General features: G+C 35.2%; 8 protein-coding genes across 11 annotated transcripts; 5 read left to right on the top strand and 3 right to left on the bottom strand.

The window, feature by feature from the left end:
- Positions 1-21,003: 21,003 nt before the first annotated feature.
- Positions 21,004-24,730, top strand: LOC147532208 (lysine histidine transporter-like 5). 2 transcript variants are annotated; one of them, XM_086647030.1, is made up of 10 exons: positions 21,093-21,206; positions 21,469-21,525; positions 21,910-22,088; positions 22,253-22,636; positions 22,879-23,278; positions 23,501-23,606; positions 23,750-23,841; positions 24,022-24,090; positions 24,247-24,393; positions 24,468-24,730. In XM_086647030.1, the coding sequence occupies exons 1-9, from the start codon at positions 21,180-21,182 to the stop codon at positions 24,343-24,345; spliced, it is 1,413 nt and encodes a 470-aa protein (XP_086503156.1). In that variant the 5' UTR covers positions 21,093-21,179; the 3' UTR covers positions 24,346-24,393; positions 24,468-24,730. The 2 variants fall into 2 exon arrangements, with proteins under 2 accessions (XP_086503157.1, XP_086503156.1); XM_086647031.1 differs by lacking the exon at positions 21,469-21,525 and having other exon boundaries at positions 21,004-21,206.
- Positions 24,731-28,214: 3,484 nt separating this feature from the next.
- Positions 28,215-33,731, top strand: LOC147532207 (lysine histidine transporter-like 5). Of its 2 annotated transcripts, XM_086649551.1 has the most exons (9): positions 28,215-28,890; positions 29,281-29,459; positions 29,927-30,310; positions 31,487-31,886; positions 32,044-32,149; positions 32,361-32,452; positions 32,935-33,003; positions 33,364-33,511; positions 33,588-33,731. In XM_086649551.1, exons 1-8 carry the CDS (start codon positions 28,888-28,890, stop codon positions 33,460-33,462), a joined length of 1,332 nt encoding a protein of 443 aa, XP_086505677.1. In that variant the 5' UTR covers positions 28,215-28,887; the 3' UTR covers positions 33,463-33,511; positions 33,588-33,731. The 2 variants fall into 2 exon arrangements, with proteins under 2 accessions (XP_086505677.1, XP_086505676.1); XM_086649550.1 differs by lacking the exon at positions 33,588-33,731 and having other exon boundaries at positions 28,490-28,574; positions 33,364-33,505.
- Positions 33,732-34,563: 832 nt separating this feature from the next.
- LOC147532205 (calcium-binding EF hand family protein) lies at positions 34,564-43,071 on the top strand. 2 transcript variants are annotated; one of them, XM_086649549.1, is made up of 8 exons: positions 34,564-35,457; positions 39,370-39,437; positions 39,936-40,159; positions 40,322-40,405; positions 41,145-41,358; positions 41,929-42,225; positions 42,353-42,665; positions 42,754-43,071. In XM_086649549.1, exons 2-7 carry the CDS (start codon positions 39,417-39,419, stop codon positions 42,569-42,571), a joined length of 1,059 nt encoding a protein of 352 aa, XP_086505675.1. In that variant the 5' UTR covers positions 34,564-35,457; positions 39,370-39,416; the 3' UTR covers positions 42,572-42,665; positions 42,754-43,071. The 2 variants fall into 2 exon arrangements, with proteins under 2 accessions (XP_086505675.1, XP_086505674.1); XM_086649548.1 differs by lacking the exon at positions 34,564-35,457 and adding an exon at positions 36,323-38,663.
- On the top strand, positions 34,775-35,440 carry LOC147532206 (Sterile alpha motif (SAM) domain-containing protein). The gene has a single exon (XM_086649553.1). It carries the CDS (start codon positions 34,775-34,777, stop codon positions 35,438-35,440), a length of 666 nt encoding a protein of 221 aa, XP_086505679.1.
- Positions 43,072-45,241: 2,170 nt separating the features above from the next.
- On the bottom strand, positions 45,242-47,689 carry LOC147532204 (Transmembrane amino acid transporter family protein). Its single transcript, XM_086649621.1, has one exon. The coding sequence runs from the start codon at positions 47,211-47,213 to the stop codon at positions 45,705-45,707; it is 1,509 nt and encodes a 502-aa protein (XP_086505747.1). The 5' UTR covers positions 47,214-47,689; the 3' UTR covers positions 45,242-45,704.
- A 2,147-nt stretch (positions 47,690-49,836) lies between these two features.
- Positions 49,837-51,573, bottom strand: LOC147532203 (LOW protein: nuclease-like protein). Its single transcript, XM_086650839.1, has one exon. The coding sequence runs from the start codon at positions 51,428-51,430 to the stop codon at positions 49,991-49,993; it is 1,440 nt and encodes a 479-aa protein (XP_086506965.1). The 5' UTR covers positions 51,431-51,573; the 3' UTR covers positions 49,837-49,990.
- Positions 51,574-55,839: 4,266 nt separating this feature from the next.
- OS9 (ER lectin-like protein) lies at positions 55,840-60,655 on the bottom strand. The gene is made up of 8 exons (XM_086649547.1): positions 60,302-60,655; positions 58,350-58,426; positions 57,648-57,851; positions 57,428-57,499; positions 56,845-56,960; positions 56,704-56,770; positions 56,515-56,621; positions 55,840-56,305 (listed from the first exon to the last, which is right to left on the bottom strand). The coding sequence occupies exons 1-8, from the start codon at positions 60,384-60,386 to the stop codon at positions 56,107-56,109; spliced, it is 927 nt and encodes a 308-aa protein (XP_086505673.1). The 5' UTR covers positions 60,387-60,655; the 3' UTR covers positions 55,840-56,106.
- Positions 60,656-63,489: 2,834 nt separating this feature from the next.
- On the top strand, positions 63,490-64,913 carry LOC147532201 (uncharacterized). Its single transcript, XM_086649919.1, has 3 exons — positions 63,490-63,499; positions 64,194-64,669; positions 64,833-64,913. Exons 1-3 carry the CDS (start codon positions 63,490-63,492, stop codon positions 64,911-64,913), a joined length of 567 nt encoding a protein of 188 aa, XP_086506045.1.
- Positions 64,914-65,858: the final 945 nt, after the last annotated feature.

Below are 65,858 nucleotides of genomic sequence, written 5' to 3'. Positions count from 1 at the left end.
ATAGCCTCCCCTCACCCCTATGCAAGATATGAAAGAATCGAGCAAAACATAGACAAGTAAGTACCCAATTCTGATTATAAGATCAAATGCAGCCCTTTACTAAAGCAAAAAAATGTTTAGGGAGGGATCGAACACTTGACCTCTCTACCTTCTAACCAAACTTCTAACCACTGGGCCATTGCTCATCAATTCTAGACATTTTAGTTATTATTTTATTTATTACAAATGAACTACCTCATCATAAACACCATGAAAGAGGCCCTCAGGTAGGTTGGGGTCCAAAGCAGCCGCTTTGGTTGCTTTGGGCCTGGGCAGCCCCTGCAATGGTTGAATTCTATGGTAAATACGCCAGTTAGATTCCCATGGTTCCAAACTCCCACAATGTTTTTCATTTAAATCATCTATTGTTTAACAAACAAATCATCCTCTTTGAACTTAAATTAATGGATAACATAAATCTGAAATTATTTATAAGATTAATATTTTTGAAAATCTATTGATTTTCTTTCTTAAAAATTAAGGTTATATTTAATCGCTTTTTCTTCTTAGGGTGAAAGTGGGAGCCTAACTATTACACAATGTTATATCTGGTGTACCTACAATTTTAAGTAATTTAGTTAGTTTGAGTTTATACAATTTAAAATAAATTAGAATAAACTCAGAGTAATTTTATAACTTTTTAAAATACTTCAGCTATAAGGTTTTGGTATTGCAACTATTTTGAGTCAAATAAAACACTAGTTCACTACTTATACTTGATTTTAGTTTCAAATTTTATTGTAGAACTTTGCTTTACATAGAGCTAAATTTCATAGAAGAAACCTCTTTAATTTTAGCCTCCTTTGTCGATAATTTCTGAATCGGCCACTGTATATAATTGCCCTGACTTGTTATAAAATGTTCACAACATATATAATCGCCCTAACTTGTAAATATGTTGAAAACATATATAATTATGTTCTTAACAACATATATAATGCATTAGCCAAAAGATTATTTTCCGTTAATGGGCTTGTCAAATACAAAGGACAATATGTAGAAAATTCTAATTTTTGCAAATGACAAATTATAAAATGCATTAGTCTAAATGTTTTTGTCAAAAGCATAACAAAAAATGCGAAAAACATTTCTTTCTTCAGAAGATAAATTGATTAATGTTTTAGCCAAAATGTTAGTGTTAGTCAATGTATTTGTCAAATGCCAAAGAAGAAATGTAAAACATTTTTGCAAAACAATTGTTGAGAAAAAAATGAATTTATTCTGAAATTTACAAAATTATTGAGAGCAAACTAAGATTTGTTCAGAAATTTTCAAAAATTTTACGTTGATTTAGGCAGAAAATTCCATTTCGAAGATAAAGTTGTACTTTTACAAAATAGGTTTTTTTCAACTATTATTCAGGTTGGGCCTAATTTTATATCATCCTCCAAATTTTGAGTTTTTAAATTTTAAAAACTCAAAATGTGGGGTATAATAGGAAACCAGACTCAATTATAAATAATATTTGAATAAAGCTCATTTTGTGAACATAAAATTTTACTCCTGAGATCAACGTGAAAAACATTTTTGAAAATTTGTGAACAAATATTAGTTTGCTCTCAACAATTTTGTAAATTTCTAAACAAATTGTTTTTTGCTAAAAAGTTATTTTGCAAAAAATATTTCGCATTTTGTCTTTTGCATTTGACAAAACACAAACTGACCCTGACATTTTGGCTAAAGCATTTTTCGATTTGTCTAGTAAAGGAAAAAATAATTTCCGCATTTTCTGTTTTGCTTTTGACAAAAAACATTTAGACTATTACATTTTTTTATTTGTCTTTTGCAAAAATTAAAATGTTATGTATATCATCATTTGTATTTGACAACCCCATTAATGGACAAATAATATTTTGGCTGATGCATTGTATGTGTTGTTAACCACATAATTACATATGTTGTCAACATTTTACAACAAGTCAGGACATTATTGCATATGTTGTCAACATTTTATAACAACACAATTATATACGTTATCAACAGTTTATAACGACATATTTATATGAGTTATTTCCTTTTTAGCCCCCTACTGTGTGACCAGTTTCTTTTATGACTCCATGTTTTTTGTAAATTCAAATTTGACCCCTTTGTTAACACCATCAGCTAACTTCAATGGTTAACCTTTTTTGTTTATATAATTGCCCTTGTTATAAAATTGACTTTGTAAATTCAAAATTGACTTCCTTTTAAATATGGATTGATTCCGAAAAAAATTTAATTGATTTATAACAAACTAGGGGGAAAAATGGAATTTGTTTTAAAAAGAAGCCAAGAATCACTCTTCAAACTCAAAAACTGAAAGCGCCATTATGTTCGTCTCGTCTAGCTCTTGAATTTAGAGCCAAAAATCACTCAAATCCGACTACGGATGAAAGAGAAATTCAAGTTTAAAATTTGGACGAGAAGATCGATTAAGTTAGGAACTAAAACGTCAAAACGGACAAGTTAGATTAGGAGGCATCTGGGGGAAGCGAGCACGTCCAGATCTGGATGGCTTGCGTTCAAGCCAAGCTCATCCAGCGGTCTCACGCTAGCTCGTTCAGGATTTTGGTGGGACGCCATTGCGATCGTTAGATCCGCGAGGACCAAACGATGGGCATTCCACCCATGTTGCGCAGCTTCGGGATCTCATCAGATCTCATCTGACGGACTATCTATTCCGTCTATTGAGTAAGCTTCGGGACTGATCCATAAACAGATAAGCTTCGGGACTGATCCAATGGATCACGTTCTCTCCCAGATTTTTAGCCAAATGTGACGATCAGAAATCCTGTCAACGAAACCAGTTAATTAACCAACTCTCTTCAAGAGTTGTGTCCCAAAAGACCAAGGGATATTTCCCAAAAAACTAATGGATTTCTCCCTAATAAAGCGCCTATCTGATTCCCATATAAACAACCCAAATTCATTTCAGAAATAATTCAATTCAGTTCATTCCCTTCTTTTCTAAAATCAGTATTCTAAGTGTGTCAGGAATAGAATTCTGATTTTAGAAATATTCTAGTGTGTCTAGAATTCTGGAGAAAGAAGCATCCAAGTGAATTTATAACCATTCAAATATCTAGAGATCGAATTCAAGTGTCTAAAAGATCCATTTGCATCAGTTTAAGAGCTGACATTATTTACGAAGGTTCGCCCGCTTTCAGAATGTGGAAGTACCATCAAACTTTTGGCAGGGTAGTCGTTGTATCCCGAAAGCATACACCTAACTGTTGATACTGTTACAGGGGTGTAAAATGTCTTAAGAAAAGAGAAATGTTCTCGCCTCCACTACAAAAACTCTTCTTCTTATCCTCCGATTTTTTTTTAAAAAATTTCTAACTCGATTAATTCGAAAGATGGAACATTGATAAATCATTATTCACTTATCATCTATCTCTGTTAAATTAGAGAAAGAAAACTCTGTCTTAGTCAAGGCAAGATAGAGAGAGATCGAAATATCGACCACAACCAGATAAACAACAGACAATATAAAGATCCTTAAGGGTCCGTTTGATACGTTGGAATGTGTGAGTAAGAAAATCCGCCTTTTTCTTATGGGAAAGAAAACAATCTCTTTCAGATAAGAAAGTCAAATTAAAGTGTTTGGTAGGTTGTAGGAAAATCACGTGGTGCCTATAAAAACGAATTAATTTATTTAATTTTTCTTAGGTGCCTTCAGAAACTTTAGTTTCTTCCTCAATTGAAACCCTAGTTAAACTCTTTTGACCCCTTCGGTTCTTCTGATTATAACTTCAAAACCTCTTCACATCTATGGTAAACCCCATTACCAGTGTAATTGGTCCCCCATGGCGGTAATGAATCTCAATTCATCTCAACGGTAGGTTACAAAATCATCCTTGATTGGAGTTATAGTCGTGTTATACTTTTGTTGTTGTTAATGGCAATTGTCAAGATCCAGTCATTGTGGTGGTGGTGATGCAGATTGAGTCTTTGATTGGGTTTTTATTCAAGCTTCAATTTCTGGTGGTGGTGATATAGATTGAGTCTTCGGTTAAATCTTTGATTGAATCTCCTTGTAGTTTTAATGGTTGATTACATCCAAAGTGTTGATTCCATGGAAGAGAGACGCTATGGAGAAATGTTGATGTTGTGACCGGAAGAGAGAGCGAGAGAGAAAGAAAGAGTGTTTTGAGAGAAAGAATGAGCGTCAAGTGAGAGGAGAGAAAGTTGGGGACATGGAGGAGATGGAGCGTGTTTTTTCGAGAGTGAGTAAGAAAAGCAATTTCACACCTTTTTGGTTGGAAAATTTGTCAACTCGTTTTCTCACTTTTTTTTGCCAGAGAAATCGACTCTCTTATTCTTTTGGCTTTACCAAACAGGTCAAATTCAACTTTCTCGGGAAAACGACTTTCTCAGCCATGGTTTCTCACGTAGCAAACGGACCCTAAGACTATCCTAAGGGAATGAGAGCCCATTTCTTATTTTATGTTATTTATACCCTTTAACCCAAGTCAATAAATAGTGGATTCTATCGCCCCAAATCAAATATTTTACCTTCGAGTTTTTTAAGTAGATGTGCAACCATTGGGCCAAATAGTTGTTGACATATTACTATAATAGTAATATCAACAATATAATTATATATCAACATAATAATACTAATTATTGTTACGGTAATTGTGTAATATGAGTCAACTAGATTCCTTCGGCATAAACAAAAGAAAAATGCTACTTAGAGCGACAGATGACTAGCGACTCAATAGCGAACAAATATAAACGTGACACGTGGCGCTAAAAAAAGAATCATGTGGTTTGAGGGAAACAGTTCTGATCTTCACACTTCAGTCCTTGGTTATAGCGTGTTTACAGTCAAGTCCTTACGCCATAATATGATATGGACCGTTGATCTTTTCAACAGCCCAGATCATAACAACAAAGCGTTCAAAACCCCCCAAAAAGTCTCCCTCATTCTCAACAGATCGGTCTCTTATCTTTCTCCCTCTCTCTTAAAAACTCAACTCAAAATCATTCGAGTTGTTCTCCGAGATTCAAGGGAAAGAGAAGAAGTGATCTTTTTCAGGTTGGATGGTTTAGTTTGGAGCAACAGTCCTAAATTTTATAATCTTATACTAGCCCATTTTACTAGAAGACATATTCATATTGTTCTTATTGTTATTAGTATTTTAGCTTAATTCTGGATGTTGTGTTAGTTCCATTATAGTTGGATCACTTAAACTTCATTCTAGTTTAGTTGGTAGAAATGAGAAGTTACAAGTGAGAAGTGGTGTTAATAACTTTGTAAAAAATAAAATGCTTCTTGTAACATGTCATTTTGCTTTATTATGTTGGTTTCGGTGTACCGATTCAACGAGTTGACTCAGCAAGTCTATAACCGAAAAACTGATTTCTACTTTGATTTTATTTGTAAATCAATTAAAACACTTTCTTTCCAATTTAATGGAGAAAACCTAAGGAATAGAACAACTCAATATCTTTCGTATTTCTAAACGATAATGTCTGTTATCTAGAACAGATGATTCATTGTCGAATCTCATTATCGATTTAAGATCGGAAAGAGGAATTGTATTCCTTCTGTGTTTACTGATTTATTACTTTAAAATCAACACACTTTTGATTTTAAAAAATCAGAATGTCTTTGATTAAGAAATCAGATAGACAAAAAGAAAAAGGAAAATCAGAGGATAAGAAGAAGAAGATTTTTAATCGAGGCGAGGTATTCCTCTTTCCCTAAGACAATTGACATCCTGTATAGTACCAAACAGTTACCGGCGTTTGTCTCCCAAGATACAACAATTACCTTTCGATTCAATGGTACTTCGAAGTTTGAATCAGAAAGCATTCGAACTTAAAAGTATACTAACCTCTAACTTAATGCGAATGAACCGGACTTCCTTCTTATGAAACTCTTTGAATACTCTATTAAATGATCTTCTTAAACCCTCTAAAATGAAATTATAAAAATGCTTGATGCTTTGGAAAAAACGGAATTAAATTTGGAGTTCATTTGGGTCCTATAAATAGGTTTCGAATAGGCACATGCATTTGGGACACTTCTGTTGGTTAAGGGACGCATCTGTTGAGAAAGTAAAGTGACGGGTCACTTCTTTAGCAACAGATCATGTCGGTTGAGATTTGAACCGTTAGATCTTGCTCAAAAGCTCGGGAGGAACGCCCTCCGTTAGATCTTCTTAGACGTGCCCGAAATTAGCCCAACAGATTAACCTCGGTGGCCGTTAGATGGAGTTCGGGAGATGTCCCACCCCATGCCCGACAGGGGCTTTACGCTATCCGTTGGATCTGCGCGGACTCAACAAGCGGCGTTAGATCTGAACCAGCGCTCCTTGCGCAAATGACCCTCAAACCAACATTTCCCTATTGCCATTTGGTCCATAACTTAACCATTTTCTGTCCAAACTTCAAACTTGAATATCTCATTCATCCGGAATCGGATTTGAGTGATTCTTGGCTCTGAACTTAAGATCTCGACGAGAAGAATGCAATGGCTTGCTTCATTTCTGAGTTTGCCGACTTGAACCGATCTGAAATAGGCTTCGATTCCAACATATTATACATATCACTAGTACTTTATAGGTCCCCAATAGAGAGTTAAGAACTGTTCTATTAAATGGCATTCATTTTATTTTATGGTTGTCATTGTTTGATTCTAGCTTGTCCACTCTAATGAAATCAAAATTAACTTTAATATTTAGCAATCCAGAAGAGTCTAATAGAATTGGGATTAAAAGAAATGCTCAATTTAATCAGGGGCGGCCCAGGCCCAAAGCAGCCAAAGCAGCTGCTTTGGGCCCCATTTTGGAGAAGGGCCCCAAAGGTATAAATTTTATAGGCACACAGTCAGCAAAAAGTTAAAGAACAATTCTTCGTTTGAATTAGTCCGCCATTCCTGAGAAGAATTGCGCGTCCCGGATTGTTAAGAGAAGTTGCACGTGACTCGTGGGCCTACCTCCAATTAATAAACAAGCCAATTAAGAAAGGGGCGCGTCTATAAGGGCCTCCCGAAATTGCTTAGGCGCCTCTCCTCCTTAGGCGCCTCCACAAAATTACTGTAGGCGCCTCCGAGCACCCCCCATCTTCTTCATTAATCCTAACTCTGAAAATCAAAGGCCATCATCTCAATATGAATCAAAATCGGTTTCTCATCTGATTCTTAACCTGCTTAAATCGTGGCAATCTATTCATGTTCAGGAAAACCTAGATTATTAGGATTGAATTCTATCCCTTTACGCAGAAGAAGAGAGAGAATTTCTAGTTGAATTGAAAGTTCCTGTCACTGTCATCGGAGCTATCATGTGATGAAAATCCGATGTTGTTTTAGAGATCCAGCAACACAAGAAGTAATCCTCGGTAATGATCAAACTTTATTAGTACCTAAACTGCATGCAGTTAAACCATCATCTTCTTCGAAGATTGAACGACTAAGAAATCTGTTTATTATAACTGGCGCCATTGCTGAAGCTCGAAGATTGATTGAACATAATAATCTGTCAAGCGTGTATCGTCTTCTCTCTTCTACTCGAGATTTGATGAAGAAATCGAGTTCGATATTACCGGATGCCGAGTACCTTCAATGACTGGAAACTGAGTTAACTCTGTTTCGCCTCCTCTCGGACGGTCCAGTCCGACTTGTCTCGGCCTCAAATGTCCGAGACCCAAAGCATGGTTTCGGACTGGGCCTAGTCCGTGACTAGTCGGACTGGACAATCAAGCTACTATCGGACTGGGCCTAGTCTGATGTCATGATTTGATCTTCGGACTATTCAGTCCGAGAGGAGGCGCCTATAGGTGTCGGGGTTTGACCACGGTCAAACCCCTCTTGGAGGCCCCTACAGCCATTTCGAGAGGCGCCTATAGACGCGCCCTTAAGAAAGAACCCAATTTGAAAAGGAAACCTAATAACCTAGGCTTCACCCAATTTCTATTTTATTAAACCTAAAACTAAACTCCTCTCTCATTAAAGTCCCACTGAACTCTCTCATTCTCTCACATCTTTCTTTGTCTTATAGTATTATACTATTATTTAATTTCCTGCCTTCCTGGTATGTTTAATTTTTGAATTTTTGGGTTTATAGCCCAAAAAATGGGCCCTAATAAGACATTTAGTCCTCTCTAATCTTATAAAGGGTTTCAAAACCAAAAAAATAATACAAATGGATATCTAGTCCATTTGGTGTCATCTAGAGAGAAAACACAAATCCCTATAATACATATTAATTTATAATACCTATACTAACCTTCTTTATATATAAAATCTGATTTACATTCTAAAATCCAAAATATCTTTTTCCATTTTTATCTCCCACCTTTCTCTCTCCAATCACGTTTCTAAACAAAGTAACCGTGATCTTCATTATCTTTAGTAACCGAAACTTGCTTATTTTCTCCCTCTCTAAACAAAGTAACTGTTTGATAATCATCCATTAATCTCAGAAATCTTGTTTCATCTTTATTAGACCAACTAAAATCATCTTCTTCATCGTTTATCAGGTAAAACACATTATAAAAGTCATTTTTCATTCCATTGAAACAGATTCTGAATCAGATTTAATATTGCTTTTCAGGTAATGTTAAAGGTTTTAGTTTCTTCTTTTCTGTTTAATGTTTTTCATCTTCATCTTTAACTTTGTTCATGAATTTCATTATAATCAAATTTCTCTCTGTATCATCTAATCAAATCTTTATCATTATTTAGTATTTTCTCTCTCTAAGATTCATAACCGATTTTATGATGTTAATGTTAAATCCGTCTTTACAATTCATTTTATTCGATTAAAAAGTGTTTGTCTCTATGTATTTTGTTACTTTTTAGTAGTTTTAGGTTACAGATTTTGATTTTTAGATTATTTTTTCAAATCTTCATTAAGGTTTCCGTACAATTTTTGATGCAGTGAAGATATCGAACGATTTGTTATAACTGAATGCAAACGATATATAATTTAAAATAAATTACGGATCGTTTACAATAAATTACATATCATTTTTGATCCAGAGAAGATCTAGTACGATTTGGTTGTAACAAAATGTAAACGATATATAATTTACACGACATTACATAATGTTTACTGAACATAACACTTACATAACGCAAACATCTTCTGTACGATGTTTTTATAACAAAATGTAAAATATATGTATTTTGTTACAAATTATACATATTTTATAAATAATATCAAAAACATCTTATAAATCTGCATAAATTATATATAATTTATTCAACATTAAGCGTACTTTTTCCCCAAAACAGTTGTTGTTTATAGTACAATAAATGTTCAAAAAATTATATGTAATTGATTGCATATTATACAAATTTTTTCACATAACAGTGACCTTGTGATTCAAACTAAAGTTATGTTTGTCTCCTAACACATTATGAAGTTTAACAAACAGTATGCATAATTTATTCTATTATACATGTCGTTTCTAGTAAGTTATATGTTTTGTTGACAAATGTATATGCTTTCTTTTTGTAGTTTTGCTGTTACTTATGGAATTTCCTACTGAAGTTGGTCATTTGTTTCTTGGTGGTGCAAAAGCATTTGGATATGTTCTTCGACAATATAGTGTAAATGTTGTTTGTCCTGCTCAAGACTACATATGTTCTACGACAATATAGTGTAAACGATTTTTTTGTAACAGAATGTAAACGATGTGTAATGTAAAAGAAATTATGTGTAATTTATTGAACATGACACACGTAGAGTTGATAAATTACGTTGTAAACATGACAAATGTTGGTTTCCTCGTCATAAATAACAAGTAATTTATGTATTTGTTTCATAATTTGTATTCTATGTGTATTTATGTATGAGTAAAAACAAAAACAAATGTTGTTGTAATGTTCCCAGAAAAATATACTATTTCCAAATCTGAAAATTAAGTGAGAGAAAGTGATATATACGTTTTGTATATTAACCTCCAAATCACGCTAAATTGATCTCAGAAAATATACTCTTTCCAAATCTGAAAGTTTAGAGAGAGAAAATAATTTAATTTACAAATCTGTTTAGAAGAGAGAGAAATTATGATTTGTTTCTATCTGTTTTTTGCTAATAAATTCCCCAAATCACTCCCAAATTTGATTTCCTTCTTTTCAGCGTTTGATTAGTTTCGAAGATTTAGTTTAAGATTTTTAGAAACGTTTCGTTTTGGGAAAGTTTCGATTTTGTTTCCTATAATTTATCCCAAATTCACGGTTAATTAAGTTGTTGGAATTTTCGGTCAGGCCCCACAATTTAAAATCCCGTGAAAATGGTTTGGGACACGAATGAAATTGTTTTATAGATAGTATGGGTTTTTAGACCCAAGAGCAAAAGGACTAAAAATCCATTTTTTAACAAGATTGGACCCTAAACCTTTTTTGAACATTATTTTGGTCTTTATACCCACGGCTCCTTAATTTTTTTACTTTCTTCTCTTTCTTTCCATCCCTTTTCATCTCAATAGCCTTATTTTTTTATTCTTTATCTTTCTAAATTTTGTTTTGTGAGTTAATTTTTTTGTCTCTACAGTGTACTCATCTTCTATTGGTTATGTTATAGGATCTTTACGACTTTACCAACTACAACGTATGTAATTCTTAATTAGATCTTTCAATGTTATTTTTTTATGCAACAAATATGTAAAATAATTGTTGTAACTATTACACTAGATGTTTTTTTTGTATTATATGATGTTGAATTTATATAATTGGACTATTTGATAGACAATGGTTATCGGTCTAAACTTTTCTATTTTAGGTCTAAGTTTTGACATTATACTTAAATTATTTCATTGATATTTAGTGTAGCAATGAAGCGTACATATGAATCAGAACATACTAAGAGAGAAAAGAAAAAAAGATTAGAGATATCAGCAAAATCTCAAGAAGGTTCTCTAAATAAGTATTTTACGACAACTAAAAAACTTGAGAATAATTCCACACAAGAACCTAATAATAAGATTGAAGAATCTAGTAATGGAAATATGGTCGAAGAAATTGTTGGTGATGACGTTGGTCATTAGAATACAAATGAAGAACATGAAAAAAAAAAACTATTCCTGAAGAACATAGATACGAAGACATTAGTGAGGAACTAGCGAAGAAGAACATTGATGAAGATATCGAGAACAAGAATACTAATGAAGATTTTAGTGATCCGGCTAGTTGGATAACAATTGATCAACCATTAAGGGACTTGTTAGTCGAAAGGGGACCTATTAGAGTATTAAGAGATGAAGATGATTTTCCAAAAGATGCTCTTAAGAGACGCTTCTCTTCGACGTATTATACTCGACATTTATCTAATGGAGATAGACAAGATAGGAAGTGGCTTGTGCATCTCAAAAGGCGAGAAGAATGTTTTCAAAACATATTTAGCTCGTTTCTGTATGGAAATTGGATGCACTTTTTATAAAGTTTATAATTCATTTTTATATTTTTTACTTATACTTTTAGTAAAAATTTAAATTGACGGTAAATTTTTTTTTATAGTTACTGCACAAGGGCCCCAAATTTTGGTTCGCTTTAGGCCCCCAAACTACTTGGGTCGGCCCTGAATTTAATACGAAGAAGTTCAACACTTAAACCATGTCCCCCTTAGTTTTCAAAATGGGTTTCGTTCCATTTAATGGCGGAAGAACAAATAGAATGATCTTGAGTTGAGTTTTTAAGAGAGAAAGGGAGAGATAAGAGACCGATCTGTTGAGAATGAGGGAGATTTTTGGGGGGCTTTGAATGCTTTGTTGTTATGATCTGGACCGTTGAAAAGATCAACGGTCCAGATCATATTATGGCGTAAGGACTTGACTGTAAACACGCTATAACTAAGGACTGAAGCGTGAAGATCAGAATTGTTTCCCTCAAACCACGTGATTCTTTTTTTAGCGCCACGTCACGTTTCTATTTGTTCGCTATTGAGTCGCTAGTCACCTGTCTCTCCAAGTAGCATTTCTCTAAACAAAAGGGGTAAGCCCAAACATCATATATCTTTGAAATATCAAAATAAATTTTGAAATATCAAAATAAATTTTGAAATATCAGTAAAATATGTCATTTTAAGTGACAATAGTAATTCAAATAATAATTATTATTAATTATCATGGTTGGTATTAGTTATTAATTAAAGTAGGATCCACCAAAATATTCATGAAGGATTACTCATTTTTTTGTTGACAAATTTAACTTTATTTTTACACAAGAATCCACCAAAATGTCAATGAAAGTCCAAATCCACAAAAGTCCATGGATTTGCGCATGTCAATGACATTCACAGACTTTGAAATGTTTGTGATTGAAAGCCTTGGACATACGCGGACTTTAAAATGCCTATGTTTTAATGTCTCAGGACAATCACAGACTCTAAAATGTTCCCGATTGAATGTCGCAGACACTCGCGGATTTTGAAATATCATCCAGAGTCACCATTGACTACCCCTCCTCTAAGAGAGAACAAATAGATAGAGAAGAGGGAGGGTATATAGAGAGAAAAAGAGAGAAACTTATGTTAGAGGTGGAGACGAAGAGAAAAATTTTGTATATTTATTTTTTGTTTAAAGGTCTTAATGAAGATGGTGAAGAATGAAGATGAATAAGATAAATAACCATAGTAAAGAGAGAGAAACATAAGGGATGAAAAGAAAAATAAATGAGGAATTCTGAACGGAATTAGTTTGACTTTTTGAGTCAATATATGGCAATTATAAAAAGGGATCATTTCGCCATTTTCCATACTTTAAGGGCCACACATGAAATTGATCCAACTTTGGGGGGTTAGCAGAGAACGAACCAATCTTCTTTCTCTTTTACATTGAAGGCATCCATAAAAGAATTTTTGTTACGAGAAGAAGTGTGTGGCCACCATTTTTCTCTTTTACATTAGACCCATCTGGTAAGCCTTCAAGTGTGGTCGGCCAGATTTGTCCTAGATGGGTTGGGCTTGGCCGACCCCAATAGTATGGTTGGCCATGCCATGGTCGGCCCTTCTCTTGGTCAGACCCTATATCAGGCCATGTTTTATGGTCTGGGCATTTGGCCCAGCATATGTTATCTTTGTCTTGGAGTTTAGCCAGACCTTCTCTGCGCATTTTATGGATCCAATCCATACTCTATATGCCTCATGCTTTTAGTCTTATCTTTCGATTGAATCGACACTCTTTGCTATAATCTATTGCAGGATTCGGGTAAAAAAAATCACATAAGTGATCCGCCGATCATAGTTGGTTTCCAGCTAAACGTTACGACCCTAACCGGTCGGACTTGTTAATCTTCGTCATTTGTTTTTATCCCTAAACAATCCAAATTCCTCGCATTGTCATCTTGATCAAAGGACATCTCCTTCAGATTTACGATTCCCCCTTAGCACATGTTATTGCAACATATCTTCAAACTCCTTGTATTCTTCTCTTTGGTGTCGTTTACGCTGGATGCCCCCACTTTTTTGGCGTAACGAAGACAACAGTTGTACAACTCTTCAAGACTATTAAAACTCCATTCCAGACTGAAATACTTTTACTTTTATTTCTGATCCAACATTGTATTTATCATCATCGGACTCATCCTAACGCTAAAAATCTCCACTTTCTCAACTTTCAGAAGTCAATTCTCCACAGTAGGAGTTACAAAAAAGTCAAAAGAAAAAAAAAGTAGGGAGCGTCTAAAGGTGCCTCCCAAAATTTTTGTAAGCGCCTCCAAAAAGGGTTTGACCATAGTCAAACCCCGACAACTGTAGGCGCCTCCCGTTCAGAGTGACCAGTTCGAGGCCCAAAGCATGATGTCGGACTGGCCAGTCCAAACAGACTCGGACTTTCCAACCCGAGTGGATTCGCGAAGTCCAGTCTAAGCCCAAAACCATGTCTCAGATTAGTTCCCTCTCTCTTTCACTAAGGTTTTGCTTTTTAGCTTTCAAGAGGATTTTTGATGCTTGAAGAGGATTTTTAGGGTTTTTTACCCTGTAAAATTTTGAACATGATTTCCGAGGTTTTTTATGGTTCGGAAGTTTTGAAGAGGATCTCTAAGATTTTTCATAGTTTCGGAGTTTTGAAGTAGATTTCTAAGGTACATTTCTGAGGTGAGTTTCATATTTCTTGTTGATTTTCTTTCCTCGAGTTTAATCACTGCGAAAATTTTCTTGTTGTAGAGGAAAAAGGCAACCTAAAGTTTGCATTCCTCTTTCTCTAGATGTATCTTTTTTTCTTCATTCTCTTCTTTTATTTGGGTGGCCAATATACGGACAATCAAATATCCTATGTGGACAACAATTTTTGGGTCGGGCAAGTCACCTGTGTCCAACTTGCATTTACTAGAGGGACAAAACTATTAGGGTTAAAATGTTAAAATAATAAATTTTTTGAGGATTATAGACAAATATAAATATAATACTTCAGATTAAAAGAAGAAACTAATTTTGTCATTCTTCTTCTTCGTCCTCCCTAAAGTCCTAAGAAGCACCTTGATGTTGAGCTACTCTTGATGAAGATGAAACTCTATCTAATTATCTCTCTCTCTCTAAGTATTTTTAAAAATCTAAGCAAAAGAGATAAAATAGAACCAGATACAAACCCTAAGAAGTAAAAAGACAAACTTGCAATACTAGATCAGTGATGAAAGTCCCAAATGAAGATTCTGTCCGCTTCTCCTTCTCATTCATTACTGATGATGAAGAAGGTTTTAATTGTTGATTTTTGTGGTCTTTTATTGCTTTCTACTAAGGACTTTAGTACTCAATGATGGGCAAATACTACAGCACTTCATTTCATCTAGGTATTTGATTAATAGAACTTTAGAGTTCATATAAGTTATCTGCCAACAGTAAAAAGAAGTAATTAAAGAGCTACTAAGAACTTAATAGAGGACAGTAATGGTATGGAATTACATATTCGCACTGAAAAATCTCGCTCATATGATCTTCCAGCTCTAATAATATCTTCTTCCTCTGATTTCTTTTCTACCATCTTGCCTCCGTCTCTGAATCAACAAATAAACCCACTGGCTATGGTGGAAATTTCTTTTATGTTACTCGTTTTCCTTCTCTTGTAAACAAATCCATGGTTATTAGAAATCTCATTGACCTTCCTCCCATGATCTTACTAGTTCTTCTCCTGCCATGCCGTTTGGTGTTCCACCATTGAAGAAGAAGAAGTCGAAAGTCTTTCTTAGGGTTTGTGGCAGAAAAAATGGGACTTAAAAGTAAAAATTCAAATTCTTGGAGGGCGTGAGTCAAATATATTAGAGTGATGTCCCTCTAAAAATTGTTGTCCATCTAATTTTTTCGTTTGTCCACGTAAATTTGTTGTCCACATAAAATATTTGATTGTTCATATATTGCCCACCTTTATTTGATACATTTCTTTTTATGAAAGAATCAAGAGTACATAAAATATTCTTCAACAATTAATGACAAGAATAAATAAATTATCAAGGTTGCCAATATATGGACAACCAAATCTCTTAGATGGACAAACATGTTGGGTGTAAATATAATTAGATACTTCTAATAAGTGAACAACAGAGATTTCATTGTCTGCTAATTTTCACCGCCATCTTCCTCAAATAACTATCACCGGCACATTGTCTCAAGGCCCTAGTCTTCTCCAACCACTACTAAGCAAGTCAAACCTCAAAGAAGAAGAAAAGAACATGTTTTTAAAGAGAAGAATCTGACTTTATTTTTTTAGTCTAATAAGTTTTCATGGTGATTAGTAGATTTTACCTTTTCTAGGGTTTATGAATAGCTTTGTATCATTTCAAGAATTCAAACTCAATAAAAAGTTTGCAGATCGTAGTGATAAAAACCCCTAATTTCATGTCAGTTTACAATCATTAACAACTTCAACTTCTCCAGTATCAGGCCAACATCCCATATCCACATCCCTTCTTTGTAGAGAGAAAAAGTAGATGAAAATAATGAACATCTGTTTGGGATAAGAGATGGGCTAGAGAGAAAGAGAAATGAAAGATCAGATTTACCTTTGAGTTTGAAAAAGTGTGATTAATTGGTTTAGTTAGAGAGAAAAAGACAGGTAGATGAAAGACAGGAGAAAGAAGAGCGGTAAGGATGGAGATGGAAGAGAGAGAGTTGAAGTGTTTGGTTGTCCCCCAATTAAAAGTGATTAATTATATTTCCACCTCATCTTTTATTGTCCACATAAGAAATTTAGTTGTCCATATATTGGCTACCATTATCAAGGTTTAGCTCATTTTATTGTTAGAGTTTGTTATATAGTAGTGAACTTATCATGGCTATGCAGTTACTTGTATTTGTTTGGAGAATGAGATCACAAATCTTTTATAAACAGAGCATGGTTTTGATTTTAAGTATTGATTTTTTTCTATAAATTCTTATAATCATTCGTTTGAATATATATATAATAACTTATATTCGTCATTTATACAGATGGAGCAAAACCCTATGTTGGTATTGGAGCACCTCACATGCCATGCCATATGCACGGCCCGACCCAGTCGACTAGTCCTCTTGGATCAGTCAATGCTAGTTAGTTATGATTAATGTAATGTTTGTATTACTTATCTAGTTTTTTTTTTTTTTTGTTGAATGAAAGACAAAACAAAAACACTACATATTAAGATCCCACTTCAAGTTGTCGAGTGAGTGCCACGTTCTGGTAATCCTGTGTTTCCTTCCCCACTTCGCAAGAGCGTCGGCCAGGCCATTCGTTTTCCTCGGACTGTACTGAAATTGGATTTGCTCGAAATGGTTCATGCGAGCTCTGATCTGTTCGATGTTATGTATTGATTGCCAGTTGATAGTTATGTTTCTGTCCTGAATATTCCTTATCAAATTGTTGTTGTCGCTTTCAATTATGATGTGGGTAAGATGGAGCTCTTCCGCCCATATGATAGCTTTCAGGATAGCGATGCTTTCACATTCTTCCGCCGTCTGTCCCCTGATGCTAGCTACTCTGGCCATCCTGAAATCACCGTTTGCATCATGGATGATGTTTCCGATACCTGCCAGGGCAGTGTTGGTTTTGAAAGAGGCGTCCACGTTAATTTTGAGAAAAGGAGGTGGAGGTGGTTGCCACTGGGGCGAGTCCGCATTCCTTTTAGCCCTTAGTTGCCCGGGGAGGTTTGTTATATAGCATTGAATCTGCCGGATAATCTGCGTCGGCTGGATATCTTTCTTGCCGAAGCTTTTTTCGCATCTAGCTTTCCAAATGAACCACATAATTTTTGCCAGAAGCTCTGTCGTGGCATCTTCCAACGAAGCCCAGTTTGTAATCCATTCAATCACTGAGCCAATCCCATCCGTTCTTATGTTGTAGTGGAACCAAATTGCCCGTGCAAAGTTGCAATGGAGAAGGATATGGGTGGAAGTTTCCCGTTTGTCGCAAAAGGCACAGATGTGGTCGTGGCCAATGTAACTACCGATTTTGTCTTTGACCGGGAGACTGTTGGTGCAGCATTTCCAAAGAAACAGTTTGATTCTGGGGATGGTTCTAATGTTCCATATAAACGCCCATTCTACCGTTTCTGGTGCTCTGGTGCCAATACTAAGATACCTGTACATAGATTTTATGGTGAATTGCCCAGAGTTAGTGAGTGTCCATACCATTTCATCCTCAGCCGACGGGTGGAGGTTGATGCCAAGGATCGCATTGCAGATTTCCACGTCGAAGTATCTTTGAAGCATGTCCATCTTCCAAGTGTTATTGTCGATCAGTTGGTCTACTGTGTTTAGAGGACAATTTTTTTGGTTGTGTAGCGGCGGTGGTTTATTAGGAATCCAGAAATCCTGCCAAATATTGATGTTGGTGCCTCGGTTTACATCCCAAAAGATAAGTTTAGAGAGATTTCCGATGGGTTCCGCAAGCGATTTCCAGACCCACGAATGATTTTGTTTTGGGGGGGTGGGTTTATCCGTTTTTGGGTAGTATTTTGCTCTTAGAAGTTGAGCCCAGGGCGCTGAAGGATATTTGAGAAGGCGCCAACCCAGTTTACATAAAAAAGCTGCATTGTCAATGGCCGGCATTCTGAGTCCCAGGCCTCCAAGCGTACGAGGACGACAGATTGTTGCCCAGGTGATAGTGTGAATTGATTTTGTTTTTCCCCACCAGAATGACCTTTGAATGGTCTCTATGCGTTTGCTGATGCCTTTGGGAATGGCAAAGCATTGCATCTGATATCGGGGAACCGCCGCGGTAATAGACGAGATGACTACTGTGCGGCCAGCTTGTGAGAGGAGGTTAGTTTGCCACTTTGAAAGCTTATTCTGAATCTGTGCCAGCAAGGGTTCGAAGGTCTGTTGTTTTTGGGCCCCTATGAACAGCTGGGTTCCCAGGTACCTGTCTAAATTCGAAGCTTGATGAACTTTGAGAGATTTGGTGATTAACCTTTTGAATTTGGGGTGGGTATTTTTGGAGAAGAAGATGGTAGATTTGTTGTAGTTAATGATTTGACCCGACTCTGACCCGAATAATGATAGGATGGAAATAATAGAGAATCGTTCTGCCTCATCTTCTCTCTCACTCGCACCTACTCTATCTCTCTCTCTCTCTCTCTCTCTTTTTAAATTCTATTTTTATCTTATTTATAATATTCACGTGTATCAGAGCTACTTCGAATGACTATTCATCTACCATTTGGACTTTCCAACAACATTGTTGGTTGTTCTTCTTCCTTCTGGAGATATGTCTCCTGGTCCCGAGGAATGAAAATGGATCTCCGAGCTAAAGACAAATTCGATTTTGTTGACTGATCTGTTCCACTGCCAACTACACACTTTTGAGATGGGTGTAATGATCTTGTACCTAGTTGGATCATTAACTCCATATCTCTGCTCTTCCATTGTATATGTGGACAATGTCGCTACATTTGGCGTGACCTTCATGATAAGTTCTTTCAAACTAATGTGTTTATGGTTTATGGGTTATTAACTTAAGCAAGCTATTTCCACCTTTACTCAGGAATTTTCAAGTGTTTTTTCTTATTTCACTCAACTCTCCACGACGAAGTACAATCCTTAATGGTCAATGAACCCTGCATTTGTGGTCACGGTAAATCAGTTATTGAACGCTCCAATCAAGAGAAGGCGTGGAATTGTTTCAAGGTGTCCAATCTTCCTTCTTCTAGATCCTTTCCGTTTATTTTACGTATGGACATCTTCATCAAAGAACAAAATGTTGTCTACCCTAAGTCTAACTTGGAAGCGGTAGCCCTAGCGGTGGGCCTATACGGTGATACTCGTCGAGCCCATTTAGGTGGGCTTAAGTTCAACGCGCTAAGCACCCTCAACCATTTTGTGACTATTGTCGGACCCATGTCCACATACGAGCCACATGGAAGGCCCATTGGGCCTCGTTAGGCCCTTCTGCCCGGCTTTGTTTATCCCGACATCGCTAAGGCGCCTGGACGCCAGCCACCTCCTTGTCCCCGGACTAATACGTTTGTATCGCCACTCTCATAAAACATCAAAACAGTCTTCAGGAACCCACGGTTCACCTTTCTCCATTGTCGCCACCACCACTAACAGGGGCGGAGCCACATAGGGGGCCGTGGGGGCGCAGGCCCCCAGGGCTCCGCGATAAAAACGTCTTTAGGTGTGAAAATCTCAGGGTCGGATTTAGGTATAATATAGTTGATTGCCAATTTGTATCACAAAGTTGTAGTTGGCTCGGCGGTTGAGTTAGTTGCCATTCACACAACACGTTATGGGTTCGAAACCCATTGTCTTACTATTATTTTTATGTTTTTTGGGTGTTTTATTGTGAGCCCTTTTAAAGGTGCCTTGTTTTAGTGTTACAGGCGCCTCCCTCAAGACAAATACTTATAAGGGGGCTTTCTAAAATTTTCAATTTATTTTTGTCTATCTAGTTAGTACCTCAAATTTTCTTTTTAACTCCTTTTTTTTTTTTTATCAAATTTCTTTTGTTCCTATTTCTTTGTAAATTAATCCAACTTCAGACTGAGTTATTTGCATCCCCATATAACCCTTGGGTCCTATTAATTCTTCATTCTTATGTATATATACAAACATTATTTAATTTAACTGCAAATGTTACTTATTTATGTTTAGATTTTAGTAAAAACATGTTACAGTTAATTGTAGCCTAATTAGTTGATAGTATTGTATGGACATATAGAAGTCATTGGTTTGAAAAACATATGATTTTCTTTTCGCAATTTAGACTTATAACTATTTTCAATAGAGGTTACTATTGAAGGTCTGCAATTCGTCATTAATGAAGGTATTCTTTTTTTTACTGTTCAACAGTGCCCCCACAAAGAAAAGCTTCTGGCTTCGCCACTGACCACTAATGGTATAGTAAAAGGTGAAACTTCCCCTTCTCCGCAGAGAAAGGGGATTCTCCCTTCACATGTGAAGAAAGATTTTATCCCAATCACACAGTGAAGGGTAATCCCTCGAAAGAAAACCCCTTTCCTAGATTTTAGAGAGAGAATTGATTGTGGAGATGGAAAAAGAAGGGGAGGAAAAATGAAAATAATGATGGTGATCGTTAAGATGGAAGTGGTGGTTGTGGGGGGTAGTTGTGGTCGATGGTTGTGAGGGTGCGGGTGCAGGTGCAGATGAAGATTAAGAGTTAAAAACCAAACTAGCTAGTTAATTTTTTTACTCGAAATGAGGTTGCTCCATAAGTCAAATTTATTCGACCAAAATCTTTACAACACAAAAATATTGTATCACGTTCTTTTAAAATGAATGTAACGTAAAAAAAAAAAAAACAATTGTCATCCTATATAAAAATTTTAAGTTATAAAAAAGAACGACTATCCGACTAAATTATATGATTTTTTTATAATCGGAATACTTTACTATATTATTATTATTATTATTTTTCTTTAGTTAGAAATAAAAGATTAACCAGACGAGAGACATTTACAAGTGTATTCCAGTCAAACATGAAGTGAGTAATTTTAGATAAAAAAAAAAATATAGGTTGTTAGTAGTCCAACTTGACTTATTCTAACTAAATAACTAAAAATAGGTTTTTATTAGATAAGCTTGACTTATTCTATCTAACTACTAGTAAATCTGATCTAACATGAGATTTATCTGGAGGTTTACCCAAAACCCTAAACCTATATAAACCATCTATAAACCCTTTCGTTATCCCTTCTTCCTTAAGGAAGTTATTAAAGAAGTTTTGGAGATTATTTACTTTTATCTTAGTTCTTAAACCAAGACTACTTTCTCTTCTTGACAATGACGAATATTTTTCATGCTCCCTTGGTATGTATATGATTATTAATGAAGTAATTCCTAATCAAATTAGTTTAATAGTATTTTTGTTAATCACATATATTTATTTAAAAAATTAGATTTTCTTTGTGTTTCTTAATAAAAAAAACTTGTGGGTATCATATTTTTTTTAATTAAAAATTGATTTGATTTGATCGTTCTTATTAGGTTTTACTAAGGATCAAGAGGACTAGGGTTTACTTTTCTTCTTAAGTTTTTTTTAGATTTACATTGAAACATTAATAATGAACAGTCAAGAGAGCAACAAACACTAAGGGGGGATCAAGAAAGCATTTTGGATCCTTTGATGGTATTTTTTGCATCTCTGTTCATCTGTTTTTGTAATTTCAAAATTGACACTCATTCTATTATATTAAAAAATTTCACTAAATAATATATCTACTATTTTAAAGTAAAAAAAAATAATGAAATTATTAGACAATTATAATGTTATTCATTTGTTGCACATATATATTCTTTCTTATTTGTCTTTTATCTTTTTCAATCGTCTTTTGATGAAAAAAAAAAATAGTTTTACCATCTTATATTTTGTCTTTTTTTCTTGACATTTGATTTAAATAAAAGAATATAAAAAAATTCTTCAACTAGTAATGGCTGAATGAAAAAAATTATGAGGGTTTCATTCATTTCTCCTATGAAGTATATAGTCTAATAAGGAACTTGTATTTGGTAGGAGAATGAGGCTAATAGTTCCCAAGGGACAAGAACTCAACAAGAAAGGAATTTGGAGAGTTGGCTACCAATTACAGCATCAAGAGAGGCAAAGTGGTGGTATTCGGCATTTCACAATGTCACTGCCATGGTTGGTGCTGGAGTTCTTGGATTACCATATGCATTATCTCAACTTGGATGGTATAATTGATATTCTTACTCTTATAGTTTAGGTCTTACAATTGGGTCCTTGTCACAAAGTCTTTATGGTTTTCTTTCTATGATTTATGTAAACCTCTAATTATTTTTATGTAGACCTCTAATTATTTTTACGATACTTAATTAGTGATATACGAAAATTGCAGGGTAGGTGGAATCACAGCAATAGCGCTATCATGGTTGATAACACTTTATACATTATGGCAATTAGTGGAGTTACACGAGGTAGAGCCTGGGACAAGACATGATAGGTATCCGGAACTAGGTCAATACGCATTTGGAAAGAAATTAGGGTACTGGATAGTAATGCCTCAACAACTATCAGTTCAAGTAGGTTCTGATATAGTTTATATGGTTACTGGTGGAAAATCTCTAAAGAAATGTGTGGATTTACTCTTTCCACAATTTAGTTCCATAAGGCAAACCTATTTCATCCTATTTTTTGGTGGTCTTGAATTACTTCTCTCTCAAACTCCAAATTTCAATTCACTAAAAATACTCTCCCTCCTTGCAGCTATCATGTCATTTAGGTGATTAAATCTTAACTTTTCTCTTTATTTTATTTAAGCTTCACTCTTATATATTTTGGAATTGTGGTGCCCCGGTAGAAAAGTCGTGGATGACTTTGATGGGCCAAATATCTCTCTAACATAGTTGGCCCATCCTGCCGGACTACATAGGTCTTCGACTGGCTTTTTTAGGCCAAGTATCACAATTGATCAATTAATCAACCTGTCCTCTAACAATGGTTTTAAACTAATTTGTATTCCAGTTACTCGGGAATAGCTTGTGTTGCATCAATAGTTCATGGTATAACAACAAATGTAAAACCAAATTATGGAGTAAGAGGGATAACAACAACAGACAAAGTATTGGATATATTTTGTGCAGTGGGAACAGTAGCATTTGCATTTGCTGGACATAGTGTTGTTTTGGAAATTCAAGCAACTATTCCATCAACACCAGAGAAACCTTCAAAGAAACCTATGTGGAAAGGAGTTGTTCTTGCTTATATAATAGTAGCTTTGTGCTATTTCCCGGTTGCTATTTCTGGTTTTTATGCTTTTGGGAATTCGGTCGAAGATGATTTACTTGTTTCATTAGATCATCCTCCTTGGCTTATTGCTATTGCCAACTTAATGGTCTTTTTTCACGTCCTCGGCAGTTATCAGGTACATAACATCTATAGTTTTACTCGTAGTCTTATAGTAGCATAATTCATTACGTCGATTTAAAGTTATTTAACAACTCAAAAAATAGTTGATCATAAAGATGCGGTTAAAGTAGTATCACAACAACTTTTGAGTAAGATTATGAGATAAAGATGTAAGCCTGTTTAATTTAGAAACTATTATATTATGATGCTAATAAGAAATTTTATTTGTATATTTTAGGTATTTGCTATGCCGGTTTTCGACCAAATTGAAGGTTGTTTAGTAAAGAATTTGAAATTCACTCCTGGTCTACGTCTTCGACTCATTGCACGAAGTATATATGTTGGTAAGTGGTTTCGTTTGTAATTTTTTTTCTTCACGAGCATAAGCTAATTAACTAGGCGGACCATAAATTTGTAAAGAAAATATTGATAACTGTCGAGAAACATAATCTAATTTACTGACCAAGTTGTTTCATAAAAATTACAGGGTTAACATGTTTCGTAGGAGTATGTGTTCCTTTCTTCGGTGGACTATTGGGGTTCTTTGGAGGACTCTTTTTCACGCCTATCTCGTATTACGTAAGTTTTTACGATCATCTATTTAAATGATAATAATAATAATATAGATATATTTTTGATACTTCATTTTTACAATTAAATGGTATCAAGATTTTTGAAAAATTAAAGTACTTGATACTTGTCTTATACAACTAAGTAATATTTATGAAAAATACATAACTAATTTTTATTTGACTGCAGATTCCTTGCATCATGTGGCTAGTCATCTTTAAATCAAAAAGATTCAGCTTTCATTATCTTGCTAGTTGGGTGAGTAGAAATAAACTTAGTTTGCGTACTCACCGTCTACTTTTTTTTTGTGGAACAAAATTGTGCTCACCTTTACTTCATTAAAATCTCATCTTATCTTGTTCTCTAATTAAATATTTTTCTTTATGACTTTTGGCTTTATAACGTTTTTGTTAGATATCAATTATCCTTGGTGTTGCTGTAATGATTTTGGCTCCAATTGGAGGAATTCGACAGATCATCGTCTCAAGTCAGTCTTACAAGTTTTTTTCTTAGACTCGTCTTGATACCTAGTTGTACATATCCGAGAAGAAATAAAATAAGGTAAATTAATTTTCCACTTCAAATTGTTATCACTATTAATTACTTTGACTAACTATTCTTTTCCTGATTAACAGGAAGAGGTATTCGATGGAGGTCATTCAGAATCATATACTATATTGTGAAATTCTAAAATCTCGGGGAAAAATAAGATTTTTAGTGTAAACGAAGGGAATTTTATTGGATGAAAAACATATTTCGGTTGTTATCTTACTATCCTTTTAAGAACTTGAAGTTCAGTTTTGTTTCCAGGATGGTTTGGATTATATTTTTTTCTTTTGGTTTGATTCTAGATTTATAACGAAGTTGTTGATAAATTACACCGTGATTCTGTTTGGTTTATTTTTTTTGCGTACTATTTAAAAGTATATCTTTGAAATAAGGGTTGATTATGTTTTGGTCCACAATTTGTGACCAACTGGTTGACGACTTTTTCCACCTTTTTACTCTTTTTTTTTCCCCCTTTTCTCTCTCCTATCTTCTATCTCCCTACTCTCTTTTCTTTTCTAACCTCAAAGGGGTTCTAGGTCTGACTTTCTTATGTTAAAGAAGGTGAAGTGGAAAATTCTCGACTTTTTTATGTTGAAGAAGTTGAGGTGGAAAATAGAGAAGAATTAAGTGACAAGATGACAAAAAGTAAATAAATTATAGAAATGCTATTAGGATAGATTTGGAAGGTTAGACTCGGACATCAGTAGAGTAAATTAGAAAATCTAGGCACTTATGGGAGTCAATCGGCCAATTGGTTATAAATTAGGGGCCAAAACGAAATTAACCCTTAAAATAATCCAAAATGAGTGAATGGGCGAAAAAGTGGGAGAACCCGGTCCAATTTGTGAGTTTTTTTGTGGGCCCGAGATAAGAGGTACAACAAAAAATGTGTCTTTTTATCCTACTACCATTAATTCTCTTTATTTTCGTTACATTCTCTCTCTCTCTTTCTAGAAATTTTCAGAGATCTATTCTTTTTCTCTTTAGGAAGTTTCAAGACCTCTCTTATTTCTCTCTATAAGGAATTTCTTTAACAAATTTGGTGAAGAAATATTGGAATGGTTTAGGGTTTTGGAGAAGTCAGATTCGGTTTGATTTCTTGAACAAATTTGGTGAAAGTTTAATGGTGAAAAAATACTTTGGAAAAAACAGATCTGGAAATATTTTGAATGATTTAGGGTTTTGGAGAAGTCAGATTCGGTGAAAGTTTAATGGTGAAGAAATATTTTTGAAAAACCCGATCTAGAAATATTTTGGAATGGTTTAGGGTTTGGGAGGAGTCAGATTCGGTTTCAAATTTAATCGGGAAGAAATCTTTTCTTGAACAGAGATGCACGGGTTTTAGGGAAATTTCAATTTGTGCAAAATTAGATCTGAGATTGCTTAAGAGGTTTTCAGGTTCTAACTAATCTGTCTTGATTTTCAGGTAATTTTAATTTCATGCTAATTTCAGTCGGTTTAGTTGCTTGAGGTTTTAGCAATGGTTGATTGTCGAAGTTAAATTGAATTCTGCAAAGCTTTTGAACAACATAGTAATATGGCTCCAGATATCCGGATTTGACGAGATCTAAAGCAAAAAATCTGGATCTAAAGCAACTATATCCGGATTTGGCGAGATCTCCCAGTTCTCTTAGATATTGTACCATTTTTTGTTATATTTAACGTCATAGATATACGTTTACGTGTTGAAATGTAATGTATATTCCCCAGTTCCCGCTACATTCTATCGTTCCCACTCAGTTCCCACATTTCCTTGTTATGTGGAAGTTTACTGTACATTTTTTAGTTTCCTTCGTCTTATATTTCTATCTTTTTCCTTATTTTGTGAAGGTTGCAATGTGATAGTTTCGTTCGAATATTTTACTAGTGTCTAGTATATAACCAAATGACCAGTACATAAAACAATTCCAGGTACACAAACAAATTCTCAGTACAAAAAGTCTAGTATATGACTAAATGTACTAGACACTGTTATACTGGGAATTTTCTTGTGTACCAGGAAATGTTCTATGTACTAGCTATTTGGTTATGTTCGAGACACTTTTGTACTAGGAACAATTCCCGAACATAACCAAATAGCATGTACCAAATAGTTAGTACATGAAACAATTCTCGGTACACAAGAAAATTTCGAGTACAAAAGTGTCTAGTACATGACCAAATGGCTAGTACATGACCAAATTCCCGGTACACAAGCAAATTTCCGGTACAAAAGTGTCTAGTACATAACCAAATGGCTAGTACATAAAATTCCCGGTACACAAGATAATTCCCAGTACAAAAGTGTCCAGTTTATAAGAAAATGTATAATATAAAGAAAAATGTGTGTTGTAGATTTCTTAATGTACTGCACATTTCAAAATGTGGAAAATACACATTTCATAATATGGGTTGCAAAATTCTATGTGGAGTACATTTGGGAATGTACTGCACATTTCAGAATGTACTGTACATTTACAAATGTACTGTACGTTTGCTTATGTATACTTTGAACGCTTTCTAAACTAAGTTTCACAAAAACATAATTGTTCCAAAACATATATTCTTGTTTAGTACATTACAGGTGCGTTAGCGCGTGAGCAAAAGTACAGTAAATGCTACAAAAATTGTATTAAACGAATGTATAGACTTGGCACAACAACAACAACATTTAAGACACTTCATCTTCAATTCTCTTTCTCATCCCTCTTGGGACTCTTTCATATAATGCTAGTCATATTTTTGTCGTGTTCTTTTGCTTACTCACAACAGAGATAGTGGGCTCAACAGGTGTTTCTTGTAAAAGATGAACATTTAGTGGTAACTACATCTGTAATAGAAATATCCAAGGAACAAATATGTTTACAGTGAACAAATTAGTGGTCAGGAACAAACATGTGTACAGGGAACAAGTTAGTCATATTTACCTTTTTCTTCCTAGGGTTTGTTCTTCTCACCCTTTGTTCTTCCTAGGGTTTGTTTTGCACCATGGAAAGTGGAGAATCAACACACATTCGTAAGAAGGCATCAAGTAAAATAGGTTGAAGAAAAAAAAAACACGGTCTTTAAAGAGCAGAAACACAAAACCGAATCTTAATATTTCTTCCCCAAATCAACAAAAGGTTGTTGATTTGATTTTTTAACAAAAACAAGAAGAAGAAGTTGGAGAATGAAGAGGAAACTTACGGTTTTTAACTGTTGATTATGTGTTCTTCGTTTATCAGTGGTGAAAAAGGAGATTTTAAGATTTAGGGTTTTTTTGTTCAATCTTGGTAAGAGAGTAGGAAAAACTTACTATTTCGAAACATATTGTTTGTTGTAAATGTCTTGTTGCAACGAATAAAAGTTTTTCGATGGAGATTTGTTGGAAGGGGAAATGAGGAAGATGGATGAGAAGATTTTCGGGTGATTTGTAGAGAGAGAGTAGTCGATTTCGTTTCGGGTGATTTGTAGAGAGAGAGTAAAGATGGCATTTCAGTAAATACCGAAATTCACAAGGTCATTACTGTCTTTCAAATGTGGAACCTAACCCTTGGACCTGCATCTCATTCTTTTTCTGACCTGGACCTGCATCTCATTTAGGGCCATTTTGGGGCTTTTGCCCAATCAGAGTAAAAGAAAGATTGATGGATGGGAGAATACCACCAAAATATTGATAGCTCCGAAAATAACAAAAAATAAACAATAATAAATGTTATACTATATCTTTCTCCTTTCATATTCTATTCCAGCCTGTCAAAAGTTATTTTTAAGGAAAAAGCAAGGGAAAACAATTTACATCTAAATGGAGTTATTAGTAGTTAAGAATTTGACTTTTATTCTTACTAATATTTAGTAAAGTTTTCAATATAGTTGATCACAAAAATATTAATAATTATTATTTGATCATGTATAGTGGTGAAACACAAAATTCAAATCTAGACTTCTCCTCTATGATTGGAATGTGAATCTCCATTCCCATTTCTATAATAAACATTCAAATGATGAGTATCTTTATCCAGTCCAAATGATGACTATCTCAACCTAATCTGTATTCATTTTGAATTTTACTCCTAAATCTTAAACCTATATAAACCACCTCAAACCCCCATTTGTTCTTCTCTTCTCCTCTATAAAATTATTTGTCTAATTCTTCATTTTTGTTCCCTTGTTTCTCTCTGAAACAAAAACACTTTATCGTTCTAAATATGACGACTCCCGGTCGTCCTTCCCCGGTATGTAAGAAGAACAACAATTTGTGTTGTTTAAATAATTTTTTTTACAATTTATAATTAAATGATTTAAACAACGTCATTTGATTTGAAAAAGACGAACCAGATTTCTATTTTATTTACTCGAAACAGTCTTTATATAATTTTTATGATAAAATGATTGATAGGTACGAGATCATTTGATTTCATCATTATTTTATATATTATTTTTTTCTGTTTTTGAATTTTACAAATATTTTTGTGAAATATTAATAATGCACAGTCAATAGAGGAACAAACACAATGGAGGGATCGAGAAAGCATTTTGGATCCTTTAATGGTATTTCTTGCATCTCTATTCAACAATAATATATTTTGGTGCAAGCAAATTGTTATAATAGTCATTTTCTCCTGCTTTAACATGTTTTTCTTCGATTATGAATTACAAAAGTAAAGAGTATCCTTGAGGATCTCGCTATTTTCCCCAAAAAATTTTGACAACGAGTTTGACAATATGGAAAATGAATAGTCCATATTCGGACTCTACAAAAATAGTTCATGTTAGTTTTTACGAAAATACTGGCATCTTCATTTAAACCCTTCAATTTTTTTTTTAAAGATGTTGGATTTTTCTTTCAAAAAAAAATGTTGAATTTTTTTAGGTAATATAGCATTTCCTATATTCTAATGCACTTGCTTGGACTCCTTATTAAGTTAATTGTATTTATAGAGGAATGAGGTGAATAGAACAGAAGGGACAGGAAGCCAACAGGAGAGGCAATTGGATAACTGGTTACCAATTACAGCATCAAGAGAGGCCAAATGGTGGTATGCCACATTCCACAATGTCACTGCCATGGTTGGTGCTGGGGTTCTTGGATTACCATACTCATTATCCCAACTTGGATGGTAACTCTCTCATATAAAAATATAGGATTTTAAGTTTTAAGGTTTACAGTGTAAGATTTATAGATTAAGTTATTTGAAAAGAGAATGCCATATCTATCGATAGAAATTTGGAATGTCTCTCTTTTATGAAAACACAAGTTCGTGCGTTTTGAACAGATGAAAAATGAAGATAGATTTCTCTTTTACAAACAAAATGTGACTTTGGTTTTTTTATAATCGTCCAATAAATTTTCATTTGTTCATAATATACAAAAACCAAAACTGTATTTTAGTCTTCTAGACTTTTATTTTTTTGTTGAAACATTAGTCTTCTAGACTTAGAAAACGAAAAAGAAGACGAAATATTTCTTTTGTAAGCAAAACTTTATTTGGGTTTTTTGTTGGTTTCTTGTATTTGGTCGTGTAGACCGTCAATCTGATAATTTTCCTGATCATTTACACATAATTTACGAATCACGGAAATGCAGGGTACCAGGAATAACAGCAATAGCAATGTCATGGGTGATAACACTTTACTCATTATGGCAACTAGTGGAGTTACATGAAGTAGTACCAGGGAAGAGATATGATAGGTACCCTGAACTAGGTCAATATGCATTTGGAGCAAAATTAGGGTACTGGATAGTAATGCCTCAACAACTAACAGTTCAAATAGCTTCTGATATAGTTTATATGGTTACTGGTGGAAAATCTCTCAAAAAATTCTTGGATTTACTTTTCCCACAATTAAGTTATATAAGGCAAACCTATTTCATCATGTTTTATGGTGTTCTTGAACTAGTTCTCTCTCAATCTCCAAATTTCAATTCACTAAAAGCAGTCTCCCTCCTTGCAGCTGTCATGTCATTTAGGTAAACCTTTTTTTTTTTTTACTTTTATCACTCTTATATTTATAAATATTTATAAAATTATAATATGTAATTAATATTTGGACTTATTCCCAAATGAAACCAAGCTTGATGAACTGTGGTTTTAGGGGGAAATGAGTCTATTGTACAAAACTGAGGGCAACATGGTAATAAAAAACAGGGGTGATTTAGGAAGTTGTCCCTGATCGTTTGATCGGTTGCCAGGGCTGTGCCTGAGAATTTGGGGTCCCCGTGCGAAATTTGAATTTAGGCCCCCCTGACTTCAGTACCAACGATACATAAAAAACAAAATATATCATTAGATCGATAAAAACCATGGGATCCAAATGTATTTTGAAAAAAATTGTCATAGAAAAACATTTTTATAATATTTAGTTTAAGGATCTATACTCACTTATGAGCAAAAATCGGGGTAGCCGTGGATCGAACTTGCGTCAATTGATTGGAAGGCATTGTACGCTACCAACTGAGCTGGGTGTATGTCAACATGTTTCAACCCATCAGTTCTTATATATATACTGAAAGAGTTTTAAATGGAAATGGGCCCTTATTGGTGGGGGGCCAGTGCGAGCGCCCTGCTCGCACCCCCCACTGCACGGGCCTGTCGGTTGCCCTCAGCTGATAACCATCTACATCTAGTACTCTCAAAATTATGATGACTAACTGATTGTTCGTCAGTCCACCATCTCTTGGTATAGTGGTTGGACACCTACTCTGCAACATGGAGATCTTAGGTTCGTCCAAGTGCAAATTCATGACTTATTGAACTTGAGTAAATAAAGTAGATGTAGATCAGATGGGCTTTAGACCCCTTAGAATGACCTTTAAAAGAAGACGTATGTGGTCTTTAAGGCTCAAATCAGACAGTTATAGTGATGTATCAATGTCGTGTAATGGTGGCTCTTGTAGTCCATTTTCCCAAAAAAAAACATATATAGATGATTGTACTTATATCTTGACTATTGAATCTTGAACTGTATACCAATTAACCAAAATGATGCTTGATCAGAAAAAGGTTAGCCGACAGCAGACTGACGGCTGAGATGGTTGGCCATGATGGATTAAGTATCTTAGTCTGTCATCTTTTTCGCGACATGTATAGAGGTCGATAAATCATTAGTATTTTCTCTAATAACAATGACTTTCGATTGATTGCAGCTACTCAGGAATAGCATGTGTTGCATCAATTGTTCATGGTGTAAAAGCACATGAAACTCCAAATTATGGAGTAAGAGGAACAACAACGATGGACCAAGTATTCGATGTATTTTCTGCCATTGGAACAGTAGCATTTGCCTTTGCCGGTCATAGCGTTGTTTTGGAAATTCAAGCAACTATTCCTTCCACACCTGAGAAACCTTCAAAAAAACCAATGTGGAAGGGAGTAACGACTGCTTATATAATTGTAGCTTTGTGTTATTTCCCTGTTGCTATTTCTGGGTTTTTTGCTTTTGGCAATGTTGTTGAAGATGATGTACTCGTTTCATTAGATCATCCACCTTGGCTTATCGCTATTGCTAATTTGATGGTTTTTCTTCACGTCCTTGGAAGTTATCAGGTACTTAATATTCACATAATTCTAGCATTCAATTATTTTACGAATTGTCTTAATAAAAAGATTAGTTGCGCTGCCTATTCGGTTGGTTTTGAATCACTAACATTTCAGAAGAATGGCTGATGATAAATAAGTATTTATATTTGATTTATATTTATAGGTGTTTGCTATGCCTGTTTTCGACACGATGGAAAGTTACTTGGTAACGAAATTGAATTTCACTCCTGGTCTACCTCTTCGACTCACTGCACGTAGTATATATGTTGGTAAGTAGTTTTTTCTTCATTCATTTTTCTATAAGCAGAGAGATACAAATACAAATACCCAACATAGACACAAATAAGCATGTACCGAGTTTTTTGTTCGAGTAATGAGATGCATGAGCTAATGAAGTGGGCAAATGCAGGATTTTTAAAAAAACATATGGATAATTGTTAACCACTAGACTACTGATTTAAGTTTTCGTATAATTTGCAGGGTTAACATGTTTCGTGGGAATTTGTGTTCCTTTTTTCGGTGGACTTTTGGGGTTCTTTGGCGGGCTCGTGTTCGCACCTACTTCGTTTTTTGTAAGTTTCTATATACCATATATTTTGATGATATACTATGCTTCTATAGGCGCCCCACGGCTCTACGCTCGCCATTTTCTAGGCACCTCAGTTCACCTATTTCACCAGTAGACACCCACTCTGGAAATGAGTACCTCTTGACTTCTTCCATTTTTATTATGAATTTTTTTCTAAAATATTTATCAAATTTTTCTTTTTCTTTTTATAGGGTATCATCTATAGTCCATTGTCTGAGAAAAGAGGCTGAGAAAAACTTCAAAAGACTCCCATTCAAATTCTTAATAAAAATTCATTTTTCAAAAATCCTAAATTTCTTGATAATTTTATCTTGTAATCTTGTGTTGAAAGGTTTCAAAGTGATTTTACCTTTAAAAATTGTTTTTCAGAAGATCTAGGTAGATTTCGAGTGGTTTTATAGTGATTTCTAACAAAATAAATACTTGATAGAATTTAACTTTTTAGTATTCATTTTTTGAGTGCAGATTCCTTGCGCCATGTGGCTTTTCATCCACAAACCAAAAAGATGGAGCTTCCATTGGATTGCTTGTTGGGTAAGTAGATGTTTATCTAACTACATGCTCTCATTTCAACAAAAAAAAAAACTACATGCTCATTGCTCACATAGGAACCACTGTGAGGATACTCAATTACTCATGGTCCAAACTAAATATAGTTAGGTTATGCACTTGTGTTATATATTTAGCTACAATTATATGAATCAATTAGTGGTTTCTAAATAGCAAATTATGTACGTAATTACATTTGGCTTAGGCATTGTACTTAGTAATAGGACGGTTGAGTTTTGCCGTGTCGAATGTTAGCTTCTCTTTTTATCATCTCATTTGCTAATCAATATTATTCTTTCCATCTTTTCTTTAGATTTATGTTTTTCTGTTTCGTGTTTTTGTTAGGTGGCAATCATCATTGGTGTTAGTATAATGATTGTGGCACCAATTGGAGGGGCTAGACAGATCGCTATCGCTAGCAAGACTTACGAATTTTTTTCTTAGGCTAGTCTTGATAGTCTGTTTGTACACGTACGAGAAGAAATAAAACAAGGTAACTAATTTTCTGCTTTAAATTGTCTCTAACTAGTAATTACTTCGACTAACGGATATTTTTTGGTGAATTGTAGGAACTTAAGTTCGGGTGGATGTCATTTAGAGTAATTGTACTATTTTAAGTACAGTTTGGATCTCTCTCAAAACTTCAAACTTTTAGTAAGTAAAGGGAATCATCTTGAATGAGGGAAATTCTATGGTATGGGAAGAGAATAGTGTGTCTCTCCACAATAGACCCCCAGAGTTGGATTCTCACTATTTGTTGAGTTTTCAAGATTTCTTTCTTCTACAATGTTTCTCCTTTGCCTTTTTTTATTTTCTTCTTCATCCGTTTTGTTATCTTGAGATGAACAAAATTAAATAACTATCTAAAGAAAAAGCACAGTGGGTTACTGATGACAATTGATTTTAATTTTAAAGTAGCACGGTTGTTGTTTCCTTGTTATGTTATAGTTATTCTAGTAATTGCTTTCTGTTATCTTTATGGTACAATTTTATCTTGGAAAATTTTGGCCATAGCGTGTTATCGTTATATACACACCAATAACACTTGTGTAAAGGAATAGCAAGACGACTGTGTGCATAAAATTTAGAGGCGGCCTAAGCAACTCGATCCACGATCTAGTAAATTTTTACAAACGAGCCATGTCCATTTTAATTTGGGATTGGTCGGCGTTTGCCCACATCTAGTTAGGGTTCACATTGCCTACGAGAGACCCAGACAAATTGATCAAGTTGTTGGCTCATGGACTAAAATCCCATCCACACAAAGATGTGGAAAGCCCAAAAGTTGGAAAAGATGGGGGAAGTTCTATAGACGCCCAACATAATTGTTGTAGGCGCCTTTTTACCTCTAATATTCGAGGAGGCCTTGCGTGCAAATGGGGCGCGGAAAGTAATTATGTCGGGCACCTATAGAACCTCCCAAAAGTGGGGTGGGTGGAGTTAGCTTCTATCACTATCACTTTTGTTCTTTTTCTCAAATTCAACTATCTAAAATAGACAACAAAATTTTCAAAAGATAAAAACCCATCATGAAAACACAATTACACAAACATAAAATTTCATGACTACCTACCCCCCTTCCCCTACTACTTTTGTTCTCTCTCCCTTTACTCTCTCTCTCTCTCTCTCACTCACTAACTTTTCTTTTCCTCCTTATATATTCACAACCACCATTAAAGCATCATTACTACTTACCCATACAAAGCCCTAATTTCCCTTAGAGCTATTAGGTTTAAACTTAGATTACCCATAATTAATGGATTGGTTCACATGGTTATCAAGAACAAACCTTGAACCTTCTCTAGTTTATGAATATGGTTCATCTTTTACACACAACGAGCTCGAAGAAGACGATATTACTTACTTCAACCATGAATTCCTTCTAAGTATGGGAATCTCAATTGCTAAACACAGACTAGAAATACTCAAACTTGCTAAGAGAGATAAAGGATTAGGAGTAGGAAGTTCATTGAATATAAAGAAGTTGGTTTCAGTGATCAAGAAAACAAAGAAATGTTTGGTTAAGTATATTGGTAGGATATTAACTCATAATGATGATCATAAAGCACTTGTTCTTGTCCCACCAACTAGGGTTTCAAGATTTGGATCATCATCTTCATCAAGATGGAAAGGAGCTGTTTTAAAGAGAAGTAATAGTAAGAAGAGGTTAATGATGCTTAAACAACAAGGAAGATCTTCTTCAACAAATTCTTCTTTGATGCTTACACATGGAATGATGAGTCCTGCACCTCAATTTCCAACTAGTATCGGGGCTAGCCCATCCGCGTTTTATGAACCAGGTCACGAAGGGAGTAAGATGGACGGTGATAACGACTATGACGGTGACGATTATTGGGCATCTGCCATTGGTGTCCAAGAAATCAAGTGGGATGCTATGTTTCAGGATTTAAAGCCTACATGAAGTTACTAAATTAGTGAGTATGTGTTTTTTGTGTTTAAATGCTACAGAACAAGAAATGCCCGGCAATACTCTAGACAGAAATCCAATGTGATCTCCAATTATTAGAGCAGAAGCAGATACAAGTCATTGGAAGCTCTAATCACGAGAAGTCACATTGAATTTTTCGTATAGTCTGTCAGGATTATCTTATTCCCAAACACTAGTGTCATTTTTTTTTCCAAATCAGGCTACAACCAAGGTGGATGGCTTTATTTTGCCTAAATTTTAGATTGCGCACTCTAACATATAGGCAAAATCAGGTCGTCCACCTCAATCGTTTGTCTAATTTTGAGCCATTTTTTGGGGGCTTAGTAATATGTTTGGTTTTCTTTTTTCCAAATTTTAGATCTGAAATATTTTTTCAGTCAACTGAAAATAGTTTTTTTTATATAATATTATTCTAATTGTGCAACAGAAAAATATAATTTTGTTTTTTTCTTTTTGGTCCATATTTATAATAGTCGGTGGTAGAAAGGGCAGGCTTTATTAAATCAAAGAGTTGGGTCCTTGGTGAGTCTACTTTTTGACCTTTGGGTTCAATTTGTCGACTAAGATTTGCTTTTGTGTGGTCTTTTTAATCTCCTTGTCTTGGGGTGATGATTGAGAATGAGTAACTAATGGGCATGGCTCGTGTTCACAATGTACTCACTTTAGTTATGATATAGATGTATGTGATATTTGGTCGAGTGCTTTGGAAAAATAGAACTTTTCATGTAAGAGTACTATATGTTTACAATGTTTTAGGGATTACAATCTATAATAGAATGGCTTGTGGAGTTTATAGGATACAAATTCTAATTTCGATCTTTTAAAGTAGTTCATTTTCACAAAAATCTTCATTATAAAACAACGTGAGATCTGAATGATGACCCTTTAGACTAATTGTCACGAGACTAACGCTAATGGCCACGAGTCTTCGTAGTTTCTAACAGGGCAGTTAGGTCACCTCAAATCGACTTACCTAACGAAGTTTCTGTTGGAATCGGAGCCGATCTTGGCCGACTCGACTCGTCAAACTCAGAAACGGAATGCACCATTGTGTTCGTCTTGTCGAGCTCTTCAAGTTAGAGCCAAGAATCACTCGAATCCGATTTCGGATGATTGAGAAATTCAGGTTTAAAGTTTGGACGAAGATCGGTCGAAATAAGGGCTAAACGTCAAAATGGACAAAGTTAGATTGAGGGTCATCTGGACGAAGCAAGCACGTCCAAATCTGGACGGCTCGCGTTCAACCCGTGCGGATCCAACAGACGCGCGTTAGAGGCTTCGGGATAGAGTTGGGACGCGGCAAAAGCGTTGGATCTGCAAGATCCAAGGGCCAGCGTTAACCCCGAGTCGGTCACAAGGTGGGATAACGCCCATACATCCGTCGGATATGTTCCCAACCAAATCTCTAAAATAAAAGGGACGGTCAGACTTTCTCCTAAATAACTGGGTTGTTTTAATATATTTAACGAATGAAAGAGTAAAGAAGAACATGAGAATTGTTAGGTATTAGTCAAGGGATGGCGACTTAACGGTAACCCAACGGTGTTGAGATTTTCGTTAGGTCAAACTTGATGGAGAGGGAGTGCTTGTTTTCCGAGGGAGGACCTATAACCACTTTTGTAATATTTGGGGGACGCCAATAGCCAGGAGACCACAATAACAGTTTGGAGAGGCGCCTTTAGAACTTCCGTTCTAAAATAATAGTTACTTGGGAGCGGCTGTAGGCGCCTCCCAAAACTACTGTAGGGGCTTCCCCTCTGTAGGTGCCTCCCAAAACATCTATAGGGGCCTCTTGAGCACCTCCATCATCTTCTTCTCTTCTTCGTTTTTCTTCTTTCTCTCTCTATTTTCAATCTAACAATCAACCAACTAAAATCCATTAATCTTCAAAAAGATTAAACACAAGATTAAACCCTGAACTCTAAACCCATTTTCAATCGTTTTCGGCTTCCTTCTCTCTCTACTTTCTTTATCTTAAACCAACTCAAAAACATAAAGAAAACCCTAGATTTTGCCAGCCAACTTCGAAAGCGTGATGAAGAACGCCTAGATATGTTGTCCAATTTCGAAAGTGTGATGAAGAAAGCCTAGAGCTACTGTCAAATTTCAAGTGTAATGAAGAACCCCACCATTAATGAAGATCCAAACCATTAATGAAGAAACCCTAGATCTACTTTCTCTATGTTCTCTAAGAGTGATCAGTCCCAAGTCTAAAGGATGGCCTCGGCTTGGCCAATCCTAGACCTATCGGACTGGACAGTCCGACTTATTTCGGACTGGGCCAGTGCGAGGCAAAACTTTGAGCCTCGGACTGGTCAGTCCAAGTGGGGGGCGCCTATAGGTGTCGGGTGTTGACTACGGTCAAACAGAAATTGGAGGCCCCTGTAGCATTTTGGAGAGGCGCCTTTAGACGCGCCCTAGTTACTTTTGAACAACGAGATCCACACAAACCTCTCCCTCTTGGTTGTCTCTCTCGTTCGCATGAGAAAACCACGGACGCACGCACACAATACTCTCTCTCTCTCTCTCTAAAAAAGTGGGCGCCTTCCGGCCCTTCGCCGCCGTATTTAACGGACCGGAAGTTTCGAAGTTAATAACCACCACACCAACTTCCCACCCGAAATTAAAGTCAAAACCAACCAACACTTAACTACCAACTCACACCCCATTTTCTCGGTCAAATTTTGTTTTCCCCCACCATCCTCCTCCTCTATTTCTCCCTCTCTCTCTCCTCCCCCAATCCTTCACTTTCTCTCTCTACCATTCTCTTCTCTTCTCTCTCTCTACCTGTGCTTCCACCGGGATATGTCTCTGAAAAGATCTTCTCCGTTGATCTGTCGATTTGCCGGAATCCAACGTCATACCTCCATACCCATTCGCTCATTCTTCAATCAACCGTCATCATCATCATCATCAGTTGTAGCTTCTTCATCGACCTTCTGTGTTCCTCCTCAATCTGCTGGAATTGGAGCTGGAGATAACAACAACAACAGTAACGAAAACAAGAGTTCTGGTTCTGTTTTGGGTTTGTTTCTCAAATCTGTTTCCGGGATTTCTCTTGCTTCTGGTTTAGGGTTCTGGTTTTGGTCTACGGATGCAACTCCACCTCCTTCTTCGTCGGATTTAGAAGACCCCAAACCTCATTCAACATTTGTTGACACCTCTAACAAAAAGAAACCTAAATTCCTGTTTGGGGGTAACTTTCTTACTACCCTAATTTCATTATTTCAACTCCTTCCTGACTTTTTTTCACTAATTCACTTCGATTTGTGTTGAAACATTCGATTTTTATTGACGATGAGATTTAGATCCAATTTTGAATTTCCCTAATTTTTTAAGGATTTGTTGAATTATTTTATGGCAGATTAATATATTTCAGGAAGTTATAGGATCGATCTGGCAGGATAAAAAATTTTACCCAAGAAACAGATGCTCATTAAATTCCCAAGCGAAATGGGAAACTTATCCAGAGATCTAGAATAATTTTTGTCCTGCTAATTAGTTAAACAATGAATAACATAATTCCAATTATTGTGGAGGATTCACAAGATCATTTAGGTCAGGTTCGACCCTATGGAAGCGCAATTCCAGGAATAATTTTTGTCGTGCTTATCACATCATATAGATGTATCAATGCCTTTGTATTGCCCATTGTAGTCAATATTCAAAAAAATTGACAATGATATTTGGATACTAGTTTCATTTCTCTTTATGTGGTTGAAAGAAGAAATGATTCATCAAATATTTTTCTTTTGTATTTCATCTAGTTTTCTTTCTCAATCTGACTATTTTGTTCCAATGACTGTTGGGAGAGATTGGGTTTGCATTTAATAAGGTTAGATAAGGATTTTTTTGGCTGTCGAATTACAAATTTTCTTAGTACACTTGTTTTTTTATGTCAGATTCATTTAGGAGAAAGGTCTTCTTTAACTATGAAAAACGGATTAGGATGCGAAGTCCCCCTGAAAAGGTACTTATAGTTCCCTTTCTTGATTACTTCAATAAGCTAACTTTTGTGGTATGAAAGTTAATTTTGGAAGTTAGAAGATTAATACTGATTTAATTGTATACTTCATGGCTTCCTTATTTTGATTGTCAGATTTTCCTTTTCGAGTTTTTTTTTACTTGTCAGATTAGGTTTTGATTGTTCTTGTGCTTGTAACTTTGATTTACTTAAGTTGTTCAAGGAGGTCACTTTCTTGTTGTTAGTCTTTGCATTATCTATATGGTTTTGGATCTTACATGTCAATGAATTAACAGAATAGAATCCACCTTGGCCTCGTGATTGCAATGCTGACGTCGGACGACTTGAGATTCAACATGGGATGAGTAGAGATGTCCCCAACTTCTCATAGTTCAAAGGCGATATGATTAGGGTTTGAAATACTCTAGGTGGTCATATTTTATTTCTAATGTTTACATGATGACCTCTTGATATTTATGTATCTTGTAACATGTTTCCTTCCAGGTTTTTGAGTACTTCGCATCTATTATTACCCCAGAAGGAGAGGTTCTTATGACACCAGCAGACTTAATGCGAGCAGTCATTCCCGTCTTTCCTCCATCTGAATCAGAGCGTGTTAGAGAAGGGTACTTGAGAGGGGAGAGGGCTCCCGGCCAGTTGAAATGTGCTACTTCAACCTTTTTTATGCTTTTTGATACCAACAATGATGGACTTATATCCTTTGCAGAGTGAGTTCATCAATTCTACCCCCATAGCAAGGAGAGGGTTTTTAATAAATCTTAATTGTATTTTTTTTTCCTGTTCTACATGCAGAGTTGAATGTCTAAATGCCGTAATTTTATGTTGGTTAACAGAGATCTAACTTTTGTATGGTTCTCAATTTATGATAGGTATATCTTCTTTGTCACTCTTCTTAGCATCCCTGAATCGAGCTTTTCCATAGCCTTCAAAATGTTTGACCTTGACAACAACGGGTTAGTATTTCATTCTTCCATGAAAATTGAGTCTTGTTTACATTACAGTGTTGCGTACTTGCTTCCGAGCGAAGGAGCCATGTTATAGTCTATCTGCATTGTGATTATTCATCTAAGCTATTAACAAATATGTGGATTCATTGAAGAGATGGGCATGAAATTTTCATTGTATTCAATAATTATTTTCTCTTGCATAATCTAGGCAATCGTCAAGCTCTAGAGTTGTCGCTTAAACGTAACCTTGATTTCTGCTGATCTCATTTGTAGCTAGAAGTTTCAGGAGCAGGAGCTCATCCTTAGCTAAATCAATTAGGTTTCAAAAAGAAGTGTTGCAGCTGAAAACTAAGAACACTTCTCTGTTATTGTTGATTTGTTGTATAATTCTTGCCCTTTCTTGGTGGTAGATAATTTCTTTGGGACTTGTTTTGTTTGACTGCTTTGATGTGCTATTCTCCTATATATTCAACTTGTTGTTTCTGTCATTGTGATTGAGCTAGTGGCTAAGGTCATTCGGCCTTTCACAAAAAAAAAAAAATTAATCTGATTAACCTTGCTTGTGAACAATCTATGAGTTCCTATAACAACCACTCACGGACCCAATAATGCTCAGTAGTTACCTTTTCTAAGGGAACAAACTGTTATGTAAGCCTCGTGCTTTCTCATTTGTTTCAGTATGTTAGCTTTTTATGCGACTTATTTATGTGTCAATTGTTGAATAACTGATATTGGTTAATTCCAGCGAGATAGACCGGGAGGAGTTTAAGAAAGTAATGACATTGATGCGAAGTCAACATAGGCAAGGGGCTCATCATAGAGATGGGCGACGGGTTGGTCTTAAAATTGGTGAATCTGTAGAAAATGGTGGTCTGTTGGAGTTCTTCTTTGGCAAGGAAGGGAACTTAGGGCTCGAACATGAAAAATTTGTCGACTTTTTGAGAGGCTTGCACAATGAGGTACGTGCTTCTTCGGTCTCATGCTTGCATTAGTACTTACATGCATGTTCTGAAGTATTTTACCTATACTGAATTAGATGGAACTCAATAACACATAGAATTCAAAGATGAAATATATCTACTTTGACTGTTGAGATATCATGATTCCTAGGATCAAACATATGTTTTGCGGAAGTGCTTCCATAATTCTCTGCTTGCAAGACAGCATTTTCCAAGTGACCCCTTAGTTTGTTAACTTTAGAAGATAATGCGCGAAAAGTGATTAATTTCTGGCTTCATTAGTATTTAGTAAGAAGACAGTTTGATGCAAGCAATATTTAGACACACCGAGATGGAAGTCGGGGAAAAGGAAGGAGTGGTATTATCATTTACTAAACAATCAAATTATAATTCTGTGCAATAGGCATTAGCTTTGAGTAGCTCATGAAAACAATGAAGGGATCTGCTTTCTGATTTTTGGCTCTTTAGTCTTTACCGTGTTATGCACTAGTTTTCTATTATTTACTTTCCATTACCTCCAATGAAGCTGGTTAATAACAGAGCTAAAACACTCTCGCGTTGAAATTTTAGGTATTGCGGCTAGAGTTTGCTCACTATGACTATAAAGGACAAGGAACGATATCGGCGAAGGATTTCGCGTTGTCCATGGTTGCTTCTGCAGATATGAGCCTCATAAACAAATTCCTTGATCGGGTTGACAAATTAGATAAGAAACCAGATCTCATAGACATCCGGTTTACTTGGGAGGAATTCATGGCCTTTGCTGAGCTACGTAAGAGACTGGAGCCATTGTCCTTGGCAATCTTCACATATGGGAAATTAAATGGTTTATTGACCAAGAAAGACTTCAAACGAGCTGCTTCCAATGTAATTCTACTATCATTAACTCTTCGTAATTTTCGATTGATTTTTTGCTTATGGCTTCCACTACGGTATAACAATAATATCGTGTCATAACATAGTTTTGTGATAATTCATGACTATCAAATGGCAGGTATGTGGTATAACTCTCTCAGACAATGTGGTGGATATCATATTTCATGTCTTTGATACCAATCGTGATGGGATTTTAAGCGTGAATGAGTTTGTAAAAGTTCTACACAGACGTGAACGAGCAATTGGCCAGCCTAGCACTGATGCTGGACTCATGGGTTCGGTATCAGGCTTGATGAACTGCGCAAAAAGTTCTTCTTTTAATCAAGTCTTTCTGTAATTGAGACGTGGCTGGAGAAAGTAGAAAGTTTACACCTATAATAGATCTCTCTCTATCTCTATCTTCTATCCACCGACTTGAGGCGGGACAGCGGGTACATATAAAAATTCTTGACGTGTGATTTTAGGTCTGTTCTTCTGCAATGCATTCTAAAAACCAGTACTGTACTTGTACTTTTGCAGGTGCTTTTGTTGAATTGTTGTTAGTATCAATGCTTCGATGCGGCGAAAGAAGATTTATTCTTGCTGCATCTAAGTCAAACTGTACAGACTATATATGTGTTGATATGACATATATATATAGGTATATAATGTTCTTTTGTTCAACTTAAAGAAGAGATTAAGCCTATGAAATCCTCTGTATAACTCATTCATATTTGAACTTTGAAGTCTTTAACTCAAGGAAGCTGTTGAAGGAACTCTGATTTATTTTCCTACAACTTTGTAAATAAGTATTTTGGTTTCTGGTTTCATCTTAAATAATAAAATCTGTTCTATTAAGACCTGACTTCCAAGAGTTATTTCTATGACATTTTCTTTTGGTCTAGAAACATTTTCGCAGCAGTTGTCTCTACGATTGAAGCGAGTGCGCTTCATAGCACTAGTATGTGGAAAAGTTAGAAGCACACACCAAAAAGAATACTACGACAATGGGTGGGTGAAACGCAATTCGTTGGTTTTGGGAGTTTGAGACTATTTCGTTTGGGTGCCTTAAAATGGAAGATTCGATTCTTCGAGCTTGTCTGAAGCTATCGGAAGCGATGTGAGAGGAGCAAATATTCTATCATTAGCGTCTTTTTATCTAGCATGAGACTTCATCAAAATTTTGTTCTAAACTCAAGAACTGGACGAGACAAAACAATCATGAGTAGATTTTCATATTTTGTCATGTTGACTCTAATTCAAACATGAGGTGCATAATATTATTAGTCCATAAATATTACATTGGTTCATATGGTGAATGAGTTATATTGATCCAAAAGATTTGGATAATGTTACTCAGACTCCCAAAGTACAGAAGAAGACAAGAAAGTAGACACTTTGAAGTCAAAAATTTGTAGATCACTTTTACTTTGGTAAAGTTGAATAAAACCTAGACTCTCAAAGTGCCTATTTTCTTGACTTCTTTTGTACTTTGGGAGTGTAGCATTATCCGAAAGATTTACAACAATTACATAATAGCTTCTTTTTATGTGATTCAAATTATTCCCAGTAAAGTTGTCAAATACATAATCAAAAAAATCAACAAATATAAATGAGTTAATGAGATAGAAAAACCGTTCCAAAAGAAAAAATTGCTGTAAAATTGTTGTGATTCTGTTATACTAATATCTATAAGCCATTAAAGACGGCCAAATATTCACCCAAACTCCGAATAGAGTTGGAGTGGGAAATCAACAAGTTGTGGGCGAGAAATATATATCGGTCTGAGAGAGCCTGGGTGTGCATTCAGATGGCAGTTAGTTGTCTTTGTCTGCGAAATGCCATTGTACGAGTCAGTATGTCTAAAACATTGATTACATCTATTTTTCCAAATATACCCTATTATGGAAGCCCAAGTAGTTGAAAGTTTTTAGGTTTTCCAAGTGATGATCCAATCAGATCGAGAGTTTGTAGCCCAAGTAGCTGAAAGTTTTGAGGTTTTCCAAGTGATGATCCAATCAGATAGAGAGTTTATAGCGGTTGATACAAAGTTAAAGTAGAACTAAATATTACTGAGTTCAATGGTTTCTGGTTGGCCACATGTATGATAGTGGATTATTATAAATTTACTTCCCTATAACTGGAAGAACTTTAGTACAACATTTCCATAAGAACAATTTTATCCTGGGCATAGTACGCATATTCTATATAAAAGTCCTTTTAAGGTTGTTCACGTTATACATGGAAGAAGTAGAATAATTGCCTGAAGAGGTGAATGCCCCTCTTTTTAGAGGGGAATGCCCCCCTATCCCAGAAGATGGTTCAAATGAGATTAGCCAATTGTCAATCGAAATTGTGAAGAAAGAAGAGGGGCATTCCCCTCTAAAAAGACTCTCATTATGCTTAGATTGTGCTTAGATTGGAATTTTTGATATTAGGGATAGGGGGGAAGAGTTGAGATCCAGTGTGAATAAGTTTTTTTTTCCCCTCTAAAAAGACTCTGATGCTGCAAATTCCTTGAATTTCCGAAACATTACATCTGGTTTTGGAGAAACGCAATAGTTATCGTTGTTATAACAATAGTGCGATCAGCTTGAGACATAAATTTATTCTGCAGAGAGATAATTTGGAAGTTATTTGTTGAAGTACTTCGTTAAAAGCTGAATCTTTTTTTTTTTACCGATAACCATCCGAGTCCCTAGATATTTGTCCGACAGAGAAGCCTGATTCTGTGTATGTAGAGTTTGAATTAGGACCACATGAAAGACTTGCATCAAAGTTTGCGAGAAAACAAGGCATAGTATAGGTCATATCACAGTAGAAAATTTTGATTAGGATCATAACACTAGAACAGAAGAGTAAAGTAGTATCTTATAGTTCTATGCACCACCAAGACATCGAGATATACCACGTAAAAACACAAAAATATAAGAGTATGAAGTTTTTATCAGCTCATTTGACAATGGATTGGTCTGAACGATATTTCAGATCAAAAACCAATAAATCAAAGAAACACATGAACAAAGAATGAGTTAAATCATTTTAATAGCACTGTAAAAGTTGCAGGTAGTATAACAGTACACAGTGATAAGAAAAAAGAAAAACGATTTCAATAGAAGATCGTAATCAAATGGGACTATATGGAATATAAAAGAACTTCAAAAATAATAACTTAATCTGTAAATCTTATCTCCAATGTTCCCAACCTGCTAAAGTTTCGACTTTCTCATATCATGTACTCCATGTAGTATAACTACTTCTATCTGAATAAACTTCGAAAATGTGGGACAAGGTGAAGATTTCGTAAGCAAAATCACCCTCCCAGATCTTGGTTCACCACTACTTGATATTTAAAAAGTGTAAAATTGCTCCAAAGAAGAGGCCATTTCAGATCGACAGAAACGCCCAAGAAGTCTCGCGAATGATTTCTTACCCAGTAAAGAAATATACTACAAAATTTAACGGGAAAGGGCGAATGCCCAAGAGGATTATTATTCTGATTTGCTGTTAAGGCTGTAGATATTCCCAGTTACTCCAACAACGCCAACTGAAACGCCCAAAAATAACATCAACCATGATAAAAACTTCTCTCGTTGGCTCAAATTCTCGCCTTGCTTATTTAATCTTAATGCAATTAGAGAAGGGAATATGAAACCTAAAGAAACTGCAGTTGTTGCTCCTGTAAACTTGAAAGCGGACCAAATGTTCGGAATCATAGTAGATCCTACATAAATAAGGGCCAAGAGCACCACCGTTAGACCCAACGACCTTTTCCTGTTGTCTACTAGCGGGCCTGAGTCCTTGAACACTAACCCGTCCACAGTTTGCCTTAACGAGAAATGGATAACGGGGAAAACAAGTACTAGATGAAGAATATAACCAACTCTGACAATGTAGTTTAAGATTGAGCTGAAACGAATTCCGAGGTCCTTATCGAAGTTAGTCAAGATATCAGATTCTGTGTCATCGCCAAAAAGAAGATACCCAGATAGAGCAGTAACTGCATAAATCATAATACAGAGAACAGTTGTGATTCTCCCCACCTTATTCATTTTCTGAGGTGATCGCCCTTCGAGCTCATTATAAATAGGTTGAACATTGAAATGACAAACATAAGCATTTATCATAATTGGAATCACCACAAGAAGATCTAGAATTGCTTTCTTTGATCCAAAATCAGGACCCATTCGAGGCATCTCGATTCGCCCTTCAACTAGCTTAATAAAAGCAATTCCACTACAAACTATAACGAAAACAACAGCAAGAGCGACAGACGCAGCTGAAGTAAGGCTTAATGAATCAATCTTTTCTAACACACAAAGAGGAGCTAGAAAAACCACAACAACAACTAATACGACCAGTTTTCTATGATCCCAAAACCCATTACCAAGCCATTGATCGAAAACTCCAATATGATGAGATGAACCAGACATGACATCTCCCATTATAATTAAATAAACAACTAAAACACCCGCGTTGTTAATAATAACGCAGATTTCGGATAAAATTCTCGCTGGACGACCTAAAGCAGATTGAACTACATCACCATAAGAAGAAGCATTACAATGAACGGAAAATCGAATAAGCAATTCGACACTAAACTCTGATAGAATACCCATCAAGACTATCAATACAAGTCCTACAGCTACCCCAAGGACTTTCATGGTGGCTGGTAAAGCCATAATTCCAGCACCAACAATTGTTGTTGTGAGATTAAAAACTGCACCAGATACCCCTGACCCATTATTCTTAACCTCTTTTCCAATTAAAAGAACATCATCAAATTCATCTTCTTCATGACAACCATTCTCAATTTCTTCATCTCCAAGTTCACCATCACTAAAAGGTAGTAACTTTAAAGATGATTTAGGAATTGGGGATTCAGGTTGTTGTTGATGATGATGATCTTCAGGGAAACTATCATTATTGTTGGTATTTTTATTGTGTAATTGTAATTCTATAGATGCATTTCTTGGAAGAGCAGAGTAATTACTATCCATTTCTTGATTTTGAACATCAAAAAGAAAAACAAAAATTGAAGTTTTTCTTTCTTTTATTAGATCTGAGAATATAAAGAAAGACAGAGAAGATGAAAACTTACCCAAAATCTATGCTTTTTTTTTGGATTCTTGATCTGGGTAGATCTTATTTGGATTGGTGATCAGCAAAATTCAATAACCCACCTCAGATCTGATGGTTTAAACACGTATCTCAGCTGTTCAGTGCTCAATGACACAGAGAAGAGAGGTGGGTAGAGAGAGAATGTTGATGTTTAGAGATAGAGAGAGGGAGGAGGGAAGAAGGCATGGACTTCTGTGTCCTCTTTGAAGGAAGAGTAAGATCTGATTGATTCTTTAGATCTTGTTTAAAATTTGACGGGAGCCAATGGGAAGTCAAAATTAGAAAGAGGACCCAATTTGTAAGTTCAGAAACGTAGACGGCGCCACAAACCAAGTCTAGGTCAACGCTCCGTCTGGCTCCAAGATACTAGTAGAGAGGGTGCTTCTATAGGCAAGCCGACTCCGGCCCTTTTTTGTGTTTCCCACGACTTTCGAAACGTATTATACCGTCGAATTGGACAGTTTGAGACTTTGCTCAAGTTTTCGGGCAGGTCCAGCGCTCTGCATCTTTAAATTAGACAGTTTGAGGCAGGCCTTGTTTATGTTTTCGGACTGAAACCAGTCTTAGACTGTCAATAATTTATTAGATATATTTCAACATTATTCATGACAAATCTCTTTAAAACCACTCAAAATCAGCCAAATTTAGTGATAACCATTTTTCAAAGATGAAACTAGTTCTTTCGAACACTGGATTAAATGGTAAAATAATTGAAATGTTTAGGATTTTTACAATTGGTCCTTAATAGAAACAAAAGTCTTTTGAAATCTATCTTCAGCCTCCTTCAGAAAACGAATATATAATATTTTTTACAAAAATATAAAAAAAACCTAAAAAATTGGTTAAGAATTTGGAATAAAACAAAAATGCATCAAGAAAAAGATAAAGAAGTGGTGGGCATGGAGAAAAAGGGTGGGACGCTTTACAAACACCCTAGTTAAGGAGGACCGGATTTTGTACAGAGTTGTCGAGGGCAGAGCATGTTTCTACCCTACCTGAGAAGACGTCACACACTCACACACCCTAAACCGAACTAATTTTAATTTGTGACCAACTAGCCATTTTTAACTTCTATGTTTAACAATTCGTTTTACCTCGTGAAGTCTATGTAGATAATTTTTTTTCTATCCACATCATCTCTCTCCCTCTCTCTTTCCTACATTGAAATCAATAAAATTAACAAAGCTAGTAGACAAAAGAAACCAAACTAAACTTGGAGGGGCTAAAGGCACCCGACAGAATTAATATTCGTACTGAATGCCCGTTAGCACCCAGTACGAACACATCCAGTCCGCTTAGCCCCCTTTTTTACTTCTCTTCTTCTCCTTCATCACTTCTCCTTCGAATCATCATCAACACCATATCATGGAAACAACTTTGTTTTCAAACGCATCATCATCGATTAACAATGATGAGTTGGAGAAAGAACTTTGTTTTAGATAGAATAAAACCATCATGAAGAACTTTGATACCAAACTAACTTTGATCTAAGATGAGAAGTTAGAGACCGAAAGAACCTTAATCCAAAATCACCATTGAAGATACTCTCAGGAACCCTACTCTCGCACTGGTCTCAGACTTAGACCAGTCCAAGAGGTTTGGGACTCGAACCTGTGTGAAAAGTTTCGAACTTGGACCACTCCAGGACCTTGCCTAAGATTTCGGGTTGGTTAGTCTGAGACCTTAAGCACAACTTCAAACTGACCACTCCGAAAACCAAATCAAAGGCTCGGACTGGACCAGTCTGAAACCTCTCGGATTGATCCGAGTCCGAAGCCCTGCTTTGGATTTCAAACCGGTTGACCAGAGCCCATGTGTCAATAGATATTTGGGGTCAAAGGAGATTGACCTTAGCCAATCTCATCCCCTATATGCTAACAACAATTTTTTAGGTGCTTTTAGCCGCTTAAATGTGAATTAAGATTTGATTATTTGCTTGTCCTTTACTATTAGAAAAGACTTGGTAAGGAAGCAAAGTGAGTTTAGACTTCAGACCACCTAAAACAACAATGGTTTTCCCTATCACCCAAAGATCACCACTAGGGAAACCCTTTAGGAAATATAAATATGGGATCTGCAAAGTTGGTGGTGATAAGGCTTCCATTTTTCGCATTTTATAGCTTTATTAGAACCTTAAATGACATCACTTAACAAAAAACAACACATCAGATATGAATCCAAATGAGTAAATCTAAAACCAAATTTGAAAAGGAAAAGAAACGAGAAAAAAAAAAGGAAATGATTATCAAAGGAATTTTTTCTTTGAAAAGAGTATCTTGAACCGAGTATAAATATAAAACTGATTCATAGGTAAGTATCTTATTCAAGGAAGAACAAAAACAGAGAAACGAGAAGACGTCAAAAGTACTTACTCGCCATCGATAACATCTATCTACTCGTAAAATAGTGTCATCTTCGACAACTTAACAAGCATGAATAATGATCAATAAAATCCCACTGCATATATATAGAGATTAAAGCCTAAAGGAACTAAAACTATGGTACAAAATAGAAACAATAACATATCCGAAAAGCACTAAAATTATGATACAAAAACTAGCTGAAACTATCATCAGTGTATATACAAATGAGCTCAACGTTCACCATACTCGAAAAAATTCAAGAAAAAACAAAGAAATGGAACTAAATATTAACATTAAACCCTAGGACTTACCATATGCAACTGCAAAGCTAGAACATCTCTGTTACTAGGGATTTCATTCTCATTTTGACTATCTTGAAAAACAGGGAAATCTTGCCCATGTGAGGAATAATCAACATTTTCATCTGGCAATGGTTCACTACAATTTAATAGAAAATTATGCAATAAACAGCCGGCGACGATAACATATGGGTAATATTCGACCGATTCTTCTTTCCATGGTACCGAAAGTAGTTGCCATCGAGCCCTAACTCTTCCAAATGCGGTATAAACTAACTTCATTCCTCGATTATGAAAAGAATTGAATACTTGTTGTTTAGAACTATTGTTATTAGGATTATCATCTTTACTTGATATTGAATAAGGTGTTAATAGCCATGGTAATAAAGGGCAACAAGAATCACCTAATATATATTGGGGAATTGAAGATCCATCATGAAATTGAAAAGAAGGTCCATTTAAGAAATCTTTTGAATTTTCAACCCTAGAATATAGTTTAGAATGGAATAAAATTGAGTTTGGATTCATTGAGCTAGGCCAACCAGCTGAAACATCTAAGAATCTACCTTCGGAATCAACTAAACACTGTACAATTACTGAATCATCATCATCATCAACAACAAGATCTTTCTTTTCTTCTGATTCTGAACCTTTACCAATATGAAATTTACTAAACCCTAAAACCCCACAGCAATTTGGAAGTGAAATCCAACCAAAACCCACAATAATTTTACTTAAAAAATCAGGGGAGAATTCAAAATAATGCCCTAATCGATCATGAATGGCTTTACATACCTCATAGAAAGCATAACAAGCTGAAGCTGAATCAATTCCAAATCGACTACCAACAGATTTGAAGGAAGTACCATGAGCTAATCGGAAAAGGGCAGCAGCAAGAATGTATTCAAGGGGGATTTTGGTGGAAGAAATGGAGTTTTGTAGAGAAGGGGTTAGGGTTTGGAGAAGAAGAATGAATGAAGTTTTTGACATTCTAAATGATTCAACCCATCTTGGATCAGATGGGTCAGAAGCAACAGAGAGGAATCGTTCAAACCAACATGGAGATGAAGGAGGATGAGAAGGAAGAGGATTTAGGGTTCCAAGAGGGAGATGATTGAGAGTTTGGAGAAGAGAGTTGAGCTCAGTGAGGGAAAGAGCAATGGAGTTAATTTTGGATTCTAGGGTTAGGGTTTGGGAAGGTTGGAGGTTAAGATCGTTTTGAGAGAGGAATGAATGAGCTTCAGAGATGGCGGAGGAAACTAGAGGGATAAGAGGGAACAAGTGTTTGTGATGATGTTGGGGACCTACCTTCGGCCCTTTCTTATGTTTATCGCAACCAGAGGCGGATGTTCCAGCGGCGACGGCGGTGGCGGAGATGGTGGCGGTGGTGGTTGCACCGGTGGTGGTGGTGTTCTTTCTTTCGCCGCTATCCATGTTTAACCGGAAGTGAAGAGAGAGAGAGAGAGAGAGAGAGAGAGAGAGAGAGTAAATAAGAGTAGGTAGGGTATCTGAGAATATATCAAGGGCCTCAAGTGAAGATGAGTGCCCGGTTATCGGAACGTAACGATAAATTAGGGCTTGTTTATTGATGCCCTTTTCCTATTCATGGGAAATGATGGTATTCAATTTTAGTTGTTTGAGTGGACGGTTATCCAGCTTATTACATTTATGATGTATCAGGTGTCAAAAGTAACGACACGATCGTAGTCGACTTCCAAAAAAAAGTTTGTAGTTGTTTGATTTCAATTAACACTTATAAAATTATGATTAATTATTTAATTTCAATAAATATCATGACATTAATGAAATCGTAAATAAGTCAATTGAATTTCTTGTATAAACAAAATCATCCTAAATTCAATTAGAGTACGATAAATGTAGAACAAGATATATTACCTACAAAAGTTTGCTATTAATTTCACGTCTCCTTTCACGTCTCCGTCATTCACCCTAATAATAGAGAGTCACTAATTTCTAGACGTACCAAATTAACAAAAAATCTCTAATGTTTAATGGTACAATTATGTTTTATGAAGTTACATTTAGGAACCATTAAATTAGGTGTACGACAAAAGTTCACACGAGTATTATTTTTGTTATTCAAAATAAATATTCTGCTCACCAAACTTAACACTAGTATTTCTTAATTGAAGTGTTCACAGTGGTCATTTTTGTCAGACTCTTCCTTTGTATTTTTGTTCGACTCTATGAGATTTGACTTATCTAAAAGCATCTCCAACGCAAGGGATCTCTAAATGGTCTTGTTCTTATTTGTCTATTTAGAGATACTCTAATAGAAAGCCTTCTCCAATGTAACACTCAAGAGAAACTCTAAAAGGTCGATGTTTCGGGGGAATAAGGATATTCTTCTGGGAAGACAGTTTTGGGTGAAAACAATTTTTTTTTTGTTTCCTCCAAACACTACCCACTTCTTTTGTTTTGATTTTCTTCTTCCACCATCTTCCTTCTCACCAACACGAGCTCCGGCGGCCATTATTTCCGGCGACAACAACTCCGGTCATCTATCTCCCTCTCTCTCTCTCTCTCTCTCTCTTCATCCATCTCTCTTTGTTCTCTCTCTCTTTCCTCTCTCTTCTCTCTCTTTCCTCTTTCTTTTTTTTCATAGTTCTGGCGAAGGGGAACCCTCGTCTAAGAAGAGAGAGAAGAGAGATAGAGAGAGGAAAGAGATAGAGCCGGCAAGCGGTGGCCGGAGAGAGAGGGTCGGTCGGCGGTGGACGGAGAAAGAAGAGAGATAAGGTGCATTTGGTTTGAGTTTTTTTTTGTTCCACCGTCTTCTCCGAAATTTTTCTGCTTTCCTCAAAACGATGGCCCTTTAAAAACCTATATTTTAGTGTAAAATTAATTGATTTGCTTATATGACCCTTAGGGATCCTCAAGAGGACACTCTAAATTTAGAGTGTCCTCTGAAGAATCTCTAAAATAACTATCGTCACCTCATTTTAGAGATCCAAGTTAAGTGTTGCATTGGAGATGGTTTTGAAGAAAAACTCTAAAAATCTTATGTGACAGTCTAATATTTAGAGTTTGAGTCTTGCTGCGGAGATGCTCTTAGAGGATGATTTAGATTGATATTAGGTCTATTTTGAATCAGACAAATTTAAATTCAAACAAGTCAAGAAAAAAATAGAATTTTTGAGCTTATAGCCCTAAAAACGGGCCCTAATATGACATTTAGTCCTCTCTAATCCCTTAAAGGGTTTGAAAACTAAAATAATAATGTAAATGGATATTTAGTCCATTTGTATACATCTAGAGAGAAAACACAAATTCCTAGAATACCAACTAAATCATAATTCCTAATCTAACCTTCTTCATATATTATAACTAATTTATCTTCAAAATCCATAAATATCTTCTTCCATTTTTATCTCCCACATTCTCTCTCCAATCACGTTTCTAAATCTAACCTTCCTCATATATTATAACTGATTTATCTTCAAAATCCATAAATATCTTCTTCCATTTTTATTTCCCACATTCTCTCTCCAATCACGTTTCTAAACAAAGGTTTGTAAGCTTCATTATTTTCAGTAATCGAAACCTCTTTATTCTCTCTCTCTAAATCCGATTCACATAACAAAACCTCCATTAAACTCTGAAATCTTGTTTCATTAGAATGTTTTTCAAACATTCGTCTTCTAATCAGGTTTTACAAACATTCATCCTTCATCAGCTTCTCAGATTAAATTAACAGATTCTCTATCTCTAACATTAATCGTAACAGATTTATTCATTTTGTTTTCCTGTTTGTTTACATATTTATGAGGTTTATTTTCTCTCTCTAAGATTTTCTTAATTGTTTATGATATGGATGGTTAATCCTTCTTTACTGATTCGTTCAAACCGATTATGTTTTGTTTTCATCTGATTATCATATCATATTTCTTTAGATTTATGTTTAATTTTCTGCGGTTTCTGATCTTTCTTCAAATAAGATCTATCTGTCCGTATAATTTTCGAACCTGGTGATTATCCGTACTGTTTCTCGTAACAGAATATACAATACAGTTAATTTAGTATACATTTCTATACTTTCCAGTAAATTACGCGAACTTTACAGGTAAGATGTTATTATTACTGAATGATATATATATATATATATATATATATGTGTGTGTGTGTGTGTGTATTTTTAATACAAATTATACGTACTTTATCATTGATGTCAAATACATATTACAGATGTGCATACAGTATTAAAAATTTATCCAACATTACTCAACCTTTTCATACCTGCAAAGATGCCACGACAAGCGTATAAAGCTTCTCTTAACCAAATAAACAATCGTACTTTCCCATACATTATATATAATTTACTGAAATGTACATGTCATTCATGATACAAATTTGTTTTCATATTAAATGTCTCATTATTAATGTATGTTAATTTAGGTTTAAGCTTCTTGATGATCTGATATTTCTTCACTTCAGATCTTTGGTTTCGTACAATTTTATGAACCAGGTGTTATTCCGTACGTTTATCATAAAAGAATATACATTATATGTAATTTACAGTAAATTTTCATACTTTCTAGTACATTACGCAAACATCTTCCGAACCATGTTTTTATAAGAAAATGTAAAATACGCGTAATTTGTTATACATTATATATAATTTATAATAAATTATAAAACATCGTATAAGTGCACATAAATTATGTATTTTTTATTTACCATTACGCGTACTTTTCACCCAAAACAATAGCCTTGTTAAGCTTACCAAACTACTCAAAACCTTCAAATATTGTCAAAATTTGACAAACATTATACATAATTTACGCAACTGTACATGTAGTTTATAATACAATATATGATTTGTTTGTTCAATGTATGTGTATTTATGTGTGTAGATTTGATATAACAGATGAAATTTCAAACAGAATCATCAAATCAAAGTAAGTCATCAAAACTAAAACCTGATGGCTGGGATAAAATATTTACTGAAGTTGGTCAGTTGTTTCCTGGTGGTGCAAAAGCATTTGGATATGCTCTTCGACAATATAGTGTAACTGTTGTTTGTCCCGCTCAAGACTACAAATGGAGAATACATGGATGGGCACAATTTTTGAACCAGAGAAGATTTTATACGTTTTTTTGTAACAGAATGTAAACGATGTGTAATGTAAAAGAAATTATGTGTAATTTGTTAAACAAGACCCACATACATTTGATAAATTACGTTGTATACATGACAAATGATGGTTTCCTCGTCATAAATAACACATAATTTACGTATTTGTTTCATAATTTGTATTCCATGTGTATTTATGTATGAGTAAAAACGAAAACAAATGCTGCTTTAATGTTCCCAGAAGAATATACTATTTCCAAATCTGAAAGTTAAGTGAGAGAAAGTGATATATATGTTTTGTATATTAACCCCCAAATCACGCTAAATTGATCCCAGAAAATACACTCTTTCCAAATCTGAAAGTTAAGTGAGAGAAAATTGATTTGAATCGAAAAAAAAAATTTACATAGTAAGATAGAGAAAATTGATTTGGTTTCCAAATCTGTAAAGAAGAGAGAGGAAATTGATTTGGAAATATCCGTGATGATGGCGTTTTGTTTTGGTTAAGATTTTGGTTTCTGATTGATTCGGATAATAGGAAAGAATAAATTTAATTTCCAAATCTGTTCAGAAGAGAGAGATATTATGATTTGTTTCTATCCATTTTTTGCTAATAAATCTCCATATTTTTTGCTAATAAATCTTCATATTTTTTGCTAAGAAACGCGAAATTTGAGTGTGGTACATTGACGGTAATGTGTTTAGAAATTGAGGGTTTTTATGTCGACTAAATATCCATATTTTGGGAAGATTGGATCATAAACCTTTTTTGAACATTATTTTGGTACCCAAAAAAATACCCAATTTCAACAACAAAAAAAAAGTACCTAAAAGTCGAAAGTAATAGTTTTTTTTTTTTTTAGTTCGGCCCCTTGCAGCTCCTTAACATTCCTTTGGACTGTGTTTGTCAACTTACATAAGACAGCCTAATAAACACTAAACTTGCACTTTTCTATAAGAATATAATTCAAATTCTGCTCTGATCTCCGTAGACAGGTGAGTAGATGAGAATGCATCATCATGTAGCATAATGTTCTGAATCATCGTCGTAGTTTGATATAGCTTTAATCATGTCAGGGACAATTGTTGTCCGTTCATCATCTTTCATGCTACTACTTCTCTCTATCGTTTCCTTATCCAGTTGATCTTCACCAGTAACTTTTGAAAACTCATTGCAGTCGATTGTGTGCCATACTGGTCTCTCTTCTTGAAACATCCTGTCGGGTCCAAAAATCAACAGAAGTTAGTAATTGAAGTTCATAAAAGAAGTCATCAAATGATGCAGCATAAAACATATAATTAGAATGTGAAGCTGCAAAGTCATAATCGTTTTATTATCTTCTATCTTGATTAATTCCTATATCAATAAAAATTCGAAGTATCAAACCCAAAAAGAAGAAGATTAAAGACCGTAATTGGGGCTTACGGGTGTTTGCATAGCATTGGACTTTGCAACGTAAGCGCATATCTGCAAGTGGATATCTCTGTGATTGAACTAATCATAACTCTCGAGTCCGCACATACAAATCTCACCTGAAAAATAAGTTCAACCCATCAATTAGAATCTGATATTACAATGTACAAAGAACTAAAGCCACCCGTAAATTTGGTTTACCTCAGTTTCTCGAGGTTGATTTGTAAGATCACAAACAGTTCCATTTGTATATTGATGTGCGTGGTACCTACACAAAAGTTGAGAACGGTGAGATTTTTTTTTTTAATTCATCCATGTTTGCTCAAACTGAAGAGTTCGTACTTCAGAGATGCATCTTTTGAGCGAGGATCTTTCAAAGTAGAAACATCAGAGAGGTTCTGGTTGAAGGCAGTGGTAGCCTCAGCATCAAACACACCCAATACAAATTCCTGAAGCACCTGTTAGGATGTAAAATAAATTTAGAAATGCATCATTTACCCATGCAATCTTATAACTAATTTGAATAGTCGACATAAAAAAGTAAAGAAAATAATCAAGACAATTCCCTTAGATTGATTCTCCTACCCTTCTGATATATTATTCCGTTAGAATGCTTCCTAACATCCCATAGAGATTGATTCTCCTACCCTTCTGATATATTATTCCATCAGAATGCTTCCTAACATCCCATAGTCATCCGTATTCAATATTATTGGCGCCAAAAGCACAAATCTCATTTTAGTAACACTCTTGTTTTAAAGTCATAGACTAATGTTTGCTTCCATCAATTAAGAAAGAATAGATAATACTCCTATCAATTATATAGCTTTACCAGAATGGGTGGACTACTGGACAAAAGTTAATCACTGATTTAGGAAAATTAGCTAGAGAAAACCTCTAGCGGATAAGAGGTAATGGTACCTACCTTATCGTTCTCCAAATGAAGTTGCCGCAACTTCTTTTGGTAACAAAATTCGTAAGACCACCAGCCTTCTTGCTGCAAAATGAAGTAAGCATTAGAGGGAAAATTAGCCCAAAATGTTTCAATAACCTCTTGTGGAAACTAACTCTGTTCATCATTTTCTAATATTTCAGTATAAGCAATGAGATATATACTAATGGAAGTTCTGGTAATAGAAACTAACTCGATAAAAGCATCGCTCCTTCAAAACTTCAAGTAGTTCATCGGGTGTCTTTAACTTGATACTTTTCTCTGTTTCCATAATCATGTTGCTTGTGTTCTGCTGAGTAGCCAATTCCCCACTTTTTGCTTTCTCCACCCTAGGCAAGAAACAAATGAAATTTTTACCTTCTTTGTTTGACATCACCAATGACTCCTGGTTATCATCCTGGAAAACAGATCTGAATCGTAAGATTATAAACAATAGAGGGGCAGGATATACTATATAAAGGTAATATCACGGTCATCGCCATCAAGTGTTACTCGTAAAATGTCATGTGGGGAATGGAGGCGATTCAAGGGTCTGCGGAGGATCACCATTTTATGTCGGTTATGCTCATATTATGTTTAATACTTCTGAACCCATAAAAACAATTGTTTGAAACTAAAGAGTAATATGATAATATATTACCTATTTTTATGTGGTTAAGTTTTCAGATATGGGTCAGCTGTTGACTACATTTTTTAGAAATTTGAGGTGTGGACTATATATAAAGTGACTAAAGAATCTGAAGAATAAAATGCCCTTAGAAAACCTCCGTTCCAACCCCCACATAATTATCATAACCAAATAAACAAAGTTAACAAGCACTACTACTCGTCTACTTTGGCACATTTATACAGGACTGCGAGTGTGGCATATTTTGATGTTATAAAGTGTACTCACGGGATAAAAGGGTGAGTCTGCTTGATGGAATTCAATCTTGTATTTTGGCTCGTGAGATCTGCGACCAAATGCTCCACCTGTTACGTGAGTGTTAGAATAGAACTCGATGAACAGAGCTTTGAACTACAACAAATTATAGAATAACAGAGCTAATAAAATATAGTTTTTCTGACAGACGTATCTTGATTTTGCATAATAAATCAACTCCTCTAAAAAAAATAACTTGAATACCAAATCAGAGAACTCAATAACTGACAGTATGTCAGTATCCACTAATCTTCATCCAAATTGTCTTTTACCTGCTTCTATATATCCTAAGAACTCGAATCAATGTCAAAAGCATTACTGGCTCGCATTCGTTAGAGCAAGGTTTCCTACACCTTCCACTGAAACACAAGTGAGCTCATAATTTTTCCAATAACCACTGATAGGTGACCGTGTATCCTATGTGCATAAGTAGGTGTCAGCTGGGACAGTGGGGCAAGCTATTGCCTGAAAACGGGCAAGTTTAGCATCTCTTCACCTCTAACTCTACCCAATCTCACTATAGATTAGAAAATGTCGCCAGAAACACAACCTCAGTTAGTTACGGAATACAACAACTGTTATTTTCAAAGGCTGGAAAATACTTTGAAAGGTTTTATTATCCAAAGAACAAACATTTGTATATAAGTTGGGAAAAACATGTTGGGGCCGGGAGGGACTAAGATGTGGAGGCAACCATCCTTATTCTCAAGGAAAATACATTATAAGTGGCCATGATCCGATAGAAGGAACCAGATTCCAGGCAGGCAATGAATAAGCCCTGATAGAACTGGAGTTCCAGCAGAATTTTCAACCAGTGATTCCAAAACCTGAGAATCAGAAAATCATAGATATTGGTTGGTCTAAGTGCTCTATGTGCACTCACTATTTAAGCTCGATTCATTAATTTTTTAGAGATATTGACGTGTTTCAACTTGGGTATGCATGATTGTTGGTCGACCCCCTGTTGCTCAACAGTGGAGGGATTATCAACGTAGACTAACAGAAGCATGGTTGTTTCAAACTGATTAAAGGAGATACTTCTTTCCCGCCCTTCCTCTCTCCCTTTGCGTGGTGAATTGATTAAAGAACTTGGTTCCTTCAAATCTTCCAATTTAAGAGGGGATATGTTCGATAAGCTGTATGTATCTATTTCCGACACGGTGAGTTACTTTTTGAAAAATTTATCAGCTAAATATCTATTTCTTTCCGACAACACAATATCGTTCCTATCTTTTCAGTTTACACATTTTATTCTTTGCACTATCATATTTATTTATTTATTTTGAAGGCTTTATATTATCAAGATAACTAAGCTATGGGTCAGAGACGCTTCTCAACCACTCCATTTCCAAGTGTGATCCCCAAGCCTAGGTTGTGGACTTGTATTTATCCTAGTCCTCGTGGTTGGTGCTTCAAATCTCATACATTTTCTAACCAGATCTCTAAATTGTTTGAACTAGGGTTCATGAAATTATTTACACGACAACTAATCCGCCAAACCAGTAAAGATTGACTACCCCCTAAACCCTTACTCTGAATGTACTCAGCTGGCAGGAGACAACCCACAAACCCAAACTAAAACAACTAATTAAAATCTCTATTCTCTGAAGCTTGAGTTAAATCAAACTTCAGTTCCAATACGATAATCAACGCAAACTAGGTTTATATTAAGCATACAGTAATCAAAACGACATAAGAAGAACTTCCCCTCTTCGATCAAAATTCAGAACAGAACGAATTTCATTCACATAATTAAAATTAAATTAGTTAACCTATCACACAAAATGCAACCTCCTTTAAAACAAATTTGGGATTATTTAGGGCAAATTAAACAGCAATGATAAAAAAAGTACTTTTTTTTTTTTTTGATGAACAATAACTGAGAAAAGCAAAAAAAAGGAAAATTGAAGAGTTTATCTTCTAACCTGTCTGAGCAGTAAAGATCTGATCGGCGAAAACATTGTGGAAGAGATTAATCAAAAATAGGAGGAGTAACCAAGAAAACTTCATCTCTCTCTCTCTAAAATCAGAAACCCCAAACAGAAAGATGGATTTGATTGTTTTACAAATTTTTTACAGATTTGTGTTTGTGCCATTTTGACCGACTAAAGTCTATAAATGCTACGGTCGTATTGGGGCAACATTTTTTTTTTTTTTTTTGACTACTATCCACGTTAGTCATTACAAGGCATTGATACATCGTGAAGATGTGATGAGCACGATAAGCCATTACATTGGATAATTTTTCTTGAGTTATTTTATTTTTGACTTCCTAGTTTGTGAGCAGATTCTTTTTTGACCTCATAGTTTCTGTAAATTCAAATATGATCCTTTTTTTGTAGATCCGTCAGGTAACTCTAATAGATGCTTATTTTGTTTCCTCAAACTTTTCCTATAAAAATAGTTTTCTCTTCTCTCTTCATGAGATTATTTTTTCTTGCTGTTGCTTTTTTCTTCTTTAGATAACAAAATAAGAGATTCTTCTGCAACACTTAATTTACCTGAATTTCTTTTTTATGAAGGTTGTGTTTGATATTTGAGAAACAATTCCATGAAAATAAAAGAGTTCTTTAGAAAGTCTTCCACAGAATTTATTCCGTGGAAATAAAAGTTATTTCGTTTGGTAGTCATTTATTATTCCGTGAAGTTACGAATATAATGAAGTATCCAATTAAGAGTTTTTATTTACTCTTTATGAAGTCAAAATAATATTTTTACTTTCATGTTGCAAAAGTTTCATTTTCATCCTTATGGTACCTAAATTACATTTTCACCCTTATGTTTTCAAAATTATTTTTTTACTTTGTAAAATTATTTAACCTTCTGTCACTTTGCTAATTTAAGAGTAAGAACATCAAACTGCGAATAAACAAGGTAAAAATGTAAATTTGACAACGTATATATAAAAAAGAGATTTTACTAATATAAAAGGGTAAATTGTCATTTTAATGTAAAAATGTAAACATACCATTTCTATAAGATAAAGGTAAGAATATCATTCAAACCACATAAGGGTAAATGACATTATACGAGGGTAAAAATGTCATTTTGACAACATAAGAGTAAAATGTCAATTTGATATTATAAAAGGGTAAGAATGTAATTTTGGCTATATAAAGTCAAAATATCATTTTGACAACTTTGTAAACATGTCATTTGGTAAGAAGGACAAAAATGTCATTTGCTCAATGTATAAGTACAAGTTTATTTTTGCTAAATTTTTTGGATAAAAGTATCATTTTGAACATATATGGAGATAAGGATTAAGTTTCAAGTATCCGAATATATTAAAATATTTTTATTTTGATTTTTGACTTTCCACAGAAACTAATTCCTAGGGTGAGCAAGGAATTAAAAGTGAACTATTTCATGGAAATTGATTCTCCAGGGAATTAAAGCCATGGAATTACACTTCGTATCAGACGATGGAAATACCTATTTCCATAGAAAGTTTTTTATTCCCATGAAAATGAGAGATATCAGACACCACCCGAAGATGAATTTGGTGGTGGCAAATTTGATGCCACCATAGATTTTCAAGCCTGATTTGAATGAAGAACTAGAGTATGATAGTTTAGATGAACACTGTATTTCTCTCTCATAGATATTATCAGTTTGATGAGTTTGGATAAGAAAATTATTGGCATCAAAATTGTCTTTTATTTATCAATTCATAATCATGAAATTGTTCTAGGATTATTTCCCAAATAGCCCCTAACTTTGTGACCAGCTTCCTGCCTAGCCCCTAACTTTATGAAAATTTTCCAGATGGCCCCTTTTTTCAGTTACCGTTAGAACACCGTTAACCAGTCGTCATTCTCTCTCCTACATCGCATCACCTCTCTCTGCCACCTCATCATCTTCACCGGCGAAGGTCGCTGGCCGGACAATTTTTCGACAAAACCTGATTATGGCCTCATGGGTAAGGTATTTTTTTTGTCAAAACAAAACCTGGGTAAAACATATGGGACTAAGATTTCACTGACTTTCCCTAACCACTTTCCTCACAAAATAACCTAACCGGACAACATTAAAGAGAAAGATAAGAAGTTAAACCAGAACTGACTATTCGTATCTTCTTCCTCTAAGTGGTGCATCTTTGTTGAACATTGTTTCCTTCTGAAATGAGATAATCCCATGATTTTTTCTGAGAATGGAGTAGCCGGAGGTTCTGACGGCGGCGCCGTTTCTGTTTAGAAGGGAAAAATCGTGGCGGTATTTTCATTAAAATAGGTCAGCGCTTTGGGGAAAGTTAAATAGTTTCCGGGGTGTGAAATTTTAAAGGGAATATGTAGAATTTTAGAAATTTTCCGGGGAAATAAATTTTAAGGGGAAATAAAAAAAAAACACTCCACCTCACCTCACTCTCTCTCCACCTCACCTCTCTCTCTTCTCCGACAAGGTCGCCGGCCGGAAAATTTTCCGGCCGGCGACCATTAAAAAAAAAAGTATTTTCACTCTCTCTCTCTAATAAAATTTTTTTTTTCTTCTTCTCTCTCTCTAGAACAAATCTAGAGAGAGAGAGAAGAAGCAAAAAAAAAAAGAAAAAAAAAGTTTTTTAGAAAGAGAGAGGAGGGAGAGAGAGTAAATTTTTTTTTTAATGGTCGCCGGCCGGAAAATTTTCCGGCAGGCGACCTGTCGGAGAAGAGAGAGTGGTGGGGAGAGTGAAGATGAGGTGGAGAGAGAGAGCTGAGGTGGAGAAGCTATTTTGCTTTCCCCCTAAATAAAATTGACCAATTTTTGACCAAGTCTTCACACCCCGGAAACTATGAACTTCCTGTTGGACACGTCTCTTGTTAGAGACTAAGGGTGGCCCACATTCCTAATTTCCCTCTATCTTGGCTTTGACCAATTTACTGATTTGATTTCAGTAAATGCTTGCTTACGTGGGTATGAAGAATATTTGGGAGATAAAGTTGGTTACAATAACCAACCCACTACCCCCTTTTTCGATGGAAAAGAAGTGGGAGTAGTTGCATAACTGAAGGTCCCTAACCCCTCCTATATTAATGCTTGTGTCTCTCCATCAAAACACAACAACAAACTTACGGAGAGGATTGGGGTTAGAAGACTTTCAGGCTTTTATCTTGCAGTTCAATTAACTTAATCAACAATGGCTGAAGGTATGTAACTTCCGCACTATTAGAATACTTAAATTGATCAGGGACTTGTGAAGTTTTTGATTAATGAAAATATTATGTATTAGAACTAAATGAATGGGAACCAAGAGAGAATACAGTAAGTATGATTTAAGTACCCCATGCATATAGTCTATTGTTGTATTTGTATGCAATTATTCATGGTGCCACAATTTATTATGTGTTGTTTCTCTCTCTTGATGTACATAATATGAAGGTGGACCTTAAATGCATGGGTATGATGATTTGTTCATGATAATCGAAGAAGTCATTTATTTTGGACATTACATATTTTTAGAGTAGCCATAGCATCTAGAAATATGTAGATGTGCGATAATAAAATGTTTTTATTTTATCGCATCAAGTTGAAATGACGTTTCCAATTGCAATATAATTTTTATAAATAATTATTTTGCCCCACAGGGAGATAATTATTTTGTAAAATTATATTGGAATAGGATAGTAAAATGAAATATTAAATGTGAATTTTCTATGCCCACAGGTAAGAAAATTTTACGGGTTTAATATTTTATTTATACTAGTCTTATTAATAAAGTATAGTAAATTCTTATGCGGTTGTAACCTCTGCCCACAGGAAGGTTAGAATTTACTACTAAATTGACATTAGTTGATTTAGAATAAAGATAAATATTTCATAGCTTGAATGTTTCTTTTGCAGCTATTTCTACTACTTTTATGAATGATACTTCTCGTATTCCTATTTTATGTGGTGATAATTTCTCGGATTGGAAAGACAGTGTTCTCTTCACTTTGGGGTGTATGGACTTGGATTTGGCGCTTCGTGTGGATGCACCACCCGTCCCCACGGAATCAAGTACGCCTCAGGAAAGGTTGGACTATGAGCGGTGGGAGCGATCTAATCGCCTAAGTTTGATGCTCATTAAGTCCCGCGTGAATAAGAGTATTCGGGGTTCAATACCTGATTGCCCTCACGCAAAAGACTTTCTCAAAGCGGTTGAGGAACAATTTGTTCGCTCAGATAAGGCACAAGCCAGCACCCTAATGAAGAGACTTTCAGACAAAACTTTTGACTATTCTAAAGGAGTGCGTGAGCACATTATGAGGATGAGGGACATTGCTGCTCAGCTGAAACCCCTTAAAGTTGAGATTCCTGAGTCATTTTTAGTTCATTTGGTACTTAACTCTCTTCCTAAGGAATATGGGCCTTTCAAAATCTCCTACAACACACATAAGGAAAATTGGTCAATCAATGAACTTCTGACCATGTGTGTTCAAGAGGAAGAGAGAATGAAACATGAGAAACTTGAAAGTGCCCATTTTGTTTCTCATGCTAAAGGAAGTACCAAGAAGGGCAAACGTGTCAAGAATGTGCAGAACAAAGAAACTATGCCATTACAACATCATGGCAAACGGGTGAAATGTTTCTTCTGCAGAAAGGCTGGACATGAAAAGAAAGATTGCCTCAAGTATAAGAACTGGCTCGAAAAGAAAGGTAATCTCATATCTTGTGTATGTCATGAATCGTTTTTTGTTGATGCCCCAACTAATACTTAGTGGATTGACTCCGGTTCTACGATTCATATTGTTAATACCATGCAGGGCTTTCTGGACCTAAGGAAGCCGAAAGGAAATGAGGTTGGCATCTATTCCGGAAACCGGATGCGGTCTCAAGTCGAAGCTGTGGGGACTTTTAGATTAATTTTGAAAACTGGCTTTGTTTTAGATTTAAACAATGTTTTCTATGTTCCATCTTTTTCTAGAAACTTGATTTCTGTTTCAAAACTTGCGGATGTTGATTATGAATTTTTATTTAAGAAACCATGTTTTCGTATTTTGAAAAATAATTTTTCTGTTGGTGGTGGAACTTTAATTGATGGTTTGTACAAAATTGATCTAGACCCCACTTTCGAGCATAATTATTTAAATATGCATGCAGATATTGGTATTAAACGTAATAGGATCGATGAGAACTCCTCTACTTTATGGCACAGGAGATTAGGTCATATCTCCATTGAGCGTGTAAAGAGATTAGTGAAAGATGGAGTTTTAAAAACTCTTGATTTTACTGATTTTGGTACTTGTGTGGACTGCATAAAGGGAAAGCAGACAAACAAGACCTCTAAGGGTGCCAAAAGGAGCTCTCAGATCCTAGAGATCATACACACTGACATATGTGGACCATTTCCTACCCCATGCCTCAATGGTCAGAGATATTTTATCTCCTTCATTGACGACCATACAAGATTCATGTATCTTTATCTTCTGTTTGATAAGGCTGAAGCTTTTGATGCCTTCAAAAGCTTTAAAGCAGAAGTAGAGAAACAAAAGGACATGAAAATAAAGATTGTAAGGTCTGATAGAG

The sequence above is a fragment of the Eschscholzia californica genome, unplaced genomic scaffold, assembly GCF_041429995.1.
Source record: "Eschscholzia californica isolate CP2 unplaced genomic scaffold, dmEscCali1.0.p SCAF_6, whole genome shotgun sequence".
Taxonomy (NCBI): Eukaryota; Viridiplantae; Streptophyta; class Magnoliopsida; order Ranunculales; family Papaveraceae; genus Eschscholzia; species Eschscholzia californica.
Note: the sequence above shows the minus strand (reverse complement) of the source record. Positions and strands in the feature narration are given on the sequence as shown.

Bases quoted from the DNA above. Each gene is read 5' to 3' on its own strand.
- LOC147532208 (XM_086647030.1), top strand. From the start codon at position 21,180: ATGACGAATATTTTTCATGCTCCCTTG. The intron at 22,637-22,878 runs GTGATTAAATCT...TTTGTATTCCAG, and splicing joins GCAGCTATCATGTCATTTAG to TTACTCGGGAATAGCTTGTG. The intron at 24,091-24,246 runs GTGAGTAGAAAT...CGTTTTTGTTAG, and splicing joins TTCATTATCTTGCTAGTTGG to ATATCAATTATCCTTGGTGT.
- OS9 (XM_086649547.1), bottom strand. From the start codon at position 60,386: ATGAAGTTTTCTTGGTTACTCCTCCTATTTTTGATTAATCTCTTCCAC. The intron at 56,771-56,844 runs GTACGAACTCTT...ACTTTTGTGTAG, and splicing joins TCAAAAGATGCATCTCTGAA to GTACCACGCACATCAATATA. The intron at 56,306-56,514 runs GTAAGCCCCAAT...TGGACCCGACAG, and splicing joins CCAATGCTATGCAAACACCC to GATGTTTCAAGAAGAGAGAC.
- LOC147532205 (XM_086649548.1), top strand. From the start codon at position 38,273: ATGTCTCTGAAAAGATCTTCTCCGTTGATCTGTCGATTTGCCGGAATC. The intron at 40,160-40,321 runs GTGAGTTCATCA...AATTTATGATAG, and splicing joins GGACTTATATCCTTTGCAGA to GTATATCTTCTTTGTCACTC. The intron at 40,406-41,144 runs GTTAGTATTTCA...GGTTAATTCCAG, and splicing joins TTTGACCTTGACAACAACGG to CGAGATAGACCGGGAGGAGT.
- LOC147532206 (XM_086649553.1), top strand. From the start codon at position 34,775: ATGGATTGGTTCACATGGTTATCAAGAACAAACCTTGAACCTTCTCTA.
- LOC147532207 (XM_086649550.1), top strand. From the start codon at position 28,548: ATGACGACTCCCGGTCGTCCTTCCCCG. The intron at 28,575-29,280 runs GTATGTAAGAAG...TTGTATTTATAG, and splicing joins CTCCCGGTCGTCCTTCCCCG to AGGAATGAGGTGAATAGAAC. The intron at 32,453-32,934 runs GTAAGTTTCTAT...TTTTGAGTGCAG, and splicing joins TCGCACCTACTTCGTTTTTT to ATTCCTTGCGCCATGTGGCT.
- LOC147532204 (XM_086649621.1), bottom strand. From the start codon at position 47,213: ATGGATAGTAATTACTCTGCTCTTCCAAGAAATGCATCTATAGAATTA.
- LOC147532201 (XM_086649919.1), top strand. The intron at 64,670-64,832 runs GTACTTAACTCT...CTCATGCTAAAG, and splicing joins AGTCATTTTTAGTTCATTTG to GAAGTACCAAGAAGGGCAAA.
- LOC147532203 (XM_086650839.1), bottom strand. From the start codon at position 51,430: ATGGATAGCGGCGAAAGAAAGAACACCACCACCACCGGTGCAACCACC.